We start from the raw sequence: 72,089 nt of genomic DNA on the forward strand, positions 1-72,089 counted from the left end.
GTGTGCCACCCATGTGAAATTAACAGTACAGTTGCTAAGCAGCCTGAGTTTCCAAGCACAATTGGTAGTTGCCACACATCTACGTACACCAACAGTGAACCATTAGCTCAGACGAAAATGCAAAAATAACTTTTCTGACTGCCTTTTAGACAGGGACACGAAAACTACACACAGAGTGGATCAATCCAGAAAATAACAACCGATTGCCTTAGGAAATGTATTGATTTTATTTGAACACAGGAGTTTTTTTTTTCTTTCTGTTTTTATTTTTAATTCAGGCAATTTTATTGCCGTTTGTCTCCCCCTAGTGGTGACTCGCGGTGGCGCATTGTTTAAACCAAACGGCTTTCCGTAGTTTAAAGATTAATCACGTGGCTTTATTGGCAGGAAGTGGAAACAATAGGTTAGCAGCCACCAGTGCTATTCGCCTGTAGATATAGTTGTTGAATGAGACAAGTTCCGGTAGTTATTCATCAGAAGCATTTCGTTTGTAAATCTGAAATGTCTTATAATGTGGTATCCTTTTAGCGCTGGCGTTTCCCGGAAATTAATAGGGAGATCTGTGTGGGATGGAAAAGCAGGCTGATATCTGATCTGTTCCCAGTCTGCCTCTCTGTACTTTGACACAATGCCATGGGGAACTGCTGGACTCAGTGTACTGGGATATTCTGGAGGGAGGCGAACCGGATCCAAAGAGGAGGAGGGTGAGTGTGCCGTACATATTAATGTTATATATTTAACCTCTGTAATGATATAAAAAGGTCAAGCGAATCATCAGAGTGACTACAGTAACACGTGATCAAGTGCACCGGGTGTAATCAATACCAAAAGCAGAATGCGCCGTTTTATTTCGGGAATAAACTTTGCTTTTACTCGAAACATCACGCGTTGATCGCTGTGTTTTTATTTTGCTATTAGTGTGACAGCTTGCTAACATACGTGTTGGATATTAATAGGGCCAGGCCCCGTAACCCAGCCCTCCTCTTCCAAGTGTCCAAGCCAACAAGCTGCAGAATGAACCGGAGCCATTAGATCCTAATTCCCTCAACGTGTAGACACTAAAATATTCAGAAAATATTGCACTGTAATACTGTTCACTCAATTAAAAATTTAGCACTTGAATTTGTTTATTTATGTTTTTTTTTTTTAATTTATGTTTTTTTTTTAAATCTGTTCCACAGCTCAAAATACTTCAGAAGTAGCACAACTGGAGAACACTATACAATAGAGGTATGCTTTCTTTATACAATTTTTGCCATTTTTTTTCTCTTTTTTCACATTTAATGAGTTCATCTTGAATGACTCGTCTCATCATTTGTTTTTATGTTGCAGTTTGAGAACCTTGTGGAAAGTGATGAGGTGAGCACTAAATCATTTCCCCCAAAATAAACCTGCACATTTACATGGCGTCTTTTTCGAATAATAAAGTATAATCATATTTTTTCCCAGGGTGAAAGTTCCCAGAGTTGTGCCAGGTATGTATTATTATTTTTTTTTCCCCCTCATACGATTTATGTTACATTTGATATTAGTGTACAGTTGTGTAGTGGGTGTGAAGTGGAGGTTTTGTCCTAGAACAAGTCCAGATGATGCAGCAGTGGGGTAAAGTTCATCCAGAGGCACAGCATCTGTGAGAGTTGCCTCGGGAAACTGTTTGTATGAATAAATAGCTTGTTATACACACGACAGGCTTTTAATTTCGGTTAAACAGGTTTTTTTTTCTCAAGGTCATTCTCTGCCAAATGATCCTTGTTAGTCTTAAACGTGTTCAGTTGTGTCAAACCGGTGAGGACAAGAACAGTAGTAATAATAGTAAGATTATGATGCAACCTTTTTTTTCCTTTTTTTTTTGAAGATTTGTCTACACTTTTTTGTTTAATGCTAATTTACCCCCCCGAGTGTATAAATGTGTTCCTGAATTAAATCTCGTGTTCCTGCGATAGGCTCAAGGACCACTATGATGATGTTTGCTGGAGATGAATTAAAAAAAAAAAAGAGAAAAATAAGATTTAAAAAAAAAAATCTGAAAATTATTTCACAGTCAGAGAAATTGTTCCATATATTTTCTACAATGAATATATATAAGAATATCTCGGATTTTGGGATTGTTTGTTGATGACGGTTTTTGTCATCAAGTCATGGAAGTGTAAATAAAGAGCACATGTCCTGATTATTGACACAAGGAGGCAGATGATGAATCAGTATCATTTATAAACTGTAACTGTTGTGTTTAAGGACCTCGAAATTGCAGAATCTCGAATGTCTTGAAATGTTCTTTGGGTTTTCCTTGGCAATAAAGCGAGAGCTGCATTAGTGTGCACATTGGATTAACCACCATTCTAACCAGGCCATTCTTTTTAAGATTGTAATAAAGTACAGCTCTGAGCGAAGTGAGAATGAAGATGAATAATGAATGAACAGTGGTGTCAGACCTATTCTGATGTACACAACTTTGACATGTATAAATTGTGGAATCTCAGGAGAGCTATGAAGACTGACCTTTATTGTATCTGGCTCAGGCCCATTAGTGAGGAGGAGATTGGCCATCTGAAGGGTCTGCACTATGCTGCTATTGCCGATAAGCAGACACTGATCGATGAGAAGCTGAAAGCTGAGGTATGACTTGTTACTCGTGTGCCTCGCCTTGTCCTTCCTGCTGTCCGTCTAAAAATGTGCATAAACAACGAGAGTTCACGCAAACATCATGGACTTAAAAGTTAATTAAACCAGTTTATTTTGTCGTTCCTTCTAATCCTTATCAGTCTTGTTTCAGTAAAAGAAAATATATCTAAAAATTAAAATTCATTAAAATTGAAAGGCAGGATATATTAAGCAGTTGGATTTAAGTTTTTCTTTATTTCCATGTTTTGCACTCTGTGTTGCTTTTTAATTGCTTTTCATTCCTGCTATTCATTATGTTCTTTTGTTTTCGGTTTCGTTACTGTCCCCCCTTTTTTGTTGTGTTATTTCTGCCCAGTTAGTGGCACAAGAGGAGAAGTTAAGGCTAGAAGAGGAGGCTATAGTCGCAGCTCAGCGCGAGGCTGCGAGACTCGCGAAGGAGCACAAACTAAAGGAGGTGAGGCGTCTACACTGAGCACGCCCAGCCCTTCTCTAATCCTCTTGCCATACTTCTGTCACTTATTCTACTCCTGATATGTTTAAGCAGCAATAAGTAATAATATTAAATAAATAATAATAATAGTACTATACATAAAACAGAATTTTTTCCTACCTTCCCTTAACATCTGTTCTTTATGTTGCACTTATCCTTATTTGCATTCATTTTATTTTTTGTATTGTTTTCACCCCATTTATGCACATTTTAGTCTGCAGGACAAATGTGGGGAAAAAAGATGTAAATAAATGCAGTTTGGCTGTTTTTATATGAGATTTATGATCAACCATCTGTCACAGTAGGCTGTCATCACTAAAGTCATGTGTGTTTTTGGAAGCAGCAGCTTGCACAGAAGAAAAGCGAGGCAGAGGGCAACGGCTCACATCGCAAACAGTAAGTGTGACTCGCACTCGGAAACCAACATATTATGTAATACCCAGTAAAATAGTGAGTGCAGGATTCCATGTAAGTCGTTCGAGCGATTGTTGACAACGAGAAGAAAGGAAAATAAAACGGTATGAGCAGAGAAAGCCTGTGGGATTGTGCAGTTTTATAAAAGTATGTGTTATTTAAATATACAGAGGTGTGAAAGTGTTGATTTCTTTCTTTTCTTTTATTTTTTTTTTGCATGTTTGTCACACTTTAATGTTTCAGATCATCAAACTAATTAAAATATTAGTAAACACAGGGCCATGTAATTTTGGATTTTGTTTTCCCTCAACAATCAAAACCTTCATTTAAAAACTGCATGTTGTGTTCTCTTGTGTTATCATTTACCAATACCTACATTTTTTTTTTTTTGTTATTTTGTTTTTTTTACATTTTTTTCGATGATCTGAAACATGATCTGAAACATGATCTGAAACATGATCTGATGAAATGCATGTCTAGACATCAGCTTAAGGCACCCAGGATAGACACGGCAACTAAAATAAATATTCTTATGCAGCCAGCTTGTGTAAGAGTTAATGGTGTGAAATATCCTCTCACACTGCTCTCCTCAAGCTGTCTGCCAGAGACATGTGGTTTGACAGAGCATATATAATTTTTTATTTTTCCTCAAAATCCGCAACAAGGACTTAAGTGAGGAGACAGATTTTCAGCATTTCAGTACTTTCCTGGAATGTACGGTAGATATCTGTCTTGTAAGAAACACAACTATACGGAGAGCAACAACAATGTGTAGTTCCACCTCCTATGGAATCAGTGTCAGCTACTGTATGTGTCAGAGAGAGCTAGGTAGTGGGCTAAAATGACCTGTTTTGTTACCAGAGACTACATACTTAATTATTCATCTACCAGAAGTGTGAAGTATGTGAATGGTTTTTTTTTTTTTTTTTACCAATAATGTCTTAATCAACAAATCTTTTTAAGAATCTTGACATTGAACATGTAGTGTGAAAGAAATGCACTGTAACTCGTGTGTGTGTGTGTGTGTGTGTGTGTGTGTGTGTGTGTGTGTGTGTCGCAGGCCATCGGGTGGACAGTTTGAAGCGTACATGCAGAGTGCGAAGGCGCAGTCAGAGGCATTCCGTAGCAGCCGTGAGTTTTCAAACCTCTCAATGCTGATATTGTACGTTTTCTGTGAGGACTTGTAAGGTGGCAGTTTGGTTTTGCTCCGTGAAAGAATACTGGACACAACCACTCCTCTCCAAGTATTAATCACGTATCCCCCAGTTGCGAACCTGACATTATGTGTGAGCAGTGTCGCAAACCAGAAACTGCATAGAAGCCTGTAATAGTTACTGTTTCGGTAACTATGTGGGATTTGAAATAATAGGTGCCATTTCGCAAAATTGTTAGATAATGCACAGTGAAAACTTGAAGCCTGTGCAGAAAATGCATGTGGATGGCCAGTTGCTCTACCACGGACCCATTCGCCTACATTTGGGTCCTCAATCAGCGACTTATAAATTACAATATGCCATTGTGCTAGATTTTAGAAAAAGATGTTTTAGGCATGACTGATTATGTGCCACTATCTGCTAGCTAGCTGAGGTTACTATCATTTTAATAAAAGCATTGTATGTAAAAGTTGTGCATGTAAGGTGCTAAAATATTGCAAGAAATTCTTTTATAACCTCTGATTGTTTTTGTCTATGGTCTGTCCCTCTGTGGTTTGTTCCAAAATAAGTGACTGGCTAATCTTACAAAGATATGTTGAGCGTTCACCTTCATATGTTAAAGGCCAAAGTCCAATAAATTATTATGGATTTTAACTAGTGTTAGCAGCCAATCACTTAGTTAGCTAATGTTAGCAAGGTAGCTAATACATTAAAATTATTAAGCATACTGGTAATCACACAGATCAACAGTGAAGGTCTTTTAGAACATTTTGCAGCAGAACATGATGTCAGTCACCCTGTTAATCAAAGCTTTTTATTTGTCACTAATTAATGCCTATATCATATTATGACATGGAATAATACTGGGAAGTAATAATCCAATTTTTGGAAAATAATCTGTGTAGCTGGAACTTAAAGTGGATGTTTGTTCCAGTTTATATTCATGGAACATGGAAACTGTCAAGGGTAAAAATTATTTTTACTTCAACCAGCCACTAGGAGGAAGCAGAGATCTTTTGCCATCACTTTCAACACACTGTTAGAACCTGCACTCATGCAGACACCTGGTCTAATGCGAAAGTCAAAAAGCAGAAATGTATAGAAAGCTAGTATTTATATAAGTTAGAGTATTACATGGACGTAATTTTAATTGATGTAATAATGATCTGTTCTACTTAACCCAAAACTAAAATTTTTTAGTTTGTAAGAGAGTTGTTACCAGATCTGATTACACACTAAAATAGCATTTGGGGATCAGCTTAAAAATATTTAAAGCCCCTGGGGATCCAAATGCCAGTGTATATTGTTTTCTTAGTATCTCAAAAAGCTGCACCATTCACAATCCCACCTCATTGTGGAATGTCTCATGATCTCCTGAACATCAGCAAGACTAAGAGGTGGACTAATAGTGGACTTCAGCAAGAAGCAGGAGCAGTCATACCAACCGCTAAAGATAAACGGGACCCCAGTGGAGAGAGTGAACAATTTCAAGGACCTAGGTGAGATCAACAACCTGGTGAAGAAGGCCCAGCAGCACCTGTCATCTAAGATGCTTAAGTGACTTTAAACTACCCTCTCAGGTGTTCAGGACTCTCTACACCTACACTAGTGATAGCCTTCTGACCGGTAGCATGACTTCCAGGTCCAGGAACAGCACGATGCAGGACAGGTGAGCCCTCCAGAGGGTGGAGCGATCAGCTGAGCATACCATCTGCACCAAGCTCCTAAATCTGCAGGACATCTACAGCAAGGGGTGCTGGACCGGGGCTAGAGTCAGGAAGATAGTGAAGGACCTCTGCCATCCCAACAATTTCTCTGTTGCATTTAAGGAAGACTTTCTATCTTGAAGGCGAACACAGAGTATGCGGAGGAGCTACTTCCCACAGGCCATGTGTTGTCTAAACCAGGGAACACCTAGTACCTGGACATCTCTCTCTGTCTCACTTCCTATTTTACACAATTATTTTGCAGAAATCGCACAACTGTCACTTTAACACTCAACTGGCACATGAAAATTACACTGGGGCACTTTAAATCTGGACTTCTGGCAATATCTGTCATATATACATCATCGCTTTTTGTCTAATATATATTAGATTATTTCTTGAACCTATTTATTAAGCTTATTTTTATACTTTTAATATACTTTTTATAATTTATTGAAATGTATTATGTCATAAGAAGCATTTCACTACAAGTACTCTGTATTAATGTGTATATGACAATTTGATTTGAATTTGATTAACCATTTAATTTCAAATATGATGAAACATTAATATCCAGGCTCTGTGTGTATCTCCAGGACTTTCCTCTGAGACAAATTTAGTGACTCCTAATACAGAGAGCAGCTGGGACTTCACTTGCAGAACTCGCTCCACTAATGATGATGCCACCTCGCTGGACCTTGAGTGGGAGGATGAGGAGGGTAAAGAAAAGCTTATTTATTACATACACATACACACATGCACACACAAAAAAAGGTTTCATTGAACAAGTAAAATCAAAGTGGACTGTTGCTTACTGTTAATTCAAAGTTGTGTTTTCTGCACAAGAGGCTTTTCTTAGAAGGATTGTTTCTAAGGGAACTGTTGGCATCCAGGTTGCAGCTGAGCATTTTAATATACCTGACATTAAAGGTTTTAAACCCAGTAGCTTACTACTGATATTCAATGTCAATGTCAATACAGAGTATACAATATTGTGAGCAGCAACTATGTTATATGCAAATATTTTCTTTTAATCTTATGAAATCCAAAATTTTCTACAAAGAATTTTCAAAAATGGCAGTTCTTTTAAAGGATGAATTGAATTATTTTCCATTTATATATTTTTTTGCACTTGCATTTATATGTTCAACCTGTCCTAGAGACGTCCTTAGGGGTCGCATGTCCTCTTGATACTTGCATATTCGCAGACAGTCAATACGAAACGCTTGTCCATCGATCCATGTGGCTGATATTTTGCTGCTGCTCAAACTGTTACATATCTATTATGACTGGCAGGAAAACCAAGGAAACAACAAGATTTCTTTTCCTTTTTTTTTTTAAATTTTATCAGCATAAAAGTATTACTATTATTAATAGAATTTGCGTTATTATAATTTTTATTAACGTGGAAATGACTTGTAAATTCTGTAGTAAAACTGTTTGTTTTCTGATCTTCGTTTCTGTCGATGAATTTTCCCTCCCCTTTTTTCTTAAGTTAAATCGTTGTATTATTGTACATCCATATAACTTTAGGAAATGGGACAGGACTTTCAAGTCTGAGGTCTTTGTTTGCACTTGGGGTGGATTTTGATGGTTCATCTCTGAGCCAAACTGAGCTTGGGTTAACTAACATCATATCACATGTTGCTCCAACCATGTCAGTGCAAGCATTTCATTTCAGGCCACAGAAATAGCAGTAAAGAATGCTGCTGAGATACATTCATATCCAAGTCCAGACTCGCTAGGGACAGGTTGCCTGACATAAGGAGGAAAGAATTTATGTAGCACTTTTTGTTATATAATGGTGGAATCAGCTATTTGTAACAACAAGCTGCTTTGGATGCCTGGAAGGGAATGTAATAGGAAAAGGCCTCTGTAATGAGTTTGTCAATTAGGCATAGTGTTGTTTTTTTTTTTTTTTCTTTTAATGAACAAAACCACATTAGCATTGTTTTGGCCAAATTATGATTCTAATAGCTGGAATCTAAGGCTGTATTTGGTGCTGATTTTTCTAAACTAGTCACTTAAAGTTTGGAAAAACACTAGATACTGTCTCAATCTCCCTTAATTGTATCTGCACATATCATTCCTTTGGTAAACTTTTTTATAATTTGTTGCATTGGGTAATTGCAATAATACACAGGTATGCAGTGAATACATGCAGTAGCACTTATAAATAAGTACAGTGAAAGATCACCGACTAACTTTTAAAAGGAAAGTTATTTAAATGACACATGTCCAATGACTTGTAGGTATGAATCGGACGGGTGCTGCATGGGAGCGTTCTAAGACAGAGGAGGACATCCTGCGAGCTGCCCTCCGTCCTGCCGGGAAACAGTTGGGAAGTGGGCCGGCTTCTGCTTCAGAGGACTCCAACGCTCTCGAATGGGAGAACGACTTCGTCAGTGCTCATGCTGAAGACAGTAGTGAGCAATGTGATGAGGAATTCGATGGATTTGTTAATCCAGTTCTGGACACTCCATCTGAGGCAGAGCCTAATACTGACAAGCAGGACAGATAATCCTTGGCAAGAACATGGGTGTTAATTGACTAGCTCTATTCTGTGTACATTTATAATTTAGCCTTATTTAACACTGGTGTTTGAATCAAGTGCAATTTTGAAACTTCTGGGGTGAACGGTTTTGAGGGACCCTATAAGTTTATCATATGTTTATTATACCAATCCATCAATTCCCCCCTAAACACAACAAAACGAGTTCATGACCGCAATGGTATACTAGGCCTACCTCATTAGAATCAAGTAGGGGTACAGAAATGCTAAATGTGTTTGTTTTGTTTGATTTTTTTAAGCTTGCATAATTGGCTGGTGTTTGTTTGAGTCATCCACTCAGCACTAAGCTGTTTTTTTTTTTTCACGTTTTAGCAACGTGGAACCTGTAGGCTGAAAATACATTCAGGGGAAAAATCCTCTCTTTGTCCAGTATCAAGTTTCCATCATCCTCATTGTTCACATACAAATCATGTATAGCTGAAAAGTAAAAAAAAAAAAAAAGAAAAGAAACACAGGCTGTAAATGTATAGTTGCAACTTAAAAAACAAAATCCTCATTAACACCCTGTGTGTGAAAATGTAATGCATACACAAGTGCTTTTAAAGTGTGCTTTTAAATGTACACAGGCAACAGCTTTAAGTCGCTGGATTTGTCTTTATACCAAATTCTGCCTGGTTAATGCAATTCGTAATTATGTTTTAGATGTATTAGTAGTTCCCTGCCCTAAACTACAAATGAATTCAATAAAATGTGTTATTTCCAAATAAGTTTACAGGCCAGAATGCACTGAATCACTCAATAACAATGAAAAGAAGAAAAAAAAACTGCCATTATTATTTTACATATTGGTACAATATCTGCACATGTAAGTTAAAAAGTGGAATGCAATTAATTCTATTAAACCTTTGTAGCAACTGTGTTTGGCCACTTATATGAATATCCATATTAAAAAATGACCATATTTTAATTTTAAACGTTCAAACGATTTTGTGCCTTTTTTGTGACACTGTAGCTCACGGCACAGTCCCCAAAATTCACGGTCAGTTAAGAGTGAATTTAGCTTTAATGGTTTTTGGACTAATGAAAGGTTTAGTATGTCTGTCACCAAATCTTACCATAGCTGATTTTTTTTATAAAGTCATTTCCACTGGTTTGTGTAAATAGACTCCTAATATGTGTGGCATTAAAAAAATAAAAACTCCTTTTGGAGCATTCCAAACTCTTAAATGTAAAAATCTCATTGAATTGCACATCTGCACATTTGTTCATCTACTTAAGGGTTGTTGCGAATAAAGGAGCACATTTTCTATCTTATCTGCAAATCTCACTGATTGCAACAGGACAAAAGAACAAACACGACATACCTGTAGTTTGGGGAAAATTGTTTCTCTTGAAATTTGACTGCTAATAAATGAATCAGATCTGAAACCCTTGTGGTGTGATTTTTATGGTCTTCCTAATAATGCAGCTGTGAATAAACATTATGTAATACTAAATTAGTATTCTTCTTACAAATTAGCCAGTTCTTTGTGATGTGGTAGATACTGCTATGAAAAGGAATTTTTCTTGTTCTTGTTTTTTTTTTTTTTTTTCTCATTATTGTTTTTAGAGGGCTGCATGGCCTCTGTTTAAAATAACAGGTGCATTTGAAATGCGATCCTGAATATAGCAGTATCCAAATTGTCAGAAATAAATCTTGTGGGAGAGACAAAGACCACAGACCACGTTAGTTTTAATTTTGGATACAAATATGTTTGTCAAAATAAACGGATCTAGATATAGATTGTGCCACTGTATTACACTCCTAACACACAAATGGGGGTAGATGATCCACCAAAAAGCATCCAATATTTTTTAGGTTTTGGGGCAGGTACCTAGATCAAACCCTGGAACGGTGATGCAGCAATATTTTCTCCTTTGTCAAGTTAACCTGACTTACGTTTAAAAAAGTCCACGTTTTTAGTCCTATTTTGAAAGTCAAGTCAAGTCAAGTTTATTTGTATAGCGCTTTTCACAACAGACATTGTCTCAAAGCAGCTTTACAGAAAACAACAGTGAAGGTGAATGGTGTGCGTTTGTCCCTGATGAGCAGCCGTGGCGACAGTGGCAAGGAAAAACTCCCTTAGATGATATGAGGAAGAAACCTTGAGAGGAACCAGACTCAAAGGGGAACCCATCCTCATATGGGTGACATCAAAAGTTTGGTCATAAATCTTTCAACAATACAGAACAATTTGTGATCATCATAGATCCAGCATCAGCTTCTCCATGCCAGGGCCTTTAAACACTCGGCATCTACTTCTCCATGATCATCCATAGGTCCATAATCTTCACGAGGTGGGACGTGAAGTGAAGTGAAATGGAACAACATGCTATTAGAGAAGGCCAAACAGCAGGTGGCAGTGTTGCTGCATGAGTAAATGTGATGTACATCTATGAGTAATCCAACCTTAACATGCAAAACAAGTTCATATATATTTAATCAAATTTTTTGTGCATGCTTTATGTACATAATGAATTCGTAATCGCTGCATTACTACCACACTAACATATACAGCTACCTACAAACAACTATACTTTTTTTTTACTGTAGCTATGATTATCATGGCACTCCTGTTTCCTATACCTAACTGTTCTAACACCTCTGAATTGTAAATATATAAGTCGCCAGGCAGGAGGAAAATCTGGTGGAAGCAGAACAAGTGCTGATAAGCACAACTAATGCATAGTGCATGTGAATAATGGCAGCTCTCACTCTACCCATACTATAAACACTTGCGGTTATCTGGGCTGCTGACTTGATGAATGGCTGCCCAATCTTTCCCACAAATGTTGCAATTTTGTTGGTTTTAGCAAATGCTTCCTTTTCCCTCAATCAGCCATGTTTTTGAGGGAAAGTACCCCATGACTGTAAAATGGGTCAGTTTTCTTGTCAAGCATATTTCATTTTATGTGAGGTAATGGGGGCTTAAATACAGCACTGTGGCTGTAAGGATAGAAGAAACAGTGGGTGATAGAGGTGTGCATGCCTAGAGAAGAGAGGTAGGTGATATGTCCCGTCCCCCCCCCGTCATTAAGAGCAGGAGCAGCAGAACCAAATGAAGATATATGACTGAGAGAGGACACCTGCTACAGAACACAAAGCATTCTGGGACACATTCTGGGGTGATTGGGTGTAGCACAGAGGAGAGAAAAAGTGAGAGAGATGGAGGGAGTGTAGCTTTGTTTACTAGCTCTCTCAGGCTGATGCTATATGGTTTAGAACTTATTGATCACACTATATTATTCCAAATGGAGCTGAATTGTGTTTTCGATAACAAATGTGTTTATTGATCTCATGCGTAATAGGCATACATTGATTGCAAATGAGAGCACAGAGAAAACAATCTAAAATAAAAGAAAATCCCAGCAAAAGAAGTTAAAATGGTATTTTTATATGATCAATCTAAGATCATTTTCCAAACGTTTGTAACCTTGAATATTTTAGAGAGTTGATGGAATGCTAGCTTTTTTTTTTTTTTTTTTAAATGGGTCATCTGTTCAGCATCAAGTAGCAGCAACACTCAAGAACACCTTTAACTTTACAGGCATCGGGAGGCCACAGAGTGTTCTGCAGTCTGCACCTATATGTCACAACATGACACTTACGATTTATTATTTCCTTCCTATATGCTACTTCAAGAGTGCCGCTCCCTCTCCCCCATTCGTCTCTCTCGACACTATTTCAAAGTCCTTGTACGAAGATAGTATATGGTTATCTTTTTTCCCATTTTGTCTGTGGGAAAATAAAGGAATATATGCAACTGAAAAACCCACCCACAGTCATGCATGCACACAGACACATGTACACACTCCATTTTGCGTTGCAGTAACTATCTGAGATCATTATGGTGAGAGGCCATAAACTCTGCCTGACGGGGATTAAAGCCCATTTCACATGTATTTACTGCCCTAAATGAGGGGGTTGAGGAGGGTCAGCCAGCCTTAGAGAGGTTTTATGGCATCATCTTTCATTCCTGGGATGACTACAGCTATCTGAAGAGCCTCTACAATGCAAGGGTTAATTATCCACAGGAAATTAATCTATGTGCCAAAACGCGGGGGGAGTCGATATCAGTTTACCGACTTTGCACATGCCTCAGTGACATTTTGCTCTGTGTGTCCACAAGCAGTAGTGATTATTTTATGTAGTGCATGTTAGAAGATGCATCAATTTGCCATCCTGCACAATGCAGTTCAATGACATACAAACAAGGACACAATAGAAGGGTGTAAACAAATCCATTTAGCAGCTTGTGGAGATGTACATCTTCATGTGTCTGTGTGGGTTTCCTCTAGGTTCTCTGGTTTCCTTCCGCCTTACAGACTATTAATTAGTAGAGCCTGTGTAAATCTGTGTGTGTGTGTGTGTGTGTGTGTGTGCGTGCGTGCGTGCGTGTGTGTGTGTGTGTGTGTGTGTGTGTGTGTGTGTGTGTGTGTGTGTGTGTGTGTGTGTGTGTGTTTGTGTGTATGTTAACGGTGTGTTTTGGTGAACCAATGTAATATTCAGTGTGATTTTCTGCCTCATGCTCATATTCTTAGAAGCAGTTCCAGATCTATCATAAACCTGACCAAATAAAGAAAAAAAATGATGATTCACTTTGGAATTCATTGTCTTATTTATAAGTAAAAATAATTTCAATCTCAAAATATTACAAAATAATGCTTACATATCTTGGACATATGATTTGGATCATTGTTTGTTGTATAATGAAGTTGGTTCACATAAGCAGCAGTCCAGGCATAACTGGATGGTGCAGAATGGAACAGTGGCCATGTTGGTTTGATTCACCTGGAATAAGTCTCCAACATTCCATGCTCCGAACAACAACCCCAGACTATTAAACTTCCACCTCCATGTTTGACTGTAGGAGTGAGGAAGTCTACATAAGTTCTTCTTTTAGAGCAAAAAAAATAAAAATTATAATCTGTCCACAGAATGTTTTTTTTGTCATTCACTGTTACTTTCTTGTGTGTTTTGACCTTTCACCCAGTTTGTTGCCTATCAGCAAAAGGAACATGCATGTGTTTCCTTTTAAATGCTTTCTGATTTCAATAAACTCAGGCAGGAAAAAGAAATGTTTAAAATTGATATGAGATCAAGCTTCATATTGTTAGTTTTAACCTTACTGAGTGCATCTGTCAAACATTTCGATCAGGCTCACAGGTCGGCGTGAGGAGCAGTGATTCGTTCATCAATATGTCTATTACAGCTTTGAAGGGTGTTTGGAGTGTCATCAATCAATTACTCGGAAAAGGGATAAATGTGTTCACAATCTTGCAAGCGTTAGATTAATTTCCGTATTTACTCAAAAAGCCACTGCATCACTGTATGTTATAGCTTCCATATTTTTTTAAATGGAGGAGACTTATTGCCTCAAAGCTACAATGCCATCTGTTGTATTGTTATTAGTATTGCAATCTGTTGGTATATAAGTGTTAGTTTCATGATCATTAAGTATACAAGGCGCAATCCAAGAAACATTGAGAAAGTTAGCAGGAGCAGATGTGTTTGACCCTGTAATCACCTACAGCACAAGTAAACATGTGTAACAATGATAGATGATTAATGTGGATAAAGTCTGGAAGGAGAAGGTCCTCACAAGCTAACATGTGCCAAATATGCACCTTTCTGAGGTAAATCTCTCTATTTTTGTTAATAAAAAGATGTCTCTTTTAAGGGGTCCTTCATATACACTGCATTATGGAGAAAAAGGGGGGGACTTCCAGTGAAAGAGGTTATATTAGCAGAGCCTCTTGTATTAGCATCCATTAGCTGTGAGTGACAGGTACAGGATGGAAATTAATCTGAGCATCGAGGAAGAGCAGTCTTGCTTCTGGCCACCAAATCTATCATCATCTTCTCCTGAGCCATTCGCTACGCTATGGAAGCCACCTGTTCAATATTTATATCTTCACCCGTGAACGCAGCTCGCAGCCAAACCATCGTCCTTGCTGTCACAGAGAATCCCAAAGGGTCATAGAAGAAGTGCATGGCCCACTAACCACACATCCCCTCCTCACCGTCATCTTCAGTTTAGACTGAAGGAGAGTGCTCCTGTTTTCATCCTCACAGTGCAGGAGAGATGGATTGTAAGCATCTGATGGTTTTAATTCAGTAACCCAGCCCTATATGTTTGTCTCTCTTTATCAAAAGAAAATAAATCAACCTAAAACAGGCTTTACTAGATGGTGTGAAGTATCATTTAAAGACAAACATAAGATGAAAGGAGAAACACTAATAATACGTAACCAATAAGTACACCAGCATCCTGGCCTGTGTTTTTCTCTTAAGAAAAGAAAACAACCAGGCTGTCATGAAGAATATGTTTAATGTGGTTTTATCTGACCTTTCTGCCAAAAAAGCTAGCAAAATGTAGTTAGTGTACTGTCAAAACAGAGCTAGGAAAACATGTAACTAGTATTCTGGCAAAACATAGCTAAAAATAAAACAGCTAAAATGATTGCAAAAATGGCTAGCAAAAAAAGCTAGAATTCTGGAAAAACCTAATTAGCAAAGCAGCTAGTATTTGGCAAAAAAACCAAACAAACAACTAATACAACTAAAACATAGCTAATGTTATGATGATGCTTCCCTTATTTATCCCTCAGAAACACTTTTGTGTTTGTTGATTAGCAGCTCAGTGCACCATATCCCAATCAGTTATATTCAGATAAACATAGATGAGCAAACAGTCTGCAACAGCTGTATCAGTACATCGTTCAGGTATTACCATATTTTAATATTTAATAGCTGCTAAATTAAATATTGCATTGCTACTTTAGATGTGAATGGCAAATGTCCAACACATGCATAAAAAAGTTACTAAGCACATACCTGGATAATGACTTTTTGAATTATTAATAAACAACATACCACGAATAAATACATAAATAAATAAATAAATAAATAAATAAATAAATAAATTTCTGTTCATTTGCTAAAGCTTTGCTGTTACACAACAATGAAAAGACAAAGCGAGAGAGAGAGAGAGAGAGAGAGAGAGAGAGAGAGAGAGAGAGAGCAGAGGGCGAGATTGCGACAATGCACAATGGCCAAATATAGCACCAACCCCTTGAGTAAGAGATCGAAGAGCTCGTTTTAAGAAAGAGAGTGACTGAGCAAAATGAAAAAGAGAGGAGAAATTGCTGAAGTTGCTGCACAATAACTGCATCTCCATTTGAAACTGTTTAGATAAAAAAATTGCATTCCAGCATCAGCAGCCCAGACCTTAAACAACTCAAATAAGGAAGTCACAGAGTTAATTAAAGTTATCTTTTTGCAGAACAGACACTTAGACTTACTGGCAGACTGTACAGGTCTCCAGGGAAAGATCAAGATCCAAGGACTATCAGAACAAGACCATATCAATATCATAATGAATATTTGATTACTCCTACAGTTCTTGCAGTTTGGCAGTATGGTGTAGTACTATGTGGCATGCTTTTCTTCAACTGAATGCAATTGGCTTCATACCTCTAGGAGCAAATAAAGAAAAATATTTTATTTAAAAAAAAATTATTAGCATTATTTTATTATTATTATTATTATTATTATTATTATTATTAATTTACTGTTTGTTTTTCCTTTTTTTATTTAATTATGTTCTTAGGCTTAATAAACAATTCAGTATCACAATAGTGTAGATTATATGGACTATGATGTTTGCGGATTATATTGTGATTTGTGGTGAGAGTAGGGAGTAGGTTAAGAAGAGCCTGGAGAGGTGGAGGTACGCACTGGAGAGAAGGGGAATGAAAGTCAGTGGGAGAAGGACAGAGTAGATGCGTGTGAATGAGAGGGGGGGCAGTAGAGGGTTGTGGTTGCAGGGAGAAGAGGTGGAGAAGGTGGAGAAGTTTAGGTACCTGGGGTCAATCGTGCAAAGTAACGGAGAGTGTGTTAGAGAAGTGAAGAAAAGAGTGCAGGCAGGGTGGAGTGGGTGGAGAAGAGTGGCAGGAGTGGCAGGAGTGATTTGTGATAGTAGGGTATCTGCAAGAGTGAAAGGGAAAGTTTATAGGACTGTGGTGGGACCTGCAATGTTGTATGTTTAATTTTGAGGTTTTCGTATGGAGTGACGAGGATGGACAGGATTAGAAATGAGTTAATTAGAGGGACAGTGCATGTAGGACGTTTTGGAGACAAGGTGAGGGAGGCACGATTGCGATGGTTTGGACATTTGCATAGAAGGGACATGAGGTATATCGGTAGGAAAATGCTGAGGATGGAGCCACCAGGAAGGAGGAAAAGAGGAAGGCCGAGGAGGCGGTTTATGGATGTGGTGAGGGAAGACATGCAGGTAGTTGGTTTGAAAGAGGCAAATGTAGAGCAGTGGTCAATTGGTATCGGGCCGCACAGAAAGAAAACATAACTTATATTTTTCCTATTTATTTATTATCTGATTCTGTACAATGTTTTATTTTGGAAAATTACCAGAATCTCTCCACCACATCTGTCTATGACTCACTCTTGATGCATGTTAAGATGCCTCGGTCATCCGCTACCTTCTTAAAGGGGCTGCTCTGGCCGGTAACACATAATACATTACCGCTAAATTAAAACCCCCAAGCGAGCAAAATGAACAAAAAACAACACAGTGGATTCAAGTTTATTATTATATTTAGAAAATACCGTTTTTTATGCCGGTCGTATCATTTTTTTTTGTTGTATTTATCCACCACACCTTAAAGGCCGGTCCGTGAAAATATTATCTGACCACTGACCACTGATGTAGAGGACAGGGGGGTATGGAGACAGATGATCCGCTGTGGTGACCCCTAATGGAAGAAGCCGAAAAAAGAAAAAGAAGAATTGCAAATAAACAAAATAATAATGTTTAACATGAATAAATATCATTTAATAATAATGTCCTCATTATTATTTTCGAATTAGGGTTTTGAACTTTTTGACATTGCATTTCTATTATTATGTAGAATTGTAATATAGTTATAAAGGTTTTAATCAGATAAACATCCCATCCCAAACCTATAAAAAATGGTTACTCTTGTGCTCGTGTGCTCCAGTTTTCATAGTTGTGAAGTCTCTAGAATCTTATTCCTGGTTTATTTGCCCATTGCTTTTTTTGGAACTAAAACCAGCTGTTGACACTACAAAACTGTGTCATTGTGAATCTGCAATGACTTTTTCGATACCTACCTCTTTGAATGCAATGGAACAAGGTGACATCGCTAACCCTCATGATTGGAGGGTACTTTTTGCCAGCTGTGAGTTCTTACAGCTTCATCATTATGTGCAGGTTGAATATAACCAGCTGTAACTGTCTGTTTGTAATCAGCTAGAGAGGATTTGGAGTGTGTGGAGTATGGCTCAGTGCAGGAAGACATGATTAACTAGACCTCTTCAAAGAACAACAGGTCAAGAATCTCCTCTTTGCAGCTCTATGGCCTTATGAAACATAATTTTGGCCTTGTTAGTCATGAACCTATAAATCTTGATTCTTGATTCTTTTTCTTCCAATTATTATCTACTATTAATGGTCTTGTTATTATTTATTATGAGTTGTCATTAGTATATCAGCAAAGAAAGTGCAACCGAAAACTGCAGAAGATAAAAGCAGTTGATATTTTCTTATTTTTTGTAGAATTTTTATGCAATAATTTATCGTGTACTAATGGTTACTTTTCCTTCAGTTGTGTTATGATATAAAAAAAGACAGCAATCTAAAGCCGTATTTAAATTATACACTAAAAAATAAAAAAGTTAAATAAAAAGTAAAATAAGAAACTAAATAAAGTAAAAATCATTGATGTGGTCAAACTTGAAAAAAAAAAAAAAAATTTTGGAAAATGTGTTTATCAAAAATCTGGCAAAATTATTTTCCAGATTTTGACTATTGCATTGTTTCATTCTAGCATATAAAAATCCAGCAAAAAAAAAAAAAAAAGTGGTCTGTTACATAATATTTTGCTTATCTCTTTTGTATACCCCTCTTTTTTGGTAGTTTTTGCACATATTTATATACATACTGTATATAAATATACATTACACACATATAAAAATTCAATATATATATATATATATATATATATATATATATATATATATATATATATATATATATATATATATAATATTATATATATTGAATATACACATATACACATACCTTAGAAATACTGAATTTCGGAGTTTTTTAGTATTTGGTATTGTCCCCATCATACAGTTGAGCTAGAATGGACTACAAAAGTTTGTGAAAGAGAATTGACCTAAGGAAAATCTGACCTGAAGTGTAGATGAATAAAATTAATAAATACATTTATTTAAAAAAATCCCAGATTCTCAAGGTAGTTTTGGATTGTATATATAGTGGAATGGACTCCACAAGACCTCTTAAGGTGTGCTGTGGTATCGGGCACCAAGATTTTAGAAGTCCTGTGAGGTGGGGTCTCCATGGATCAGACTTGTTTTTCCAGCACATCACATAAATTGTCCTTCCTTGGACCAATTTGGTAGGTACTAGACACTGTATACTTAAAACACTGTTTTAGAGATGCCCTGACCCAGATGTTCAGCCATCACAATTTGTACTCTTGCCAAAGTCACTCAGATCCTTACTTTTGCCTATTTTACCTGTTTCCAACTCATCAATTCAGAGAATCGACTGCTCATTTGCTGTCAGTGTAATGAGATAATCAGTGTTATTTATGTTGCCTGTTGTTGGTTATAATATTTAGCTAATACATAAAGTATAAATATTCATTTGATTTATATTGTACATTTTTTCATTGGTGTATTGCCATTAAAATAGCTTTTAACCATTGCCAATACTTTCATTTACATAGAGAGAAGATTTACTTGCCATATCTTGGGGGGAAATCCGCGGTGCGATTTGGGAAGAAAAGCGCAGCCATTGAGAGAGTGCCGGTGGGAAGACACGTACCGGGATACGCATGAGCGATAACAACGACCGCCGTGAACCAACATATACCACCAATAACGGACAGTGAGAGTGTGGAAGTTTAAATAGGAGCTGGTGATGATGCTAAACGAGCACCATATGTGCGCGATTGAAGCCGGGAGCTTCAGAGAAAGCGGCTGAGAAAACACCTGCCACGCTGAAGGGGGCGTGGCAGGTGGATTCCTGACAGATAAACAGGTACTGTATGTATTTGTATAACATGCCTTCATCAAACAAATCGCGGCAACGCTGTTGTGTAAAAAAAAACCTTCAGAAACACGTGCATGCACATTCTCATTAATTAACGCACATCATGTACATAAAGAAATTTCAAGCACGTTAATATATTGCCGCCATTTTGATTTTCGTTTATCTCGATCATCGGTTACCTCGATGCTTTTTGGCGACCCCCTAGGACATCGACATAACAGGGTTCCACTGTATCTTGGTTTATATGTTCAAAAAAACATTTGTACCTACTTTCTGCAGTGGCTTCAGTTCACTTGCACCATATTCTACCATTTCATCCACTCATCATTTAGATTAACGCAGGTTATAATATTTAGTTATTTTGCTTATACCAAATCTAGAATCAAATCAATAATTGGATGATTAGGGCAGTTTAAAACCAGCCACATCAAAGCTATTATACAGAATTTAACCATTATAACAGTTAAAGGTTTCTGTTTTCTTTTGTGTACTCTAAGAGATTTACCACTTAGACTTAGTTTTCAATTTACCCTCATCTTTTAAGTTTTATCCAGATTTTTAAAAGAGACAATCCATCTCTCCCTGACAGGCTGGAGAGTAACATGCAAAATGCAGTTGACTGCATTGCTAAAAGCTTCTGCTCTGATCACTTCAACACCTCTGCAACCTCAAACGCAAGAGAAGGTTGTCAGCAGATTTATCTGTCACTTTTTATTCTCTTTATTGTATGCCCCCGCATTAATGTAATGTATCTAGGAAAATCACATTCCCCTAGCTCTCAGCAAATACTAGACATGCAAAAAGAAAGAATCCTCCTTCAACAACGTGTGCATGAATCATTATAATTAACATTAGAATTCAGGATTTAATTTCTACAAATATTCAGTTTTTAAGTTTAAAAATTTTAAAACTGTAATTTAATTATTTTTTTTTTACCTGTACAGAGGGGTGCTTGTGGGAATTATTGACCTTTGTTTCATCACTAATGATACAGCAGTGCTTTAGTCTTTTATGTCTGCCCATCATTCTACTCTAACAGGTCCAAAAAGCTTAATTTTCAAGGAGAGACTTTTTAATTTTAGGAAAGAATGAACCCCACAGTTCTTGTGAGGGTTTGCGTGGAGTAAGGCAACTTTCACTGTGGGCTTTTACCCAGAGAAATGTTTCTCATTTAAATTGTGCAGTATGATCCTTTGAAGGATGAACACCGAAATGCATAATTTATTCAAATATAGTTCTCTAAGGTTAGCATTTTTGATATTCAAATATTTTCAAAAGCAAGTATGCATTTACTTATACTCATGTCCCAATGTCAAAAGAATACTTAAAGAAAACTTATTCTTAATTTACATTCAAGCACGTTATTTGTACTTTGATTAAGGTTCAGGAATGTACCTTCATCTATTACCTGTTATTATTGTAATTTTGCTAGCAACATCTCCCCATTCAAACAGTAAGTCATATAACGACTATTTTCCCATAAATTAATAGAAATACATCCAAGAATCATTAGTGACAATATACATATTTCAGACTTTTATATTTAATGTGTTTTAAAGTAAAGCTATTATACAGAAACTTACGGTGGCCGAGAAGTGCAAAACACATTAACAAATCCGAAAACAAATTAACAAATCCGAAAACAAATTAACAAATCCAAAAACAAAACAACAAATCCAAAAACAAAACAACAAATTCAAAAACAAATTAACAAATCCAAAAACAAATTAACAAAAACAAAAACAAATTAACAAATCCAAAAACAAATTAACAAATCCAAAAACAAAATAACAAATCCGAAAACAAATTAACAAATTCAAAAACAAATTAACAAATCCGAAAACAAATTAACAAATTCAGACAAACCGGAAAAGGTAGGTAGTTTGTGAATGAAACCTGTCATTCACCTGTATATCTTGACTGACAGGTGTCTTGTCCAATGATCTGTAAGTTTACGTTCACAAACTATACCTACCTTTTCCGGTTTGTCTGAATCGTTGCACGAAACACATTAACAAATCCAAAAAACACAACGACAAGCCAGACAAACCGGAAAAGGTAGGTATAGTTTGTGAATGGAAACTTACAGATCATTGGACGAGACACCTGTCACTCACCTGTATATCTTGACTGACAGGTGTCTTGTCCAATGATCTGTAAGTTTCCATTTGCAAACTATACCTACCTTTTCCGGTTTGTCTGGCTTGTCGTTGTGTTTTTTGGATTTGTTAATTTGTTTTCGGATTTGTTAATTTGTTTTTGAATTTGTTATTTTGTTTTTTGGATTTGTTATTTTGTTTTTTGGATTTGTTAGTGTTTTCTAATTTGTTAATTTGTTTTCGGATTTGTTAATGTGTTTTTGGATTTGTTGTTTTGTTTTTGAATTTGTTAATTTGTTTTCGGATTTGTTAATTTGTTTTTCGATTTGTTAATTTGTTTTTGGATTTGGTAATTTGTTTTCGGATTTGTTAATTTGTTTTTGGATTTGTTAATGTGTTTTGCACTTCTCGGCCGCCGTAGAAACTGGTTAGAATTGTTGGACATTTTCCAGCAATCCAAATCTTCCAATTGCTCTAACTCAGGAATCACCAACCTTTTTGAAACCGAGAGCTACTTCTTGGGTACCGATTATTGTGAAGAGCTACCAGTTTGATACACACAGTTTTCAGTTTGATCTGAAATAACAAATTTTCTCAATTTACCTTTTATTAAATGTTATTACTAATAATTAATGTTATTGATTTATGTGAAGACACTGATCATGTTAATGATTTCTCATAATAATCATCAACAATGATTTAACAAAGTAGGAAACAGTTATTTTTTTTTAGAAAAAGGCACCACGTTGGTGACCCCTGCTCTAACTTATAATCGATTAGTAACAGGTTTTTTTTATCTGTAGGGGGCAGTAACATGTCAAGTGCATTTAAATCTTTTTCAGTTAGATCGAAATGATTATCTTAGAGCCACACAACAGTGTAATTGATTTTGGAAGACAGATAAACTAAAATCTATTTTGTATCCTTAAAAATGTGCAGGTAAATATTCATCTCTAATTCACTGTGTATTTTAAAAGTACTCTTGCAGCTACAACATAATTGTATTATTTCTTGTTTAAATTAATGTCATAAAACCATTTTATTTGAAGCGTTATCCAATCAGTGCATTACAAAGAATAGGATTTTTGGACACAGCAATAACCACATATTTTATTCTCAAATCTGTAAAATTATTTTGAGCACTTTATGGGAGGTCTTGGTGCACAAAACTAGAATGATCAGACAGGTTAGCCGCAATGGAAAGTTTTGATACGCTACATATATCTGACCATCTGCATTGCATGGTTTTAGATTGTGTACAAAGTAATCTCATGCTTTCCTTTCTCAGAAAAATAAATAGCACGCACTGTAATATATCTATAGTGCAATGCAGGGGCGTAGATTACGCAGGGGACACTTTTTATAAAAAGTTAATTCGTCCCCCTCACTTTTTTAGTGGAGGAAAAAAAACAGGTAACACTACACATTTTGTCCCCCCCCACTTATGAAATGATGGCTACGCACCTGGTGCAATGCAAGAAAGGTGTAGAATGTACAAAACGAACAAAAAAGCATTTATGTAACTAAATGTTCAGCAGGTATATACTACATACAAGAAGTGGAACTGAAGAATTCTTTGCTTATATAATAACAACATATAATCAAAACCATTACACATCCAAATAATCTGATCTCTCTATGGCTGATACACAAACCTTCAGTCTGACAGTTAAATCCTTTGCATTTATTGGTGTCAATCATGGAGGAGCTGATAAAGAAATTTCCTGGTATATATCTGTTATGTCTTGTAGCTTTGCTATAGCCAGTGCGCCCTGCATCTGCACATCTGAAAAACGGAACCGCATTGTTTTTATTAAACAATCAATCGTCTCCCAGCATGACAGGTTAATGCAACCAAATGTTGATCTTTATTGATTAATGGATTAAGCTTAAGTACTTGCTGAAAAAGAAACTTTCTGCTCTGACAATATGGAACAGAAAAGGGCAGGGTTCAAAAATCCCAATTATATCTACCTAAGGACACTTCGACAATATGTGAATAAGGTATTAAACAAGTGAAGTATGAATAAAGCATGCACCAAACAGATAGGAAAAAGTGCAAACTTGGTGATATACCCAGTGACTTCAATACAGATAGGAATTATATAGTAGGAGCATAATTGCAGTCAGAAATGCACATGTGCATGTGTATACATGCACTTCCAAATACCTAAAGTGATGTGAGTGCAAAGCAAAAACGAGCTTGTCAAAGAATTTGCCCTTAAAACTTTCCACTTGACAGCTTGCACTGGCATTTTGTGTGGAAGTGCTAATTCTAATAAGAGAGGGAGAGAGAGTCATTTTTGAAACCTATCATAGCTGTCAGAGAAAAGGTTATAGAACTGAGAGCTCTATTTCCCCATAGCATTTTCTATTTCGCCTGGAACAACTGTATAGAGTATACACACACATGCACACACACACAAACACGCTTCCCGAAGCACTAAAAGAACCATACCCTGCTCAAAATAAATGAGAACTACAGATGTATTCATCTTGTGAAATGGCCTTCATTTTCCCAGACGAAGTACGGTCAGCGTCACAGAGACGATATATGAAGTGCTCAAGGAGATGTTTTCTTTTTTAGGGCACCATCATCCTGGTGTCACAGAGTTTGTAGAGAACGTAGTAGGCTTGTGTTTGATTGTTAGTAGGGGTCACAGGGAACACAGCAAAATGAGGTGCACATCTGTCTGCTGTCATGGTAATGCATCATTGTTGATCTGCTTCTGTATCATTTCTCTTTTCTTTTTTCCCCCATTTTGCTTCAACTAAGTTGTTTGTGTCGGCTCTATTCCTGTATCTGTTTTTCTACCTGACTTCTTTTCTCATGCTCTTGTTTTGTCTTTCCTTGGTTCTCAAAGTCTGCCTGTGCATTATAGTGTTGCACATACATGTAAACATATTCAGCAAGAATTCAGCAAGAACATTCAGCCAGAATTTATTAATATAAGTAGCTATATACATTATAGGAACAATATGCAATCTTAGATATTAAAGATCTGCATGATAAAATGTGTTAGTCATTCTTCAAAACTACCAGAAAAAAGGCAGTGCTCAAATCTTACAGTCACTCACATATGGTTCTTTTTTTATTAAAGAAAAATAAAGAATAGTACATTAAAATATGAATCGTGGCAAGCCTCATTTTTACATTTTAGTGCATGAAAGGCAAAAAGCAAGGCAAAAAGAAAAAGGCTAAATCTCTCCCAGCTATTGTTGGGTGTCTGACTTTAATGGAAATTAAATATTTAATAGTTAGAAAATGAGAAGAGTAGCAGGAGCTGATTCAGGTTCCCCCCATCTCCCCTCCCCTTTCTCTCTCTCTTTCTCTCACTCTTAAAGTCTCTCTCTCTATCTCTGGCAGCAGCAGCAGCTGTGCTCTACATCTTACTGATTGTCCATTGAGACAAGCTGAAATGTTTTCCACTCAGCCTCATTACTGCTCGCCCCAATCTCACTCCTCTTCCTCTCCTCCCTCCCTACCTCCCTCCCCTTGATCCCATCACCATCTCAAGAGAAATGGCCACACAAAGCATGTTTCTTCATTGCTGCTCAGCCCATGTTTGACAGGCCTGAATGTCGTCTCTCTTTCGTGAAGTGGAGGAGTCCGCCCTCCGTTGGTCTTTGATTAGCTCACAAGAGCATGTTGTTTTCTGAATGTGCGGCAGAACACAGGTCAAAAGAGAAGGAAAACCCATCAGGCACCCGAGCTGTCAATCGGAAGGAGAAAAATGGGACAATGGGGAGGATGCGTTTCTTTCTTTCTCTCTCCAGCTTTCAAGTGTTCAAGCTGATCACCTCGCTCTTTCTGTTTCTCCGTTATGAAAGGAGATAACAGAGTTTCCCCTTCTGCACTTTTATATCCGGTGAATAAGAAGACCCATCAAACCGAATCTATTAACATCCAACAAAGATATTCAGAACACACACAAAACTCAGAGGGAAGCCTTTGCCTTTGCACTGCTTTGTATGTGCCTAGGGTGATAATAACAGTTCCACTATGTGGCCACACATTGTAAAATACTTTCTTCTTTTCCTGGTCTGCAAGCAGAGGTCTGCATCCTAGCCAACCATACCCCATTTCAATGCCAAAGCCACACTGGGATACAGCAAGCCACTTCCCTGAGGTGGTAAATGAGGGTGGGGCAAAATGCTAATCCAGCTCCACAGAAAATAACATAATGTGGCAAGCACTACTACGACACCCACTATTACTTCTACAACTCTACTGCTACTACTACTATTAGTATGACTATTACTATTACAACTAATAATAATAATTATATCTCATAACAATTTGGCACCCTATGACCATTTCTCATATCGAATAAATACAGGGTATTCCCAAAGTTTCCATACAATAGAAAATTAGAATATAATTTCTTACTAAGAACACATAGAGTAATCGCTCCTATTCATGGTAAACTAATGTTGACACATGTAATTGCAGTTTAAACGATTTCCTTTAAATGGTTTCAGAGTTGATCTGAAAAAAATTATAAAAAAAACGTATATTATATATTTTGGAAGACATTGCGCTTTCAAGTGTTAAATTGAATGAGGTAAAGAGACCTTTGCATTATCATGAATCTCATTTTTACTTAATGGGTGCCCTTTGAAAATAATTATTGATGGCTCTCTATAGTTCCTATGTCTTTTCTGTAGTAAAAGCATGGGAAAATAATGATTCTGCAATTTCATCATACTTTAAGGTTTTATAGGCTTTCAATTGATAAATGATGATATTTTCCCCCATAGTAACCAGCAAGGAGTGCATTACACACTGCGGACATCCCTGAACACAATACAGAAAGCCTTTGTCTGCTAGATGAGCGAAATGCCATTAGAGGACACGGAGGGCTGAGGCAGTGCTCTTTCTCCCCTGTGCTCTATAAACTCAATGGATCTGCTGACTTGCAGCTGCTTGAATGCTTCTCTGTTGGCTTTTTTTTTTTAAAGGATATCATCCATCTCATCATCAGGGTGTCAGCAGATTGCCCGCAGCACTTCACAGCCTTGCATGGCTGTTGCACTTGTTTGCAGCTCTGAAGAAAGCCAGCAGCAGACCAGATCCTCTGGCTTTTTTCTGCTTTAGATTGTCAGAAATAATCTGTCAGGACACATTAGGACCATTTGGATCTGAGATGATATATGGTTTTTTAGAATGCGCCTGTCCTCTAGGGCTGTCAGAGCTTGAAGATGTGGTTCAACAAATACTTCAGGGGGAAAAATATAATTAGCAATAAATATTTATTATTGTATTTATTTCTATTTTCCTGCTTTTATGGAAGTTGGTTGTAATGTTGGAAGACTGGTGTTTTTTTTTTTCACTGTATGTAAATTTAAGTAAGTATATTCTCAAAAGGTGCTGTAGTTTAACAATGCTGCATAACTAATACAGACATTCTAATTGCACTACCACAAGTCCAGGGGTGAAAATGAACCTGATCTAAATCTTCTTATGAGCCCAATTCCTAAACCTAATCAATGAGATGCTCTAAAGCACATTTTTCAGCCTGAAACACACTGAGCTTACTCCACCCCTGGGTCTTTTTATTTAAATCCACCTAGGTAGGAGGAGGTGGATCAGGTCCCACCACAGCTCTTGAATTTAGTCATTTGGGTCTTCACTGAGGATTATTTCAAATTATTATTAAAATGCTATTTATGTTAGACATTTCATAGAGTTTTTCTATAGCTCATATTGCGTTTTTCAAAGCTTACACAATGCCTATGTAAATGCTTTATGATAACTGACTTAAAAGTATATATATTTTACAGCCTTAATTTACCAAGCATCAGCTGCAACAGAATGCTTTTGTCTATTTAGATGTCTTGGTAGATTTATATCAGTTTTCTAGGAGGCCTTTGCAGATCTGAGAAAACCATTTTCATGCAAATATCAGAGGATATGTAAAATGTAATAAAAAGGACCAAAATGGGGACTATGGGTAGAGTCTGCTAGAGAAAGAAGTATTTTATTATTCAGTAAAAAAACTCCTATGTCGGTGCAAAATATTTGTACCAAATGAATCTTTTTTTTTTTTTTATCATTAAAAAATTACAAAATGACCACAAATTCATACTTCAAGATTTGCCTGCTTATGAGAAATTCCTCTGAGCTTCTGAGATTAAATTGTTTTAAAAAAAAAAAAAGAAAAGAAAAAAATGCAGATTGTGTTTCTCAGAGCTTTGTGAAAATGCGCAGAGTTTGACCAACTGACCTCTGTTACAAATGACCCCATGCTTACCTACATGAGTCCCATGAGTGAAATGAGGAGCAACTAATCTTGTCAATAGTTTGCAGATTGGGTTCAGGCTTTTCTACAGATTGGCATGAAGTTTGAGTGGGATTTGATGAAACTCTGGATCTTCTCCTTATTATTATTTCGTCTGCTCCCTTTAGGGGTCACCATAGCTGATCATCTGTCTCCATACTACCCTGTGTTCTACATCTGCCTCTTTCAAACCAACTACCTGCATGTCTTCCCTCACCACATCCATAAACCTTCTCCTTGGCCTTCTTCTTTTTCTCCTTCCTGGTGGCTCCATAATCAGCATTCTTCTATCATCCCTCACCTTGTCTCCAAAACGTTGTACATGGGCTGTCCCTCTAATAAACTCATTTCTAATCCTGTCCATCCTTGTTACTCCCATTGAAAATCTCAGCATTTTCAGCTCTGCTACCTCCAGCTCCACTGCCGGTCTTTTACTCAATGCCAATGTCTCTAAACTGTACAACATCGCAGGTCTCACCACAGTCCTATAAACTTTCCCTTTTACTCTTGCAGATACCCTTCTATCACAAAATCACTCCTGCCGCTCTTCTCCACCCACTCCACCCTGTCTGCACTCTTTTCTTTACTTCTCTAACAATGATTTTTTTGTTTGTCTTAATCCAACCCCCTAGTACATACCAAAATCATTTGTTAATTGATATTTGTATTATATAAATCCTTTCAAATACCATTCATCTTCAGTAGCCACTTTTTCTCAGTCAGGATCATACTGCCATATGAAGTTCTAACTATGAAAATCTGTTGGCATTGCAGCCTTCTCGCTCTAGCAAAGAAACAGCTTTTCAAATCTCTTCCAATGCAACTCCTCTCATCAGCACAAACTCATTAACACACAAATCCCTTGTGTGCATGTTTTCCTGTAATATATGCTGAGAAGTCCTCTCATGAAGAACCCTTAATATTTCAAAAGAAAAAAAATCCCTGACTTGTGTGAAAATAATTTAGAGTAGAAAAAAAGTGGCTGCAGTTCTGAGAATCCTTGTCTGGCATTACCATACCAGAGTGCCTTGAGGATGCAGGAACTGGAGAAATTTGGCAACAGGCTAAATTGCAGCCCACTGAAAATAAAGCATACGAAAAGGCAGATTATATAATGAGAACACTACAGAGCCTGAGGAGTTCCAGTAAAGAGCTAACACCAATCGCTAGAGAAATCTGCACACTTGAACAACCTCCTACTTTTTCTTTTTTTTAAACCACTGCCATTAATTATTCTTGAGTTTTCTTAACAATGTTCCAGCTTGAGGGATGTATGTAAAACAGAACCTTATCGTGCATTGAACGTTGTATACAATAATTAAGACATTCAAAATGTATATAACACATTTACAATCTATACATTCTAAATATCAGGAATGGCTAGTATAAATAGTCAGCTAAGAGGGCCAATTCCCCCTGTGTTGTTTAAGAAAAAAAAAAACATAAAAAAATGTTTTATTCCATCCACATCAATTTTTACTAAATGTGTTAAGGATACCACACAAACTAGCTGGATCCTTCCATGGGAACAAAAAATCTCTTGATGGAACACATTCAAGAAAAAATTGTTCTCAGGTAAAAAACTTTCAGAATCACCAATAACATATAAATTACATTTTTACTGGAAGCTTGATGGAATGATTGAAAAAGGAAACTGTCTTCCTGACTTCTGCTTTTATTGTTTGTAAAAACATTATTTTTTTTGTTATGCCATTTGTTTCATTTAAAGCATTGTGTGTGAAATACTTGATAATTTCATTGTTTCTCAGCACATGATTTACAGGCATATTTGCATGAACCATTCTGAAATTTGCATGATTATATTCATAACATGTACAGACGCGTTCAGGCTGTCTGAAATAATTGTTAACCGAGGATTAGAGCTGATTCTTATGGGAGGAATGTGCTGTCTTCTTTCAAGATATGAATGTGCTACAATAATGGCTGAACCTTTCATTTCTCTCTCATTCCTCCTTGCCAGGTTTCATAATTTCCCTTGTTGCACTGTACATCTAGCTTCTAAATCCGATTAGTGCCTCTGTATATAGTATGATTTTGTTATTCAGCCAAGATTTGGCTATTTTGTGCTATGATAATTGGTGTGTAAGCTTTTTGTGTACATTGAAGATGGGATTGAAGGGATAGAGAGAAGCAAATAAATGGCAGACAGATGCTAAATGCTACTATTAGCATGGAAATCTTCACAAATTTGGTTTATGGATCTATATCTCTTTATGGCAGAGCTAACCATATGCTGTAAAATCTTGTGTTGGGCAGTCACTCTTGGGCACAACTCACCTGCACACAGTTTGGTTCAATCATCTTGAAAATGCGAGACGGTGATGAGATGAAGCGATAGGAGAGACTGCAAATAACTATGTGTGTACACGCATAGGTGTGTGTGAGCTGAATTTAAACACACCTCTTATCTCTTCAGCAAACAGCAGTTGTTGCCATGTACATATATACAACAATAAATCTAATTAGTATTCCCAGAGCGTAACTAGCAGATAACAGTCCACAGTCTGTAGATTACAGTTTCTCATTTTATGCCCCTCTCCCTCCCAGAAATTAGCATGAGATATAGATAGTACTGCTAATAAGAACATGCACACACAAGATGTGTGTGGGTGTAAGATAGGACACAATCAGACCAGGGACAATTCAAAGGACGCACTCGCTTTTTTGTATTCTTTTGAAATAAATTTAGACTGCAAATGAGACATTATTGCTTCGTTTCAAAAAAGGAATAGTTACGTTTTTGTCTTTTTTTGTGTAAAGCTCAAATTGGGATTCATTCTAAGAGAAAGTGTTGGAATTACATTATTCTACTGCTCTCAGTCCACATAATAAATACATAATGACACAGTGCTGTTTCTAAAAATGAGTCATAGCAATAATTTACGACCTAGAAATGGAAGACTGAAAATGTGTCATGTTCAGATGTTCTTGAGTGTAGACTTCACTTGGTAATAAGTACAATCGAAAAAATATAAAATAAAAAAAAACACCTGTATAAGGTTGCTTTAATAATAAATAGGCAATTAATAATGTATTTTTCCATTAGGCAAATCAGTGCATGCTTTGTATTTCATCAATGTAGTAATTCTGCTACTACAGCAACTAATAATAATAATAATAATAATAATAATAATAATAATAATAATAATAATAATAATAATAATAATAATAATGACTCCATACTGTTATTTCTTTTTTTTTTTTACTCAGGGCAGTTACTGGGGAAGTCAATAAACATTTACCTGAGACACATACATATTATATAAATTTCCATCAATTATTCAAAGGCAGTTGATATTCTTGGAAGTTGATATGAATCATGTATTATTCACTCTAAAGTGTTTGAAATTTAAGATTAAATCTGTATAATTCTGTAGGATTGCGTTGGCTGAAAAAATGGCTCTGTAACTTGTTAGTAACATATGTTTTTGCTTGTGTTGTCTTGAACATCCACATTCATCCACATCAATGACAAATAGCAGCTGATCATCAAAAACAATAACCAGGTTTGACCTGTTATTTTTATTCTCATATCATTAACTACACATTGTTATAATTTTTTATTATCAGCTTTGACATGCTGAGATGTTGCCATGATTGCATTTTTGCATATTATTCAGGTGCAAATTCATGCTGGTGAATGTTTTTTTAATCACATCCCAAAGGTGTTCTATTGGATTCAGGTCTGGGAACTGGAAAGGCCCCTGAAGAACACTGAACTCCTTGTAACGCTCATGAAACCGGTTTGAGGCAACTTTTGTTTTGGTGACATGGTGCAATTTCATGCTTGGAGTAGCCACATGGTCAGCAGCAATACATAAATTTGATGATTTATATTAACAAACCCAATGTGTGCCAGGACAACTTTCTTTCAACTTTCCTACAAATTTTCCCATTTTCAGCTGTCCAGTTATGGTGATCCTGTGCAACCTCAGCTTCCAGTTCTTGGTTGGCTCAAACTGACCCAGACATGGGTCTTTTTTTGGTGTAGCTTTTTACCCCAAAGTTCGACTTGCTGTGCAACCTGGAATGCTTTTCTGCTCAACAAAATTGTACTGAGAGGATATCTGTAGAATTTCTGTCAGCTCAATCCAGTCTGGCTCCTCTTAGTTGACATCTATCTTCAACAAAGGTGTTTCTGTTTACATTACTGCAGATCACTGGACTTTTTTCCTTTATTGCACCTTTCTGAGTAAACACTAGAGACTGTTGTGCATGGAAAATGAGATCACCAGTTAGAAATTAGCAGAAGTCTTCAGTTTGTGTAGTATATCCCATACAGAAATCTAACATATATATATAATAATCTAAAAAAAAAAAATCCAGAAATCACAATGTATGATTTTTGTTAACTATTTATTTGTATGATACAGCTGCAAATAAGTATTTGAACACCTGAGAAAGTCAATGTTAATATTTGGTACAGTAGCCTTTGTTTGCAATTACAGAGGTCAAAAGTTTCCTGTAGTTTTTCACCATGTTTGCACACACTGAAGGAGGGATTTTGGCCCACTCCTCCACATAGATCTTCTCTAGATCAGTCAGGTTTCTGGCCTGTCGCTGAGAAACATGGAGTTTGAGCTCCCTCCAAAGATTCTCTATTGGGTTTAGGTCTGGAGACTGGCTAGGCCATGCCAGAACCCATGCAAAACAGTAGTTGTTTTTCCTCCAAACACATTTGGTCTCCTCTCACCACATGACTTTCTCCCATGACTCCTCTGAATCATCCAAATGTTAATTGGCAAACTTAAGACGTGCCTGGACATGTGCTGGTTTAAGCAGGGGAACCTTCCGTGCCATGCATGATTTCAAACCATGACTTCTTAGTGTATTACCAACAGTAACCTTGGAAACGGTGGTCCCAGCTCTTTTCAGGTCATTGACCAGCTCCTCCCGTGTAGTTCTGGGCTGATTTCTCACCTTCCTTTGGATCATTGAGACACCACGAGGTGAGATCTTGCATGGAGACCCAGTCCGAGGGAGATTGACAGTCATGTTTAGCTTCTTCCATTTTCTAATGATTGCTCCAACAGTGGACCTTTTTTCACCAAGCTGCTTGGCAATTTCCCCGTAGCCCTTTCCAGCCTTGTGGAGGTGTACAATTGTGTCTCTAGTGTCTTTGGACAGCTCTTTGTTCTTGGCCATGTTAGTAGTTGGATTCTTACTGATTGTATGGGGTGGACAGGTGTCTTTATGCAGCTAACGACCTCAAACAGGTGCACTTAATTTAGGATAATAAATGTAGTGGAGGTGGAGATTTTAAAGGCAGACTAACAGGTCTTTGAGGGTCAGAATTCTAGCTGATAGACATGTGTTCAAATACTTATTTGCAGCTGTATCATACAAATAAATAGTTTAAAAATCATAAATTGTGATTTCTGGATTTTTTTTTTTAGATTATGTCTCTCACAGTGGACATGCACCTACGATTACAATTTCAGACCCCTCCATGATTTCTAAGTGGGAGAACTTGCAAAATAGCAGGGTGTAATCATAGTATTCAACATATTTGTAGTTGTATTGTTTGCTTGACACAAATATAATAAAGTGTGTGAAATTGTAATGTCAATGTTTCTATACATATGTAGGATACTTCTTCTTCTTCTTCTTCTTCTTCTCCTTTCAGCTGCTCCCGTTAGGGGTCACCACACCAGATTATCCGCCTTCATACTCGTTTGTCTTCTACATAGGCCTTTTTCGAACCAACTACCTGCATGCCTTCCTCTTTTTCTGCTTCATGGCAGCTCCATCCTCAGCATTCTCCTATCGATATACCACATGTCCAAACCATTTAAAACATGCCTCTCTCAATTTGACTCCAAAAAGTCCTACATGCATGGTCCCTCTAATAAACTCATTTTTAATCCTGTCCATCTTCATCACTCCCAATGAAAATCTCAGCATCTTCAGTTCTGCCACCTCCAGCCACTGTCTCTAAACCATACAACATAGCAGGTCTCACCACAGTCCTATACAGTCCTTTCCCTTTCACTCTAGTAGATACCCTTCTATCACAAATCACTCCTGCCACTCTTCTCCACTACACTCCACCTGCACTCTTTTCTTCACTTCTCTAACACACTCTCCATTACTTTGCACAGTTGACACCAGGTACCTAAACTCATCCACCTTCACCACCTCTTCTCCCTGCAACCGCACCACTCCACTGTTCTCTCTCTCATTCACACACATGTACTCTGTCTTACTCCTACTCCTACAGACTGTGTAACAGTTTCCTCCCTCAAGCCATCAGGCTTCTCAACAAAAAACTGAACTGAACTGAACTGAACTCACACAACTCTTGCACTGTTTGTTTTGTCTTTGCACTGTTTGCACCAGGTTGCACACATGCACTTTATGTGGTGAGGACACTTACTAGTACTTAGCCCTGTGTTTTCTGTTTCTGTGATTGTTGTTGTATGTAGCATCAGGGTTCAGGAGGAATGCTGTTTCATTTTAATGTGTACTGCGTCAGCTATATATGGTTGAAATGACAATAAAAGCTTTTTGACCTTACTTGACTTGACTTGACTTGACTACTGACTTGACTTTCATTCCCCTTCTCTCCAGTTTAACCTCCACCTCTCCAGGCTCTTCTAAATCTGCTCCCTACACTCACCACAAATCACAATATCCTTAACAAACATCATATTCCATGAAGACTCCTTTTGATCTCATCCATCAACCGGTCCATTACCACTGCAAACAGAAAAGGGCTCAGAGCTGATCCTTGATGCAATCCCACCTCTACCTTGAACCAGCCTGTCGTTCCTACTGCACACTTCACTGCTGTCACACTGTCCTCATACATGTCCTGCACCACCCTCACATACTTCTCTGCCACACCTGACTTCCTCATGCAATACCACAACTCCTCTCTCCTTACGCTTTCTCTAAATCCACAAACACTCACTGCAACTCCTTCTGACCTTTCCTATACTTCTCTATCAACATTCTCAAAGCAAATATTGCATCTATAGTGCTCTTCCTCGGCATGTATCCATACTGTTGCTCACAGATGGACACCTCTTCTCTCAGCATGGCTTATGACATTTATCATCACCCCTTCAACTTCCAGCTTCACATTTATAACAGAAAAACTCAACTACACTCTTACTGTACTCTTCCTTCAGGATCACCCCTGCACCATTTCTCTTTCCATCTACACAATGGCAGAACCTCCAATGTTCTTGGCCTTACTCCCCTTCCACTTGGTCTCCTGAACATACAACATATCTACCTTTTTACGTTCCATCATATCAGCTACCTCTGTCTCTTTATCAGTCATTTCACCAGTACTAACATTCAAAGTACCAATCTAAACTAGTGTCATAAAGATGTTAATGTAGAATTTGCTAATGGGACAATTCAACATTGATATACTTCTAGAGAGTTATTTGAGAGGGCAGACTTGTGCTTATCTTAGGCATTTCTGCTGTTGGATGTAGATCTGCCAAATGCATAAATGTAAATTCAGGGAAATTAAATTATTCAAGGTCTTCTTTGGATAGAAGTAAACAAATGATATTCACTATAACTGATTTGCTGCCATAAGGTGCAAATGTAGATGTTACCATGAGCCTTACAGTTACAAAAAAACAAACAAACAAACAAACAAACAAACAAACAAAAAAAACGTATTGGCGGCAAGTTCTGGAACACTTCCTGCAATACTGACTCAGCAACAATAAATATTTGGATGAAAAACTGTGGAGATTTTACAAATTAAGATATTTTCTATATTTCAAATGATTTACAATTAAACATAAAACAAAATTATGATTTAATTATTCTTGATTTAATAATTATCTTAGTTATGCCATGACTGCAGTTATTAGTGAATTAACTATTTCCTGCTTTTTATAAAAAAATAGATATATTTATAGTAGTTTTGATCATTAGTAGACTGTCGACTGGCATGTTTAACAGATTACGTATTTATGGTTTTTTAAACAGTTTTGTAATCTCGACGTACATTTTCATTTGCTAATATGCTACCTCCAAAACACAACTGTCAGGGAACCACCAGCCATGCCTCCCTCCAAGGCTCTAACTCTCACTCAGTCCCTCCCTGATCTAATCACCTACACGTGTTCCCCATTACCTTTCCCCTTTATAAGGTCCGATTCCACCTCACTCACTGTCGGATCTACTCACTGCCATGAGAGATCTAACTACCACTAGTATTCCCCGTACTTCCATGCACCTGGCTCCGCTTTGAGGAAGCGCTCAAGATAGGTTTGCCTTTAACGGTTTACATTGGCGATCATCCCCGCATTACGGATCCTACCCGCATTACGAATTATACTCGCTCTCCGGTTCGTACTTATCCTCAAGATTTTTTTACTATTTATTTGTATGATACAGCTGCAAATAAGTATTTGACCACCTGAGAATGTCAATGTTAATATTTGGTACAGTATCCTTTGTTTGCAATTACAGAGGTCAAACGTTTCCTGTAGTTTTTCACTAGGTTTGCACACACTGCAGGAGGGATTTTGGCCCACTCCTCCACACAGATCTTCTCTAGATCAGTCAGGTTTCTGGCCTGTCCCTGAGAAACACGGAGTTTGAGCTCCCTCCAAAGATTCTCTATTGGGTTTAGGTCTGGAGACTGGCTAGGCCATGCCAGAACCTTGATATGCTTCTTACAGAGCCACTCCTTGGTTATCCTGTCTGTGTGCTTCGGGTCATTGTCATGTTGGAAGACCCAGCCTCGACCCATCTTTAATGCTCTAACTGAGGGAAGGAGGTTGTTCCCCAAAATCTCGCAATACATGGCCCCGGTCATCCTCTCCTTAATACAGTGCAGTCGCCCTGTCCCATGTGCAGAAAAACACCCCCAAAGCATGATGCTACCACCCTCATGCTTCACAGTAGGGATGGTGTTCTTGCAATGGTACTTATCATTCTTCTTCCTCAAAACACGTTTAGTGGAATTATGACCCAAAAGTTCTATTTTGGTCTCATCTGACCACATGACTTTCTCCCATGACTCCTCTGGATCATCCAAATGGTCATTGGCAAACTTAAGACGTGCCTGGACATGTGCTGGTTTAAGCAGGGGAACCTTCCGTGCCATGCATGATTTCAAACCATGACGTCTTAGTGTATTACCAACAGTAACCTTGGAAACGGTGGTCCCAGCTTTTTTCAGGTCATTGACCAGCTCCTCCCGTGTAGTTCTGGGCTGATTTCTCACCTTCTCTTAGAATCATTGAGACCCCACGAGGTGAGATCTTGCATGGAGCCCCAGTCCGAGGGAGATTGACAGTCATGTTTAGCATCTTCCATTTTCTAATGATTGCTCCAACAGTGGACCTTTTTTCACCAAGCTGCTTGGCAATTTCCCCGTAGCCCTTTCCAGCTTTGTGGAGGTGTACAATTTTGTCTCTAGTGTCTTTGGACAGCTCTTTGGTCTTGGCCATGATAGTATTGGATTCTTACTGATTGTATGGGGTGGACAGGTGTCTTTATGCAGCTAACGACCTCAAACAGGTGCACTTAATTTAGGATAATAAATGTAGTGGAGGTGGACATTTTAAAGGCAGACTAACAGGTCTTTGAGGGTCAGAATTCTAGCTGATAGACATGTGTTCAAATACTTATTTGCAGCTGTATTATACAAATAAATAGTTTAAAAATCATATATTGTGATTTCTGGATTTTTTTTTAGATTATGTCTCTCACAGTGGACATGCACCTACGATGACAATTTCAGACCCCTCCATGATTTCTAAGTGGGAGAACTTGCAAAATAGCAGGGTGTTCAAATACTTATTTTCCTCACTGTATATATATATATATATATATATATAAATAAACGTACATCAGAATCTCCATGTGTGCATTTGCATATTTGGTTCTAAGTTCCTTTTTTAAACCACTCAAGTGATTTTTAAATTGTATCTCAACAACAGTTATGCCACTGTGCATAGAGATCCTTCCTATTCAGCAAGCACTCACTGTGTGTAATTAAAGTAGGAAATGATCCTCCCTCAACAATGTGTGTATGCTCATCAGGGCATCCACCTGTGACTGACAGGTCGCATTTCTATTTGGCTCTCATTTAAAATGCACACACAAACACACACACACACACACACACACACACACACACACACACACACACACACACACACACACGCACACACACACACACACAGACAGAGAGCATACACACATCATTTAAGTGCAAATTAAGAGGGGCCATTAAGAGCATCCGGTCCCTTTGAACAGTGAAAATCATTTCCTGGAGAAGAAAAAAAAGTGTTGTTGTCCCTCTCAGTTTGAGCTGTGCAGTTTCCCAATGTGTTTCAGTGACACAGCATGGGGCATGGAATGGGTATACAGGATAGAGCGATAGCAAGACTGAAATGAATAAAGTAGGACTGGCAAGAATGTGTCTGGTTTCTCTATATAGGATCTCAAGTGCGAGCAAGAAGAAGTAATCAGGGGAATTGCCAAGTAGGAGGGTTCCATAGAAGACGATCGAAATACTCAGTCCATACTCTTTCTGTCTTTATTTACCACATAGGCTGGTGTGCTCTTTATCTACACTTTAGTGTACTCTATGTCAAATAGAAATATCTTGCATGGGGTATTTAGGATTACATTTATGTAATGTCTCACAATCAATAAGAAATAGAGGTAATTAAGTCAAATTATTTGCAATAGATTTTGGTGTTAAGATAAAAAGATACGGGGCACACTGAATCCATCTGCATTAATGCAGAATAGTATAATTTTTCCTTCTATTTCAGAGTCATCCGAGCACACAACATGCATATGGAAGATCTAAGGGACCCTCTAAAAAAAGTTTTGCCTTTGGTGTGAGAGCCTCTCAAAAGCGTTTATCCTTCAGCTGGGAGCCTCATCGGCTTTTTCCTCTCACTGTTTGCCGTGCCTCCTGCGCGCAAAAAGAAAAAGCCTACTCCAGGTATTCTTCACGGATCCTGCATCCCAGGGGAGAAGAGGACAAAATGTGAAGAAAGCCCCATCCATACTGAGTGGACTGCTTTGTGTGCCCCGATAGTGGCGGGACAAAAGGGCCCTGGATAATGAATTGGATTAAATAGAGGGAAATAAAAAGAAAGAAAAAGCCACACAAAGGCAGAGTGAACAGTATATGAGATAGCTCAGCGACACAAAAGAAATTGGAAGGGAAAAAACGGTTAGATTCATCAGGGTGGCTGCTTTATCTAGCGGACTTTGAGCAATTATGAGCACCACGCTGCGCACTGCTTATCATGTAGATTGCTGGTAAATTACTGAACAGCATTTACCTTCTCGTAACATTTTAATCATTTCCATGAAAACCAAATTGCCATTTCACAAATGACAAATAAAAACATCATTAACTATACATACACAAACATAAACATCATCAAGCAGTTTGACAATGCACAACACATGCCAATGTCTGTTCTATATAATACTACTGGATCTTTTTTTTTACTGCTATACATTCTACACTCACACACACATACACACACTAACACTCTTCTCTGCTCTGATAATTCTTAAGGTCATCAATTTAGTATTCAGCCTGCCAGTCACAGTGAAGCTTTAGCCTCTAGCCTACTGGGAATACTGTTTTGCATCTCACCTGACTGCTACCAGATACATTTCAGACACCTCTTTAAAACCTTTCACGACACACACACATAAAGCTCACGCTGTTGTAAATGCCAAAAGTGACAGCCATCTTAATTTCCATAAGTAAGAATGGCAGGAGGGCCCCCATTATTCAGGCTGCTAACATTGGGTGACGTATTAATCAGGTATTAAGGTTTAAAGCAGGCTCTTTGAACTGAAAACGCCATGTCAACACAATTTTTCTTAATTTCTTGATATTAAATATTCAAAATGAAATGAGATTAAAACATATATTTTTTTTTATAGATTTGTAAAATCTTCATAACATTTTATTCATGATATTGGTCATGATATTATGAATATTATTTTATATTAGTTTTCTAATATATCTTTGCATCTATTGTACAATATACTTTACAACTGATAAGTACATAGTCTAGCCCATATCTCTAATAAATTAAGCAGTCCTTATCTATGTATCATCATTTCTTAAATCAAATTTGTAAAAGTAAAAATAGGTTATTATTTGGGCTGTCTTATTCGTACCCACATTTTTTGGCACAAGGCTTTTGGTTCAGTACACATGTGTGTACACAACATTTTATTCTTATTATTATTCTTCTTCTTATTATTATTATTATTATTATTATTATTATTATTATTAATATAAATGTATTACAATATCATATACACAACAATGCCAAGGGTATAAAATAAGAAAATAGAGTTAGCGCTTTGTCACTGTTGCTACTCACACCGTACCAGAAATAAGATTTGTTTTGCCCATGCATGAAAAAGCTAAAGAATACACAGCGCTAGTGTAAACCGATAACCAGGAAGTGGCTAGCGGGACATGCTAGCGCTATGGATTTGTTTTTATGTCCAGCTTCAAGACTTTCTCCTAAAATGAAAAATATCCAGGGTTGGATTAGGATTGAAGGAATAAAGAAATGCGTTAAATTATGCTGAAATGTGTAAAAAAAATTAAGGAGATCATAAATATTAAATGTAAAGCACACACACACACACACACACACACACACACACACACACACACACACACACACACACACACGTATATACAGTTATATACAGTTTAATGTTTTTAATTTCTTTCAACTAACCGAACCGAAATTAAACCGAACTTAAAAACCGAGGTACGTATTGAATTGCATCCTATTATATCATAGCAGATTATATTGTGTCATTAAATATCTAATTGTTACCCAAAAGAATTAACCCCATATCACTTGATGTCAAAACCCAGAAAATAGTATCATGGCATTGTCATCTGCACTGCATCAGATTGCATCCAATCCTACTTCAATATCTGGAACAGGAGGGGAAAAAAGTTCTATTTCTAATGAACAGTACGGCAACTGGGCACTGAACCTATGATGTATTGCTCTCTCTTTCACTCCATTTGGCTGTCAGTGGACTCTGTGTCTGTCGACTGCAGCACCTTGGGGACTTTGTTTGGGGAGGAAATTAATGTTATCTTGATACACTGTGACACGTTCGTTACTGCGACGAGAGCCAACACATAGACAACCAGTGACAGCTGACCACAAAGCACCAGAGAGAGAGAGAGAGAGAGAGAGAGAGAGAGAGAGAGACTCCGGTTACCATAGTTCCCTGGTAACATCAAGTGAACGCTCTCAGGTTGTCAAAATAAAAAAAATTATTAAAGATATGATAGCAAAATCGTTAATCATCAATGTAAAATGGGAAGTTTGCAGGATATTTAAAATCCTTCAATGCTCCAGGTTTTCTATAATATTCTCTTTAAAAATAACACATAGGCTTTAAATGAGGTGTATGATGTATGATGGAAGTCTGTAGTCCACAGAGGTGGCAAAAGAACACATTTCTTTCACTCAAGTAGAAGTAAAAAGCTCTGCTAAAGATTTTTAAAAGACAATGCTAAAAGTTAAATTACTGACTACACTTTTGCACTCAAATTGAAGTAAAGAAATTTGGGCTCTCTCATATTAATATATTAATACAAAAGAATACAAAAATGTGTTATCTAATGAATATATCCAGGCTCCCTCTGTCTTATCCATGTTAGCCCCATACGTCTTGTTGCCTTCTGCCTTGCTTGTTGTTAGCTTAGTAGGCTAGCCTACATCTGTGGTGCGTGATAGCTAGTAAATGATACACCAGCGGTAATTTTAAAAAGCCGCGCAATGACTGGAAAAAATATTAATCATGTCACCAAATAGATTAAAACTAAAGTAACAAGCCTGGTTTAACAATGTAAGAAATAGAAAGTACGGATATTTATGTAAAAAAAAAAATTTATGAGTGAAAGTAAAATGTCCAAAAAATAAATTCTCTAGTGAATTAACATTAAGTGAAATCTACATGAGTACAGTAAAGAAGTATTTGTAATTCATTACTTTCCATCTCTGGTAGTTCACATAGTGTTCATGGATAAGAACAATCAACAATCCATGCCACAACACGTGTAACCTCTTGTTATATAGTAATATGGTATTTTGGACATGATTTCTATGATTGTGTTTATGCAACAGTGCATGGCCGCAAATCACTGGTGATAACATATCATGAAGTAAAGGTAAGAAGTAATACTGCACTTTAACAGCAAGAAAATTAAAATAAAAGTAGGAAAACTTAAATACAATTAAATTGTATAATCTGCAATCACCAACAACATATTTAACAGTACTAATGCTAGAAATTGTAACACACACAAAGATATTGGGTGGCATGGTGCTTTCATTTTCATTCAAGTCTTGAATCATTGTGTGTTGACATTGTGGTTGGTGTGCAACCCACTGCCCCTTTTCTTTTTCCATTTAGTTTAAAAGCATAGCTGGGCATGGGGTGCAAAATGTAGAAGCTCCAGTTTTGAAATTGAAATTAGATTTATCTTCTCATTCATGTCATCCTGCCAAGACATGCTCTCCTACTATCATGCTGAGACTCCACAAGTTATATATTTGTTTTCACATTGTATTTTTATTCATAAAAAAAGTTAATAAATTAATTAAAAAAAATAAACTTGTTATTATGGCAGATGAAAGTGCATCATAGATCTAGATCTCTCTCATGGAGGCTTCTTTTAAGCCCTAAGAAATAATGCATGAAGTGCTTGCCATTCTTATTGCTTTTTTTCTGGGTATGAGGCCTTTTCACTGCTTTCATATTTGTCCCCCCATTTATGTGAAATTCCTCCACTGTTTTGTTTTCAGTTTCTTCATGAAATCAAATAAATTGTTTTTATATGCTGGATGATTGTATGGGTATGTGAAGTAAAAGATCAGTAGCAGTGTACTGATTTTAGTGGTAGCAGAGCAATGAAATGTTTTATCTTGTCTCTGAACGAAGAGATCATTATTGTGATGCCCTGGTTTTCCATTCATAGTGTTTATGGCTGCAACCCTACCAAGCTGACGATGAAAAAAAAAGAAAGATAATTAAGTGCTATTACTTGATACAAAATGCCGGAGCATATGATAAGATAGTGAGATTGTGGATTTTGTTGTTTTTGTCTTTGTCCTATACTACAAAATGAATTAAAAAAAAATATCTACCGCAGATAACAGAAGGACAATTTGACTATTGCTTTGCAGAGACTCAAACAGTCTGCACCTTTAGTTGAGACATTTCTGAAGCAAAGGGCATAGTTCTGGGCTGTGATAAAAAACAAATGGGCTGCATTTCTGCTTCCTAATGGTGAAATTATGTTATGACTTTCCTGACCACAGGAATGAGAATAGGTGTCTCAAATATGTTCTAAAATCTCTGTTCAGCTATAACCCTCCTCATGCATAGTACTAAGACAAACAAATAACCTCACAGTGAACCTTCAATATGTTCAGTAATTATAAGTATATTCACAAATAATAAAAAATAAGACATGGAAAGAACATGACTCTTCTATACAGAGTGAGAGGGGTTAAGTGTGACACAACTAAAACTTAAAGAGATAGATCTAACCTCTATTATTTCTTACTGCTGATATGTCACTTTGCCTTTAAATATTCATCATGTTCCTACGGCACCCGAAGGGTAAGATCTCGAATTAAACTGTCCATCTCATAATTGCAAGAATGCCAGATCGAAATGACGTTCGGTTTTATCATTAACGAGACTCTTTGACATTTGCATTGTTATGGGCAATGTAAATTCAGCTGAATCAAGACTTCAGCAGTGATATTACAGGCAGTAATGTGCTAGTGTGTCCTCGAGGATTCTTATACACACACTATATAATCTTTTAATACAAAGCATTTTACTGTTAAGTAATAAAGTACCCATGCTAAAGTACCTGCTATCTTGCTGACTTTCTGCACATTTCAGAAAACATTGTTAAATTTTTTATTTTGTAACATTCTTGTGGGAATTTGAAGACCAGTACAACATTTCGTCAAGTGCAAAACATTCAAAATGTTTTCATGGTGGAAAGGTGCATTATGCTGATAGAAGAGGCCACACTCATTAGGGAATATCATTACCATGAAGGGGAGGAATTGGCCTGCAACAATAGTAGAGGGTATGTGTCAAAAATAACATTTACATAAATGTCAAGATACAATGTTTTCAGCATAACAATGCCTGGAGCATCACACCACATCCACCTGCTTGCCTTGTTCCCATAATGCATCTGGCTGCCATCTTTTTCTCAGGGAAGTGACTTTCCATTCAGACGTCCACATGGTGTACAAGAAAATTGATTCATCAGAACAGGCCACTTTCTATTTCTCCATGGTCCGGCTCTGATGCTCATGTCCCCATTGTAGGTGTTTTCAACAATGGACAAGTATCAGCACTGTCCCTCTGACAGGATTCCGGCTACATGCATCCTCATACATATTTTCAGCAAGTGTTATTTTTTTTAAAGCCTACTCCCAAATGTAATAAAAACCCCATTATTTTCAGTTGTCTGTTAATTTAAAAAAAAGTTGTTGTTGCTATTTTTGTTTTTTAATTTATTCTCTTTTGCCTAAAGAATAGAGTGCATGAATCTAGCAATTTATAAATTTTTTTGGATGGTGTAGTCTTTTAGTGTTTTGTTTTTAGTTTTCTTCTAAAATAAAATAAACTGATAAAACAGTGTGCTTTTGCAACCTCCAGATATTAATACACATCACCTGTTCATACACAGCATTTTACTGGTAAATACCCAAAAAAAACCCAGACCCTGTGCTAATGCTTTCTTCAACTTATCCAGGGAGCATTTTCAATTATGAGCTATTTCCTTCAAAGAAATGCCCTAGAGTTTGAGCCTATGAAGACTGAGGATAAATTCATATGTTGAAGTCAGTTTGCTAGTTCAATTTGGCTAATGGTATGGTGTGTGGTTGCAGGTTTGGTACAGTCAAATATACCCTGTGAACATGATATTATAAATATGTGAATATAGTATGAAGACAGATACTGAATCCCATTAATCTATGACTAATGTAAGTACGTGTATTACCTGGTTCCCAAATATGGCTAGTCAATTATAAATACATTTGTTAAATTAAGGCATAATAAAATAAATGTTAAAAATCTAAAAAATTAAATAAAATATATTAATTCACAACAGCTACAGTGAGGAAAATAAGTATTTGAACACCCTTCTATTTTGCAAGTTCTCCCACTTAGAGAACTTGCAAAATGGAATAAGTGGGAGAACTTGCAAAATAGAAGGGTGTTCAAATACTTATTTTCCTCACTGTAGCTGTTGTGAATTAATATATTTTATTTAATTATTTAGATTTTTAACATTTATTTTATTATGGAGGGGTCTGAAATTGGCATCATAGGTGCATGTCCACTGTGAGAGACATAATCTAAAAAAAATAATCCAGAAATCACAATATATGATTTTTAAACTATTTATTTGTATGATACAGCTGCAAATAAGTATTTGAACACCTGTCTATCAGCTACAATTCTGACCCTCAAAGATCTGTTAGTCTGCCTTTAAAATGTCCACCTCCACTACATTTATTATCCTAAATTAGATGCACCTGTTTGAGGTCGTTAGCTGCATAAAGACACCTGTCCACCCCATACAATCAGTAAGAATCCAACTACTAACATGGCCAAGACCAAAGAGCTGTCCAAAGACACTAGAGACAAAATTGTACACCTCCACAAGGCTGGAAAGAGCTACGGGGAAATTGCCAAGCAGCTTGGTGAAAAAAGGTCCACTGTTGGAGCAATCATTAGAAAATGGAAGAAGCTAAACATGACTGTCAATCGCCCTCGGACTGGGGCTCCATGCAAGATCTCACCTCATGGGGTCTCAATGATCCTAAGGAAGGTGAGAAATCAGCCCAGAACTACACGGGAGGAGCTGTCAATGACCTGAAAAGAGCTGGGACCACCGTTTCCAAGGTTACTGTTGGTAATACACTAAGACGTCATGGTTTGAAATCATGCATGGCACGGAAGGTTCCCCTGCTTAAACCAGCACATGTCCAGGCACGTCTTAAGTTTGCCAAAGACCATTTGGATGATCCAGAGGAGTCATGGGAGAAAGTCATGTGGTCAGATGAGACCAAAATAGAACTTTTGGGTCATAATTCCACTAAACGTGTTTGGAGGAAGAAGATTGATGAGTACCATCCCAAGAACACCATCCCTACTGTGAAGCATGGGGGTGGTAGCATCATGCTTTGGGGGTGTTTTTCTGCACATGGGACAGGGCGACTGCACTGTATTAAGGAGAGGATGACCAGGGCCATGTATTGCGAGATTTTGGGGAACAACCTCCTTCCCTCAGTTAGAGCATTGAAGATGGGTCGAGGCTGGGTCTTCCAACATGACAATGACCCGAAGCACACAGCCAGGATAACCAAGGAGTGGCTCTGTACGAAGCATATCAAGGTTCTGGTGTGGCCTAGCCAGTCTCCAGACCTAAACCCAATAGAGAATCTTTGGAGGGAGCTCAAACTCCGTGTTTCTCAGCGACAGGCCAGAAACCTGACTGATCTAGAGAAGATCTGTGTGGAGGAGTGGGCCAAAATCCCTCCTGCAGTGTGTGCAAACCTGGTGAAAAACTACAGGAAACGTTTGACCTCTGTAATTGCAAACAAAGGCTACTGTACCAAATATTAACATTGACTTTCTCAGGTGTTCAAATACTTATTTGCAGCTGTATCATACAAATAAATAGTTAAAAAATCATACATTGTGATTTCTGGATTTTTTTTTTTAGAATAATTCTCTCACAGTGGACATGCACCTACGATGACAATTTCAGACCCCTGCATGATTTTTAAGTGGGAGAACTTGCAAAATAGCAGGGTGTTCAAATACTTATTTTCCTCACTGTATATAGCACTAAAACTCAACTCTATGCCACATTTGAATGAACATGGCCTTTCTTTGTCCCTCAAGCTTAACATCTGTCTGCCTGTATTAGAGTAAATCCATTCTCTCCCACAACCCTATGGACCGTTCTAGCTTTCCTTGACCCAGTGAGTTGCTTTCAGCTAAATCATTTACATAAATGTATGCGACTGGATAAACTGTAACAGAAGTTCTGCTACAGAAGCCTCTTCTGGATCATGTGTAGAAAACTAGAGTTACTGAACTGCTGCCAGGCTTTTCTTCTCACACATTAATTGGCAGTGCTACAGTACTTTTCACTTGGCCAATTTGGTCGGCTGTAACACATTGCTATATCAGCATCTGGACCATGATGCACTCCTGCACTCCTGGTACATTCATACATTAACATTGACAAGAGCTATTATTGACAAACCTTTGTAAATTGTCAAATTTTTAATAATTTATGATTTGTATGATGTAGGCTCAACAGAGCCAATATTATTTTCTGCTGTATTAGCTGATTATTGTTCTTTCCACAGTAATAAAAAAAAGCTTGTTAGGAATCTTCAGACTGTTCTGCATCAGTGTTATGACTTTTCCAACTTATCTGAATTATGGTTTTCCTTTTTACAAAAGCTTACAATGGCAAGAAAACAACAACAAAAAAACCAGTAACTTCCATTTAAGAATGCTACAATTCCTAAACCTTTTAAGCTAAATTCTTGATGATGTTCTAATCAGATATTTTTTAAATAATCACACTTATCCCATAGACTTGGGATGAACATAAAGACATACCTCACTTTTGTCCCTTTTACTGGCAATATACCTTAAACACACACCAGACCAGTAGCATTTGCTCTCTCTCTCTCTCTCTCTCTCTCTCGCTCTCTCTCTCTCTCTCTCTCTCTCTCTCTCTCTCTCTCTCTCTCTCTCTCTCTCTATATATATATATATATATATATATATATATATATATATATATATATATATATATATATATATACACATAACTCTGTCATGCCTTTTATCCTTTTATAAATAACACTCTCTTAATCTACTTGTGTCACTCTCTCACTTCAACTGACATTTTACTTGTATCATTCTGTTTTTCATCTTGCAAGAAGTAATTGTCTGTCAGTCTTTCTGATTGTTACCTTTTTTTTTCTTTTTGTCTTTCAACTTCAAACTATCTTCATGCTTAGACCCAGTTTTAAACATTTACACTGGCTTGATCAACCCAAAGTGTAGAAAAGTGTGTTGTGGTGAACTTGACCTATCTAACTGACGTATTATTAGAATGTGTTACAACAAATATCTATAATAAATGTACACTTTGAGACGTGCAGTAAAGTGGCTACTTATATAATTCAAACTGTTGAAGGGCATGGGAAATTTTTAATGGAATATATTATTAGAGCAATCCTTTCTGGTAGTTTCAATCACCATCAAACACATTAAATAGTTTATTGTTGTACATATTGTACATGGATGAATTACGAATGACAAACGTTTTCCTGAGGCTCAAAGAAAGTAAATAAGAGGACTGTAATATTATCTGGATCCAGCTGAAATAGCTGACATCTGTATGCTGTGTTATATTCTCATGTATTGCCTGAGGGAAACACTGCACTCCACATCATACTTCTACATCATATCCCATTTATAGCTATGCTATTGATGTATAACCTACACAGCATAAAATGCATTTCTATGACACTTGTAATATCCTCAGTGCTGTTCCCAATCTTATCTGGGATTTTCTTGGATGTATCACAAAATTAGTTTAGGAGGAAAAATAAAACATTGTTTCAGTGCAAACCTTCCAATAAAGCTCAAAGGAATGAATGCACCAGGCTTAATCTCTCTGATCCTCAGAGCAGACAGAAAGAGTTGTGGGGTTGACCAAGTATGGGCTGGCCTTTAGAAGGTTTTTTAGTTATGGCTGTATGAGCTTTAATATCACTCTTTCTCATGCTTGTTAAATCCCATGTTGAATTGTACGTTCATGGAAAAACTTTACACGTTACTGTGAGAATTTATGGGTTGCATTCCATGACAACACAGCTCCATTGTATCCTTTATAAACATGTGTTTCTCCTACTTGCTAAAAACCCTCTTTGTTTAGCTTATCTTCTCCCAATGTCTATTTATGTGCTTTTATCTATTACAAAGAGACATTGCTAGTTTTCTAGTCTGTTTTTCCCCTGAAACTAGGTCAGGATAAAAAAAAAAAAGTAAAAAAAAAAAAAAAAAAAAAAAAAAAAAAAGACTAAAGTAATAATAATCTGTACTTTAGCTCTGCCCAGACACAAGTCTGTTCCTGTTCACTCTGCCACCTGTGACTTGATTTTCTCTCAGAACCATTTCATTTTCCAAAGCAAAGCCAGATTGTGAACCGCACACCCTGACTTACACTCATATACAGGTTAAAACAGTATTTGAACCAGTGCAGCTCGGGTAAAGACAACCACAAGAATGCCTTCTTCATTTTAAACCACAGTTATCTCAGCTATGTCATTTATTTCAAAGTATTGGGAGCTATATTTGGATTCAGTTAACACAAGCCAGGTTTCGGCCTACAATTGCAGTTGCAGATAAAAAGCCCATATCTTGCAACAATTCTTCATTAACTGAGATTGGGCAGATTGCATAATTTTATTACCAGCAACTGATTAAGCATAAGTGTGACCTCAGAGTGTAGCTACAGCTGCAACACTTTTGCGGATAGCATAATACTCTCAGATGATGCAATACTCTCAGTATGGTCGAGAGCTGCGTCGGAAGGAAGCTACAAAAATGGGTGAGCGACATTAGCTTCTGAAAAGAAGAAGGGAGTATGGCTCGTATGGCCTTGTTCCCTCAGGGAACTATGGTTACATTTGTAACCTAGTGTCGTTCCCCTTCAGGAACTCGAGCTGCGTTGAAAACGCTTTGGGACCAAGTGTCCAATCACGCAATACTGACCAGTCCATGCTCAGTGTATCTGAGCACAACCAGCATGCAGGACAGAGGAGCCGGAAGTGGCTCTGATGTTGAGGTCGTAAAAACTGACAAAGGTCAGCAGGGTGGACCAGCTCGCAGCGTTACAAATGTCCTGGAGCGAAACTCCAGCGAACCAGGCTATAGAGGCCGCCATACCATGGAATGAGCCTTGACTCCAAAAGGAGTCGGAAGACCCGAGGACTCATAACGTAGATAAATGGCATTTACAATCCATCTGCTAAACATCTGCTTATTAGCCGGGAAACCTTTCCTATGAGGGCCATGGCAGACAAACAGCTGCTCTGATTTCCTTCACTGACTCGTCCTGTGGAGGTATGTGTCAATTTTGCTTTTCCTGGTCAGGAGCTAGGAAAGGAGGAGGGCAGAATGCCTGCAAAATGAAAGGTTGTGAGGGAGCCGCAGGCACCTTAGGCACATACCCCGGTTTAGGGTAACCTAAGGGCCACCTCAGCCAAGAGCTCGAAGAGGGGGCTCAGATAGAGCTGCCAGCACAACGGCCAAGTCCCACATAGGCACTCTGGGTCGTGAGGGATGCGTCTATCTTTAACGTTAAGTTGACGACAAGGAGCTCCCAGGACGGGGCCTTGAGACAGGAAAGTAGGCTCTTTCCATACTTTTAAGGCTCAAAGGGCTCACTGCGAGAACTTGGTAGTACGGAACGGAACCCTCTGTCTCTGAGCCACCACTGGAGGGGTCTCAAATGGAGGAGGCCAAGTGGGATCACACTGGATGCTGCCACCATGAGCCTCTGGAACTGCTTCACAGTAAGTGACTGGAATGCTTTTGCTCTCTTGACTGCAGTGAAGATGACTTCGGTCTGGTTTTCGATCCAATTGTGCCCGCAACTCGGTCGAGTCCCACATTACGCCCAAGGAGGTGGTTCTCTGTACTGGAGAAAGCACACTCTTCTTTGCATTTAGTCTTAACCCCAATTCTTTCATGTGGGCGAGAACGACATCTCAATGCCGGATCGCCTGAAGCTCTGATCAAGCTAATACCAACTAATCGCCGATATAATTTAGAATGTGAATGCCCTGAAGCCGTAGCAGGACTAGAGACGCATTCATGCACTTGGTGAAGGTGCGGGATAAGAGTGCTAGGCCGAACAGGAGGACACGATATTGGTAAGCTTCACCCCCGAAAACAAACCTCAGGAACCTCCTGTGAGTAGAAAGGATGGCATTGTGGAAATAGGCGTCCCTTAGATCTATCGTGACAAATCAGTCCTCGGACTTGCGGTCTCCTCCATGCACAGCGATCTTTCGGGCGGAAATGGAGGGAGACACCCTTGGCCTCCCCATCCCCCACACCGATGGTGTGTAGGCAACCCGCGACAAACAACACAAAGCTCATATGTGTGTGTGTGTGTGTGTGTGTGTGTGTGTGTGTGTGTGTGTGTGTGTGTGTGTGTGTGTGTGTCCGTAATAAAGCGGAGGCAAGGAGGGACACACATGCGAAAGTTCATCTGCTTCTAAGCCAATGCTTTCACAGATTCACACACAAAACGCATACCTGAACAAACAGAAGCTAATGTTGCTACCATCGCCTATCCATTTTGTAGCTTCCTGGCCTGCCGATGATGTCACGACTGCCTATTGGCCGGATGTTTACACATGATTCAGAGCGTGAACAACGAAAGGCGTTCCCAAAGCGTTTTTGACGCAGCTCGAGTTCCTGAAAGGGAACCATATATAGCTGACACAGTACACAATGAAATGAGACAACGTTTCTCCAGAACCACGGTGCTACATAAAACAACATATAGCTACATAACAGAACACAGAGCTAGGACTAAAGTGAGTTTTCCTGGCCACATAAAGTGCATTGTGTGCAACCAATGTGTTAATAGAGTGGTTACAATAGAGAGTCATATTCTCAATTATCTCATTTTTCAAAAAAATCTTTAATTGTTTGTGCAACCATGTTTTCTACAAGAGCCTTGATTGTTGTGAGTGATGATATTGATATAATCACTGATCTATTAATGGTCTACATTAGTCACTGATCTTGGCCACTTATCTACATATGGTCCTAACTCTTACAGAATTCAGTCAAATCATATAGTTTATAAATAGATAGCCACATCAGTGTTCATTCTTTTACTTGAATATTGTTTTTCTTTGTTATGTTAGCAGGGCAGGACAGTGTCATTCAGAGTAGAATAAATCATCCTCCTAAATGTATTCTGAAGCTTTCCATTAAGGGCCATCCCTAATGCAAAGCACCTCTTATATACAAGCTTCACTCTTAACTCCTGAAAAAAGTCTAAACACAGCAAACCAAAGGTGATGGATGAGGAAGACCTAGACAATCTTACTCCTGCTTTTTCTAACCCCAGGACCTTTTAAATCTTAGTCCAGCACACGCACGATTTTGTGCATGTATACATAGCTATCTTTTGGTGGGTCACTGGGCAGCATGAGACGTGGTGCTACATTTCATTTACGACCTTTTGAACTTATTATTGAAGAAGAGAAATGGTGTCAGGAATGGGAATTGCTGGCACCTCTATCCTATCTACACTTATATGCACACCCACACCCACAAACACATAAATACTCTACCCCCACTTCTCTCTCTCTCTCTCTCTCTCTCTCTCTCTCTCTCTCTCTCTCTCTCTCTCTCTCTCTCTCTCTCTCTCTCTCTTTCTCTCTCACTCCCTCCATACACCACAACGGCTGCAGCAATTTAGAGAAGATTGATCATCCAATTAGCATGTGGCCAGAAGGAGCAGACAGCACGTGATTCTTCTACTGTACTAAAAGACTGTGAATGTTTCCATCTGATCAGTCATCAGCCCTTAATTATCTCCTACTCCATCTGCATCTCGTCGCTGAGTAGAGGAGAGAGATCACACACACACACACACACACACACACACACACACACACACACACACACACACACACACACACACACACACACTGTCATTGCAGACTGGGGAGTATGACTACAGCTGTAAATATGTGTACAATAAACCTAGGTGATGATCAGTAGTAAATGTAATTAGGACATAAACACATGGCTCACTGCCTCTCATTAGAGAAATAGCTTTTTCTATCAAAAAAATATACAAGCTTCAATTTAATAGTTATACTGATTGTGGTGAGTGTTATTGTGTTCATAAGTCACCTTATGAGTTATGAAATAAATGAATGAATGTATAAAATCCATGTTAATACTGGAGGCAAAAGGAAGAAAATTGTCATAAAGCCATGGCTGTGGAAATGCTGTGATCTTTTATTTATTCAGTAATGGCTTTATCCTGGTTTAGGTCATGCTGGATTTGGAGCCTATACACATAAGAGTGCAAAGTGGAAACACAACCTGGATAACACTATTTACATTCTGTGCACACTCAATTTTATACAATTATTCGCACTGTGATAGTGAATTCACACTTAGATTGGACATTTAACATAGCAGTATGCTTCTGGTTGTTGAGAAGGAGAAAGCTGATATGGACAAAGGAAGAAATGTAAAAATCAGCACATAGACTTTAACCAGAGCTTAGGATCGAACTGGAAACCCTGAAGCTAAGATGGGAATGCTACGACCATCTGATGGACTACATTTAAATATTAATTAATCTGGTTTATTATGGCTATTACCAAAGCACTGTTTAGCACTGGATTCTGAGTGACAGATGTTCCAAAGTGTGCACTCTTTTTTTTTTTTTTTAAATAATAGTCCCAGGCAGGTCTTTACCAGATTACAGTTCTATATCAGTTTATCTAGTGAATAAATGAAAAAGTTAGCCCCCTGCTCACCACAGCACACAGATCCAACAACAAACAATAAAAAAAAAAAAACCAGATTATATGTCTCAAGAAAAACCTTTTCATATTTATAGAGAGGATGAAAATGGCAACAGCTGGGTGGCAGCTGTACTGGACAGTCTAGATAAATAAAAAATTAAAGTAAACATCAAAAACAGTAAACAACATCCAACATCAACATAATAAATAAAGAAATAAAGAAACATTGTCAAACCTTTTACTAGTTTTAAAATTATGCTTTGGAATTAGATTAAATACAACAAATTAAAATTATACGACCGGCATAAAAACTGGTATTTTCTAAACATGATAATAAACGTGAATCCGCTGTGTTGTTGTTTGGGGGTTTCAATTTAGCGGTAATGTATTATGTGTTAGCGGCTAGAGCAGCTCCTTTGAGAAGGTAGCGGATGGACGTAAGGCATGTGACCGAGGCATCTTGACATGCATCAAGAGTGAGTCATATACAGATGTGGCGGAGAGAATCCAGCAATTTTTCTAAATAAAGCATCATTCCGAATCAGATAAAAATAAAACGGAAATAATGTCAGTTATGTATTCTTTCTGTGTGGCCTGGTACTAATTGACCCAATTGCCTGGGGGTTGGGAACCACTGCTTTAGAACGTGTGGTGCTGTGCTATACACAGAATGATATTTTGTTTCATAAAATTAATCACAAATCTAAAAATAATTTACACCTAAGGGTAACAGTAATTTTGCTTCATATAGTGGTTACATTACTATCTCAGGTATACTTGATTTTTCTATGTCAACCTGCCTTCATTTATTCTTTGCATGAGAATTAATGCACAGTTGAACATGTTTATTTAGCACATTTTCAGCCCAGTACTTTTAAATGACAACAGTTCTAAAATTCCACTTAAAAATCCACCATGTGTATTAAGAAAGTAAACTGCAAACAAATATATCCAATGAAATTTTTGATGATTATTAACAAATGTATTAAATAACACAGTGTAGAAAATCAGTAGCACATTAGAACCTGGGAAAGTAGGAGACTAAGCAGACAGACTTGAGTTCACTGTGAGCTGTAGGCCACTTTTGAGTTTCACCTCTATCTTTCTTTGGGAGCAATTAAAAGCAGCGTTTGAAAGGGCAACCCCTACAGGAGAGTTTGCTGTTACCCCAAATGACTTCAAAGGCTGACCTCCTGAAAGGCCGGAACACCCAAAAGAACGCCTTTATAGCCACATGGAGGGATAACTAAGTTAGCTTGAAAGGACATACCAGTACTCAGGAAATAAACACTGGATTAAAAAAATCCATTCAGAAATGTTTAAGAGCGTCAAGGAAAGGAGTTGAACAGAAAGTGAATCTATGGAAATCACGATTGCAAAAAAACTCTTATCTGCACTTGGCTGCATTTAGTTACTCTGGCTGTGACTGTGGTCTTGGCCCACTGCCATAAAATTTAACCTTTGTGTGGGACTGGCTTGTGTTCTGTGGTCTGGAACATTAAATCGCATCCAATCCTTCACTTTTATGGAGTCAAGAGAAAGAGTGAACACACCTGTTTAACTAAACGCAATTGGAGTGCAACAGAGTTATTTAGGACAGAGATTAGAGGACAGGGCTGCAGAGTTAAGAAATATTAGCTGTTTTATTAGAGGACCTACATGGTGCCATTTTGTTTTTAACAAAGGGAGATTATGGCTAGAAAGGAGTGAAGGAATCAGTCATTAGCGAAAAGATGTGAGGCAGAGAAGCTTAGTCTAGTTAGTTCAATCTTTGCATGGCCTTTGAGGGCAACTTTAATTTGAAATGCACATAATAAAATCATACAGATGTATTTGTTTTTATATGATACTATGCAGAAGTAAGGGTATATAAACGGTACACTGTTATGTAATTCAATAATTTATAAGAAAACTAAACGGTAAAGCTAAAACCATTTGTTTTTTATTTGTAAGTCTAAGTTGGTCTGTTATTCTTCAAGACATTAAAAATAAACTGGGACAGTTTCTCATCTTCTCCTGTTGCTTTATTCATTTTGTTCTTTATTAACTACTTTACTGCTATTGCTGCGTGTTTACTTTTCTGACAGTTGAACTCATTCTCTTGTCTTCCGATTAGGGTAATTCCACCTTTCCACACTGTCCTTGTCCCAGAAACCTTAGCATCTACAAGACTAATCCATTTGTCTTAAAGTAATGAAATATTCCAGGGAGGAAGGTGGGGTGCACGGCTCGGCATAGCAGGATGCCTAATTTCAGGAGCTATTAAGTAGCAGACGCCTTTCTCGGTAGTACTTTTATCACTGCGCTCATTAATCTCTAAGCCTTTCTGTTCTGCAGCACATCTGCGACTGAGGTAATCACTATAAATCACCTCGACATCTGGTGAGGCCCATCCATGGGACAGAGGAAGAAGAGCAGTAGAGAGTAAAATAAGCTAGGGTATTTAGAGGTGTAGTACAGTCAAATCCTAAATTTTTTGGTACTTTGGTAAAAAAAAAAAAATGGGTTGGAAAAGGTTATGAAAATGCCTGTCTCATTAATTAGCTTAACCTCGCAGAGAAAGTATGAGAGAGAAATTTTAACTTTTGACTACTGTAACTAAATTTAACTACCGGTCATTTTTTAACAAAGTCAGTTTCATACCTAATGATGTCCCTAGAAATTACTGAAATGAAACTGAAGCATTTTCTCATTTCTATCTTTTCAAGATTCAGATATGTTTTCTATCTTTTCAAGATTTCAAGATATCTAAATGTTCAGAAACTCTTTCCACAACCTCCTGCTTTACTAGGGTATAAATGAGGTGACAAAGAGGCCAAATTCCTACTGTCATACATCAATAAGGGAAAGATTAGAGACTTCACAAATGAAATAAGACAAAAGTGTTGACCTTAATAAATCAGGAAATTGCTATAAAATATATATCTGGAAATGCCACCTCCCGATGTAAGGGCATCAATTAAGATGTTTAAAACAGGAGGTAACAAACCTTGCCTGGGAGAGGATTCAAGTGTGTTTTCCCCCACACACCAAGAAGTATAGTTAGAAAGGCAAGCATGTCTCCAAAGAATCTAGAAGTTGGTAATAAGTCTCCAAATTTACAAATAGATGCTGTATCCTTGCCATCAAACTATTTGGAAGACTTGCCAAAAGAAATACTATACACAAATGTAGGCACCTGAAATTCACTAGATGCTGCAAGAACTTTGACTTGTGCCAGGCTTTATGGTAAGATTATACAAAAATAGAGCTGTTTTTGGCAACTGATACTCAAGGTGGGTTTGGTGTAAAAACTTGGATGGCTATACAAAGAATAACCCAAGTTTGGTGGAAGTTTTTTTTTTTGGCTGTTTTTCCTCCTAAGCTTCTGGCAACATTGGGTGGATACATAGAATAGGAACTATCACAGGATTTTATGTATATATAAAACAAAACTTTGCCTAGAATTCAGAACCAAGTAGTATCACTGAAGAGTCCATACTGAATTTTAGCCATTTTCTCAAAATATCTTTTTTGCTAGTAATGTTTATGTCCAAAAGTTTGACTGAGATGTGTGAGTAAATCAAAGTTATGTGTTTTAATTAGCATTTATTTTGACATGAATAGCCTCTGGTGCAAAAGAAAATCTTCTCTAAGTTGCAAAGGTTTTGTGGGCCCTGTGATAAAATATGTCTTTTATTCCTTTTTAGCTGAGAACTGCAACTATTGCAAATGACACAGGCTATTCAGGATGACATAAATGGGAGCATGTGCAATAGCACAGTCTATATACTTTCCAGCCCAGCAGTTTTAATAATGCTTCCTATATTAAAGCTTATGTGATTCACCAAAAAAACCTAAAAATGCATCATGCCTGTTAAGCCACTGATGTAGATTGTGAAATGACTTACTGGCTGTTATGGAAGTGTGACTGTGGTTTGCTGTGTAAAAAAAAAACTAGCTGGCTTAGGTCTTTTACTAATTAGCCAGTAGCCAACAAGGGAATCTGTGATTTTCCTGCACATTCTATTCACAATAATTACATTGATGCTTAATACATGCACACAATATTGGTGCATTGCTCCCTCCACCCCTTTAGCATTATCACAGGAGGTGACAGAATTCTACAGTATAGTGAAGGAACAGAACAGAAAATGATTAATGTATGAGGTGCCAGTGGTCACGAGCCATTTACTTCACAAGCACTGGGTCCTCTGACAGTCCATTCATATACAGTGTGTGTGTGTGTGTGTGTGTGTGTGTGTGTGTGTGTGTGTGTGTGTGTGTGTGTGAGTTAAGTGAGAAAGAGAGAGAGAGAGAGAGAGAGAGAGAGAGAGAGAGAGAGAGAGAGAGAGAGAGAGAGAGAGAAGAGGGAGAGAGAGGGGGAGGCTATGGAAGGCCAGTGTGGTTCTTCACAGAACACTGCACCCATTAGAAATGCAGCAGCCCAACAAGTTCAGCTGCTATGGTCTGCGATGGTCTGCTTTTGTTCTGCCTGCAAAAAATTTGACATGTCATCTTTCAAAAGGAGACAAATGGGCCACCGAGGTCACAGTTTTCCAGTCAGTTTTTTAGGGGGGCTGGTAGGAAGAGACACAAATATATCTCTGAATAATGTAGACAGAAAGCCAGTATTTGAAACAACATGAATTTTAATGTGGATATGACTTTTTTAGACAGTGCACTATTTCTAAATAAATAACTAGCATGCTATTTTTTTGCACTGCTGCTAAAGGCAGTGTATGTATGTGGGTGTCCGTGTTATTGAGATATTTTGCTAACATCTGTTCTGCAGCTCTTGGTATGCCAGTGCAGAAAGGCCAGCAGTGTCAAACTGTGTGGTCCAATGGCAGAATCCCATTTCCAACACGAGATACTCCCATGAGTCAGTAAGACTGCCAACAGAACCATTGAATCATTTGTAATAATAAGCCTAAAAGGCTTAAATAAGATCAGTTTTAACATTTGTCAAGACATTTTCATTTTCAGACACAATGACTTACTAATGGCTCCTAATTGTGACTAAAATGTATTAAGGTGCATAAGTGTTGCACTAATTAATCAGATATTTAATGGTGGTATTGCACATAAAGATTCAGTTAATACACACCTTGGAACTATATAATGAGCAATAATGTTTTGGCCCTCGATAAAATGATTTATTGAGAATTTATTTAGCATATTTATTTATCTTCTCAAATACATGATATTGTGATAATTATGGGCACTATTAGATACAAAGACAATAGTAGAGCTGTAAGTTTGACTAGAAAAAGTAAAAGGCTGATTTATCAACAGACATCTCTGAGACTTAGTATACATGTGAATCTCTGCTGAGAGTCTTATTTTTAGTGCAATCACAATCACATTTTGCGAACACTTCACACTTCCCTTTAGTCTGAGAATGGTATCACAACAGTGCAGCTTGGTAGTGATAGCATCATCCTGAGAGTTACAGTACTCTTGACTTATTCTCAGACAAATGCAGTTAAAATACACACATTTCTTTTTATTGTTTGTGAAACCATGAATTATAATCCCAGTGATGTCCAAGGTCAGCTCTGGTCAAGGTTGTAATGATGTAAATTTGAGAAATGTTGTGTGGGCATGCTTCCTTTTTTTCTTTGGCCCCAAAATGACCTCGCAATATGTGCTTTACCCTCTCGTGCATGTCCCTTCAAGATAAGTCCATACTGACATACAGTAAATACTCCATTACTGAATCCATAAATCAGTCTTTTTAATTATTAAATGAGTAAATCACTGAAACCTACAACAATGTTAAAACACAGCAATGTCCAGTCTTGGTGAACCTCTGCCCACTCTTAAGCTTAGATTCCCATGCTTTGGCAGACAGGAGTGAAACCTGATCATGTCTACTGCTGTTGTAGTCCATCTGCCACAAAGTTTAATATGATGTGCCTTCTGAGATGCTCTTCTATTCAAAACAGTTGTAAAGAGTGATTATTTGAGTTACTGGAGCCATTCTGTCAGTTCAAACTACTCTGGCCATTCTCCCCTGACCCTTTCTACCAAGTTTTTTTAAACTAGTCTGTGTAAACTCTAAAGAAAATTCCAGAAGATCAGCAGTTCAAAAAGTTATTTTTTGAGTTTTATAAAACAAACCCAAACCATGCACCAATCACAGAGATCAACGTTTCCTCCATACTGATTTTTAATAAACATTGAACTGAAGCTCTTGACCTGCTTCTGCTTGATTTTATAGTTTCTCATAATGTGAAAAGTGAACTTATATACAGGTTTTTATTCACATTTAATTATTTGCATTACATTCTTGGTTTTAGTGCATTAACTGCATAATCATATATGAATATGCTCTGGGAACAGTCTGTGGAGCCTTAGGAAAAGGATCTACATTTTAATAGTCTTCTAAAACATCATATGACCGCATGTTTTTTATAGTGATTTTCCTTTTTTATTAATAGCAGTCTTCTTTGGTTTTAGCAATCCTTATAAGCTATAATGTGCTTTTGCAGAATGTTGTTGAAAGTAGAATATGCCAGAATGTTGGCAAAGTGATGCAAACTGAGCTTGTTAGTTTGACATACAGCAATTTTATACACATACTTGTATAGATAAGTTGTAGGACATAGTGTGCTGTTTGCTCATTACATTTTTTTTTCAGGCTGCTACACTCAGAATATGGAAAGAACATTGAGGTCGAGAAAGCATGTTTAAACAGTGGTCTGCCAATTGGACAGCTTTACTTTAGTTTGCTGTGGGAATTTGATTTCCTGCTGCCTGCTTCCCACAAGGGAAACTGTGAAGGTTTATTTAAATTTATGGTGAGTTTAAGGTCTCTTACTGCCATACTGTCCATATTGTCCATTCTGGACATTGTAGACATTCCATTACAGGGGAAAATATTAGTTTATTTATTTTAAACCAGAGGAAAAACACTCCAAGCATCATTTCAATCAGTCATGAAACCTTTGAAAAGTTGTTTATACGGTATGGAGTTTTCTGGAATCAGCAACCCATCCTCCCCTGTACTGTGTATATGCAGCATAATACCTGAACACAAACTCCTGTGTTCTTGCATCACTGCTCATAATTAAATAATATTATTTCAAATGGATATAGACTATAGAATATCGATGAGAATACACGCTCGCACTTGACCACTACTAGTCTTTAAACTCCTATAAGCCATCTGTGATTCTATACTTGCATTCTTCACTCAACCATTTACTATTAGTATCAGTGGAGCCACAGAATAATTTAAAGGAGGTACAAAATAACACACAAGATTACAGTAATGGGAAAATATAGAAATTAGGAAATAAATAAAAAGTAGATAGATAGATAGATAGATAGATAGATAGATAGATAGATAGATAGATAGATAGATAGATAGAGAGATAGAGAGATAGATAGAGAGATAGATAGATAGATAGATAGATAGATAGATAGATAGATAGATAGATAGATAGATAGATAGATAGATAGATAGATAGATAGATAGATAGAGGGTGTGATGCAACAAGAAGCTGATTGTTTTTAATTGACAGCATGCCCCAAAGTTTTTTATTCTTTACATACCAAAGTAAACAAACATTGTAAAATGTAAAATAAAAAAATTAAAAAAGCTTAATTTAAACATTATCCTAAAACATCTAAACACAGAAAGCTTTCATATAATCAAAGACCAAATAATTTGTGTTTTATTTCTGCCACAATTTACAACACATTTGCATGTCCTCTTGAATGTCCTGCATATAAGACTTTGTTAATGAGCTGTTACTATAACAACAAGAACATTGATAATTAATTGAGCAATATAAATCTGCAATTTGGATCACAGCCAGCACTAATGTCAAAGCTCCTGTTGTACAAAACACATTCTGACCAATAAGATTTGAGAATGCAATAGTACGAGACATTGAGAAATTGTTATGTAAAAGTTTAATGCCCAAACTATCCACCCATGGCATTTAAAATTGCTGTTGCTTATTAAACATTCAAGCAAAAACTTATTGATGTATGTTCAGTCTAATTAATTACTCTTGCTAACACAGGGAATGTTTTAACATAGCATGATTAATAAACCCTATTTATCAAAATGGATCACTCTTGCGAGGGCTTAAACATTACTGTTGAGCAGTGAGTGTTTTTTTCTTCTTCTATTTTTTTTTACATTTGCATGCAGTATTACCCTGCTGTCAAATTTATATGTAAATTACTGTTTACACTTTCAGATACAATTTATTATAAGTGTTTTTTCTTTTTATCAACAAGATTAGGATTGGTTTGAGCATAGGTTTGAGAGCAAAAAGGTAACATGGTTCAAAACATTCCATATGTTGAGCAGTTTTAGTTGTTAATTTATAGCACATGTTTTTAAAAAGAATACATGATAATAACATTTAACAGCCAGCCTTTTACATGTACTTGATTACAAAATCACAATTTTAGGAGGGCAAAGGCTACATCATGTCTTCATGCTGACAGTCAGATGACAACAGACTCAACACACTTTGAGGAGACCAGAAATACATTTTGGTTAAGAAAGTTTAAGATTCCAAATACTTAAATATTTAAGCATCAACTAAATGCTAATACATGTGTACAAGCAGATCAAAATTATGCATGATTTGTGGACATTTTGTTGGTAATTTACACAGAATAATTGTCTGAAAGATGTCACATGAAAAGTAGCAAGAGAAAGTTTTGAAATAACAGTTAATAATAAATCAATAAAAAAAGTATGTTTCAGACAATCCGAAAGAAAATTGTTATTAAGAGTACAAATCATATCAAATTAACATTAACAAAGTAATACTAATCAATCATTTTCGGAAACCTTCTTCTACAAAAGATTTGGCATTCCAGAAATGACTTTGTGGTTTAGTTAACAGCATTGGAATACAAAATCAAAATTCAATCAAACTGCATCGACCCTGCTCTGCATTTTTCACATTTCACCCCAAATTGCATATTCATTAGGGCGGATGTTTAAAAATGACCAGCACACTATAGTTTGCTCAGATGAAAAGCTGAATCCTCTGGCAACCCTGTTTGTAAATCAGCTTTCATAGTTTATATTATTTAGTTTAAAATTTTACACTTACTACATTTACAGATATTGTATATTATATACGTTTTGCCTACCTTGTAGTCTCCATCTTTAAGATTCAAATACTGGTACAAATATTTCAGCGTTACACTAATGCCCTGTCAGAGAGAAATTAGTTATCGGCTTTGCATGTGTATTTATACACTCAAAACCTTTAGTAAATCAACACTTATAAGGCTTGCTCATATAAAATGAGACATTTCTATATACAATACAGCAAACATGATTGTGATTTACTATAGTTTATTGTACCCTCACTTCTACTAATAAAATGGGCTGCACCAGGGCACCATTAGAAAGCACAGATTTATTAAGTGCTAGGAGCTGCTCTGAGATCTAATTTTTTTGGCAGTGTGCACTAGCTGCTTGTTAATACCTCTGAGCATGAACTGCCAAAATTAGTGGTGCACATCATTTACAACTTTGCAAGCATAAAAATCTGTGACAAATATGATAAGGGGCAAACTTTCACTAAATGTGCATAGCATGGAATCATAATTTATAGTCTAAAAATAAATAGTATATGTAAAAACATCATTCTGTATCCACTGCAGGCTTGGTGTCGATATTTTCTTTCTTACTGACCTCAGATTGAAAAAACATTTAATGACGAGGCTGGTTTTGTGTCACCTTGGCATTTTTTTTTTAGATCATTTATATTTATAGCTTTGGCAGATACCCTTACCGAGAGCAATTATCAATTCTCTTATTTATACCACTGGACAGAGTTGGGGCCTGGCACAAGGGCCCAGGAGTGAGATTTTAACTTTTGATCAGATGTCCTTCAGACCATCACACAAGATCTATGTGCTTTAGACCATCACACAAGATCTCCTGCACTTCATCTTCACAATCATCAACGAGTCATTAACATCTGGCTAGGTACCAACTACCTTCAAGCAAGCAATGGTCATTCACATCTTGAAGAAACCTGCTCTGGATCCATCAGATATCAACAACTACAGACTGGTATTACTTCTCTCCTTTCTTTCTTAATCTCTGGAACACATTGTTTTTAACCAACTGTCTGTCTATTTCTCACAGAACAACCTCCATGATCCTAACCAGTCTGGGTTCAAAGCGGCACATTCCACAGAGATGGCCCTTTTGGCTGTTTCTGAGAAACTGCATGCTGCTCGGTCAGCCAAGCTGTCATCTGTACTTATCTTCCTGGACAGCATTTGACACAGTCAACCACAAGACTCTTTTGTCAACCCTCAAGAGCCTCGGTATCCATGGAATGGCATGGGAATGGTTTGCTTCCTACCTGGAAGGTCGCTCATACCAGGTAACATGGAGGACATCCACATCTGCCCCGTGCAGACTCACCACTGGTGTCCCACAAGGCTCGGTACTTGGTCCCCTCCTTTTCTCCCTCTATACCCACTCCATTGGTGAAGTCATATCCTCACATGGGTTTTCTCATCACTGCTATGCAGATGACACTCAACTAATCTTTTCTTTCCCTTCATCGGATACCATGGCTTCTGCTCGGATCTCGGCATGCTTGACAGACATATCTTAATGGATGAGTGCTTACCAACTAAAACTCAACCCCAGCAAAACAGAACTGCTGGTCACCCCAAGTACTTCATTTCCAGGTCAAGATCTCCAAATAACACTTCATGACTCTCTGCTACCCCCTTCAGACACTGCTCGTAACCTTGGGGTAACTATTGACAATGAACTGTCCTTTTTCCCACATGTCAATAATGTGGCTCGTTCCTGTCGATTTCTTCTCTATAACATCTGAAGGATTCGACCATTTCTGTCCACACAGGCTGCCCGAATGCTTGTTCAGTCTCTTGTCATTTCGAAACTCAACTAATGCAACTCTCTGCTGGCAGCTCTTCCCCTGAATGCTATTTGTCCACTGCAAATGATCCAAAACGCAGCTGCACGGCTTGTGTTCAATCAGCCCAAGTTCTCCCACACCACCCCACTGCTGCGATTCCTTCACTGGCTTCCAGTAGCTGCATGTATCAGATTCAAAACACTGATGCTTGCCTACAAGGCCAAAAATGAACCAGCGCCATCTTACCTCAGTGACCGCATCACATCTCACACTGCACCACACTGTCTGAGATCCTCCAGCACTGCTCGACTGGTACCACCTTCTCTCAGAATGAGAGGTAAGTATACTTTAAGTCTCTTTTCTGTTCTGGCACCAAGATGGTGGAATGAACTTCCCCTAGATGTCCATACAGCGGAGTCCCTGACTATCTTCAAGCGTTGATTGAAGACTTACCTCTACCTAAAACACTTAAATTAGCACTTTCCAAGTTTGTCTTGTAGAATTCAAGAGTTATATTTATATTAAGTTTGTAATCTTGTGTACCAGTGTAGATTTATTCATTGCTAGAGACTCGAAGAACTTTTGTACTTCGATTTGGATAAGGGCATCTGCTAAATGCCACAAATGTAAATGTAAAATGTAAATGTAAGTCCAATGTCTTAAACACTGAGCTACCACTTCCTCAGCAGGGAAGAATCAAGGGCCCCGATCAGGTTCCCAGCAGTGGCAGCTTAGCAGTGCTGGGATGTGAAGTCACAACCCTCAAAAAGGAAGCCCAATCTCTTAACCACATCTCTTTATCACTTTAACAGTAGGTCAGAGACAGACATGACATTAGAGCACATCCACTTATCAATGCTATGCAACACTTAAATCTACCCCAAACTTTAACCTCACCAACCAAAATAACTATTTCAGAGAAATGTCACTCAGATATTCCAATCCCATGCACATACACATATACACATATACACACAAACACACACACGCACACACACACACACACACACACACACACACACACACACACACACACACACACACACACACACACACACACTCGGTCACACACTCACACACATCTCTGAATTCTCCATCCTTTTTGCTCAGCTTGCCCTTCATGCATGGCTGACCTCTAATCTCTGTCCCATGGAAATACTTAGAGTCAATCAAGCACTAATTTTCTCTCTCTAAAATGGATTCAAACACCAACGATGACGCGCTGTTATGAATAAAAGAAGCAATTATGGCATTGGCCTATAGTCTTATACTCTTTGGTGGGAAGTACAAAAGGGGTAGCTGAGTTCACTGGCTTTGTAGAAGGGTAAAATCTGTCAAATGATATGATAATTCCTACACAGAGGACAATGTTTGCATTTGCATAATGTATATTTAGTGAAAAGACTTTAGTGACAAGATAAAAACATGATAGTGCCATTATATTCTGTAATTTTATTTCTTCTCTAATACTCCAATTGGCATGACAGGTTTTGGAAACTCACATTTATTTATGTTTTATTTACAGAATGTTTATTTATGTTTACTTAAGTTTTTATTCAAATTGTCTTGACTCTGTGTATAATTTAGAATTATATATTGAGATTATTTAGGTTTTTAAGGCAGCAGTGGAACATTTATTTGTATGTTTCACAGTCTAGTAAACCAGAAAGATATTTGTCAAGAATATGAAAAAAAAAAAAAAGTTTACATTTACAGGACTTGGCAGACATCCATAACCAGAGTGACTTACAATTATCTCATTCATACAACTGAGCAGTTGAGCGTTAAGGACCTTGCTCAAGGACCCAGCAGTGGCATCTTAGTGGTGGTGGGATTTGAACTCATGACTTTCTTAACCAGAAGAGTTGCCCCTTCCATTACATGCCCTACTACCTATAATACTGCTTGTTTGCATGGATTAAGCTTACATATAATTAAAAGTAAAAGAAAATGATGGCACACCTAACAGCATGTAAGTGAAATCAAATTATGAAATTTAAAAAGCTACTTTATAAGCTATTGTATGTACCGTTTATAAAACTGAATGACAATTAGAAAGATTAACAGTTAATTTGTTTGTATAAAAGACTATAGGTGCTAATAGATGGTCTCTTTCTCTCTTGCTCACACTCACGCAAACACATAATAACACATATTCTTTCTCTATCCCCCTCTGTCAGATCATATCCACTGCACTATGGAAATGAGGGACAAGATTAGAAAACAATTTATCTAAATCCTCCAGTGTTCACTCACTGTTTACATTTTCCCAGGAAGGCACACTGAGTTCAGTCTCCATGGAAACTAGAGACAGCCAATCCAAAGTCTTTGCATGTTGATCATGTGACCCACAGCCTGTTGAGAGATGCATTGAATTTGGCCACTGAGTTGCCTGCTGACTGAGGTTTATTGAAAGAAAAAAAAAAGAAACTTGAATCGTTGAGATGGAAAAGCTCCTTAGATCCCATAAAAAGCAAGAGAGAGAACTGGTCTTTGGCTTTTACTCATTGAAAGGGTAGAAGATCATGATTTCCTTTCATCTACAAGGCACATTTTACACCTCAAAGACACAGAATAACCAGCAAGAGTTGGAGAGGATATTTACTTTGTTGACTGATGATGGCTTGCGTAAAGGCCACCTTCCTTTAATCACTAACTTTGGACAGGCTTTCACCAATAATCATTAAACATGCGTATTGAAAGAGCAGCTTTCTGACAGGAACCATGCCTTCAAGTTAAGTAAACATGCTGGTAAGAAAAGAAAAGAAAAGAAAAGAAAAGAAAAGAAAAGAAAAGAAAAGAAAAGAAAAGAAAAGAAAAGAAAAGAAAAGAAAAGAAAATTTTATTTTATTGTGTACTACTTTAGAGGTTTTTAAACTTAATAACAGTTTCTCCACTGGATTTGTTTGCTTGAAAGAAAGAAAGAAAGAAAGAAAGAAAGAAAGAAAGAAAGAAAGAAAGAAAGAAAGAAAGAAAGAAAGAAAGAAAGAAAGAAAGAAAGAAAGAAAGAAAGAAAGAAAGAAAGAAAGAAAGAAAGAAAGAAAGAAAGAAAGAACATCACTATTCTCTACTTCAGTTTTCTTGGCAGGAACTTGGTTCCTGCAGATATTATCAGAAGCTTTGAGAGTGCCTGTCCACATCGATCATCACATTGAGCTTTCAGCATGATCTGCCTCACAGTAATTAGAGCGGAAGAATGTAGGCATGGACACATCCCCTTTCTTTCTGACTCCCACACACACTATTCACTTCTCCACACCTGATTACCCTATAGAGCGAAAAAAAAACTCTCATAGTTTAAATGTATTACAATTCTTTTAACACTAGAAAGGATTTTTTTTAAAATCAAAGAGTTCATAGGAGTTGGATGGTTTTGAAAAAAACAGTACTAAAACAGATTTTCAACTCGAAATGTATTTTTTTTTTTTTTTACAAAAACAGAGGTCGACATGCCATTTAAGTTACTTATTCACTTATTTGCTTGAAATTGTCCATCACTCGAGCCAACAGCTGTTGAATTTAAATTAAGGGGTTTGTGAGTGTACACATGGCTCTTCAGGTACTCCCATAGGAAGAAATCACAAGATGACAAGTTAGGAGCACATGGCACATTGCCGAAATGAGGTACCAAAGAACACGTTTCAAAGATCTTTTATTTGTGCGTTGCAGTAAGCAAACAAATTATGTTGTAATGTCCACTGCTTCATTGTGACTGAATTGGGACTCCAGTGGGGGGATGCCTAGCTTGTCCCCATCCCTCTTACGATGTACTTACCTGTTGTACTACCTGTACAATAGATAGATAGATAGATAGATAGATAGATAGATAGATAGATAGATAGATAGATAGATAGATAGATAGATAGATAGATAGATAGATAGATAGATAGATAGATAGATAGGTGTGATAAGTTACATGGCATAAAACATATAGTGAACCTTCATTTTTCAACAATCATACTGTATAACTTATAATATGAACTTTTAAAGAATGATATAAAATGCTATTATTTATTGTGTAAAAATGAACCAGTTCTCAGAAATTGTGGATTTTAGGTTGTGAATTTTTATCCGGTGCCAATAGAGGGAGACAGAATGGCTCAATGTTATTATTGAATGAAATATTTGAAGAAACGTAGGCCACACTGTATTAGGTGTTAAAATATGTTTGACTCCAGGTATTTTTGAGAATCAATAAAGGAATGGGGAAAATGATAATGTAATGCAATTCATTGTCAAAACATGTCACCAAACTTTTTTTTTTGGAATAAAGATTTCCCGTATCTTCTCTGTCATTGTAAAGTAAAATGGCTTTTGTTTAAAGCTAACTCACAGACTGGCCTGTTAATGACTCACCTATGGCTTTCCACATTTCATCCAATTAATTTGCTGCTTGACACTCAAGATAAAACATCAAAAGTACTTGCTCGCCCACCGACAACTTCCCCTCCTCTACATACGCACACACAAAAAGGTTCTCTCTCTTAACAAAACAAGCCTTTTGTTTGCATTGAAATTTGAGAGTGGTGTTGAAACCCTCCTTTGAGTCATACCTGCCCACACCATGCAGACTGTTCACCAGGTGACAACTACAGAAAGAGTGAGAGTCTTCCAGAAGTCAAAGCACAGCAGTAAACTTTGTTAAAAAGTCTGGCTTTGTTTGCAACCCGCTCTATTCCTCGGCCTTCCTTTCAGACCATCCGGTCGAAAGCTATGGGGATTATGCATTATAGAGTTCCTCAGCAGGTAGATCCATGCCCCCTCTCTCTCTCTCTCTCTCTCTCTCTCTCTCTCTCTCTCTCTCTCCCTCTCTCTGACTCCCTGTTGATCTGCATTCATCAGGCACATCAAAGTGTAGCCCAAGATGATTCTGAGCCTTCAGCATTCTCTGCCCCTCCTGGCTGATTTTGCTCCTCCTCTGGAGGTGCAGCACTCCTGAAGTCTGCTTAATCAATGCCTGAGATCATGGCTCTCAGAGTCTTGTTGCTTCAATGTGAGGATAATGGGGAAAAAAAGAGATTCTGATATACACCAACCACACCTTGCATCTAAGTGCCACTGGATTAGATCAGATCCTGTTTCTTCTTGATTGACAGTGTTGATTCAGGGCCTTTTTGGAAAGAAATTAGGCTGCATGAATAGGTGAGTAGTGTGCAAATGGATGATGTAAACTCATAAGCATATCTGATGAAATGGTGCAGTTAAGCCTTAAGAACTCCCAGTTGATGCTTCAGTTATTCATTTAAAAAAATTTATTTATCAACTACAATGAATAAATTAGCATTAGCATTACATTTGTAGGAAAGTGAAACACTATATCTCATTGTAAATGACTGGCAGGGTATATATATATATATCTGTAAATTGTACAGTAAAAATCTTTAAAATAAAAAAGTATAAAAAAGAATCTCCTTTGCTGTTTGCATCACCCTAACTATTAAACACTACAATGCTTTAAATACATTATTTAACAGGCATCTACTGTCCAACAACATGCTGAAATGTATGTTAAAACTTACATTATATTTTACTTTCAATTAAAATATCAACTACAAATTAAGATGCAATACTTTTACAAGCAAATGTTAAATACATTTCTACTAACAGTTGCACCATAAATATTAAAACCTACTGAAATGATAACTGTTTTCTGATTGGAAAATTATTTGTTCAAATCCCAACACTGCCTTTAGCTGCTCTTTTGTATAAATGAGATAATTGTAAGTTGCATTGAATAAGGACGTCTGCCAAAAACAATAAATGTAACAAACCTGCAGTTATTGTTAATATACTATTGTTAGTTCACAAAGCCCCTAGTACTTAATACCTATGTTATTGATATCTACAATCATTTTAATGTTTGTTTATTCTCATATGCCTTCTATTAAACTTACAAAATACATTCAGGAATACCTGAATAACAGATCTCATACAGTATTTCTTCCTTAACCCCACACTAGTTAATATGTCAGCTGTATTACTTAGGCAGCCTATTTAGTGTGCAGAATGTAGTTTAGACATAGCTCTGAATTTGTATTAGGCTAGAGGCTCCCAAAACTTTGCATCAAGGGACCATTTTAGCTGTTAAATTAAGTCCACAGACCCTCTTAATATGTTTATTTTATCAACATAATTTCCTTATTAATGTGTCAGGCTCATATTTAAATGCATGCAAGGATAAAGTGGGTGTTTAATAATGCCATGGAAATTGTTATTCATGTACTTTCCACTGACAGAACACATTAGAGTTCAAGCTTATTTTTTAATAGGACTAGTTATTTAATTGAAGTTTGGATTATTTTTTAATAGCTACAGTATACAAGCCAATTGACTATCAATTTAAATATAATAATTAATATAACATTGAAGCTCTTATATACATGCTAATTACACTATATTATTGCATAATTTAGATTTTTTTTTCCCACTGTAAAAAGTAATATATCGACTAATAAATAAATAAGTCCTGTAACCTTGGTAGTCTTGGGAACCCAGTCTTTGAGAACCAATGGTTTTTGGCTACTTGCCTCTCACAGTTTCAGATCAATTTGCACATTGGATAAGGTTACAGCAGAAAATGTTCTTCTGTAAGTAGATTACAGCAGCTTTTTTTTCTACCAGAAAGGGAATTTTTTTTAATATAGGCCGTAGTTTAAGCAACAAAATACTATAAAAAAAACTATTTGACTGGTTATATGCTTTTTCTATTTATAACATTTATACAGTTTCTGTGTAGTTATTAGAGTTAAGAATGTAAATGGGAATGATGTTCCAGAGTGATGTTCTATAAGCTTTACAGTGCTTAGACAGTGTGGGAGTACTGTATAGCATGCATTATAGGTTCAAGAATAGGCAACAGCACAGAAACAGATTATGTAACATTATAGCTGTAAGACACATTCAGGAGAGAGTCACTTGGCTTAGCTCTCCCTGCAGCTAGCCTTCACCTGTCTTCTTCCTCTTTATCAACCCAAAAGACAGTTCCAATTTACAGAACATCTCAGTCTAAAAGTACATGTTACTCCATGCACCACCACTCCACTTCACATGCTATGCATGTTTACTTTGCTCCATCAGCAAATTAAGTGCTCTTGAA

The 72,089-nt window shown here is 37.3% G+C and overlaps 1 protein-coding gene across 1 annotated transcript; it reads left to right on the forward strand.

Moving 5' to 3' along the window:
• Positions 1–364: 364 nt before the first annotated feature.
• Positions 365–10,326, forward strand: ap1ar (adaptor related protein complex 1 associated regulatory protein). Its single transcript, XM_083561654.1, has 10 exons — positions 365–704; positions 1,182–1,230; positions 1,333–1,359; positions 1,450–1,475; positions 2,520–2,616; positions 2,978–3,076; positions 3,456–3,508; positions 4,587–4,657; positions 6,983–7,105; positions 8,639–10,326. The coding sequence occupies exons 1-10, from the start codon at positions 634–636 to the stop codon at positions 8,905–8,907; spliced, it is 885 nt and encodes a 294-aa protein (XP_083417780.1). The 5' UTR covers positions 365–633; the 3' UTR covers positions 8,908–10,326.
• The last annotated feature ends 61,763 nt before the right edge of the window (positions 10,327–72,089 follow it).

The sequence above is a fragment of the Silurus aristotelis genome, assembly GCF_946808225.1.
Source record: "Silurus aristotelis genome assembly, chromosome: 14".
NCBI classification, from domain to species: Eukaryota; Metazoa; Chordata; class Actinopteri; order Siluriformes; family Siluridae; genus Silurus; species Silurus aristotelis.

Bases quoted from the DNA above. Each gene is read 5' to 3' on its own strand.
- ap1ar (XM_083561654.1), top strand. From the start codon at position 634: ATGGGGAACTGCTGGACTCAGTGTACTGGGATATTCTGGAGGGAGGCG. The intron at 705-1,181 runs GTGAGTGTGCCG...TCTGTTCCACAG, and splicing joins CGGATCCAAAGAGGAGGAGG to CTCAAAATACTTCAGAAGTA. The intron at 1,476-2,519 runs GTATGTATTATT...TATCTGGCTCAG, and splicing joins AGTTCCCAGAGTTGTGCCAG to GCCCATTAGTGAGGAGGAGA.